The sequence below is a fragment of the Coffea arabica genome, chromosome 2c (genome assembly GCF_036785885.1).
Source record: "Coffea arabica cultivar ET-39 chromosome 2c, Coffea Arabica ET-39 HiFi, whole genome shotgun sequence".
Classification (NCBI taxonomy): Eukaryota; Viridiplantae; Streptophyta; class Magnoliopsida; order Gentianales; family Rubiaceae; genus Coffea; species Coffea arabica.
Genome location: NC_092312.1, coordinates 1,443,384 through 1,514,019, shown reverse-complemented (window position 1 = coordinate 1,514,019; position 70,636 = coordinate 1,443,384). Strand labels below are relative to the sequence as shown.

Here is a 70,636-nt window from a genome sequence, read left to right as displayed (position 1 = left end):
CTCGGACGAGGAGAGGCCTCTTTTTGGTCTGCCCAGAACTCAATACGCCAAATACATCGTACGCGGATAGGTGGATTTCACATGATTATATTCAATGTCATGAGGCAATAATTATTCCACAAGATGAGATTCGAAGTCGGATAATATTTTGAACCGTTAAGCATCCGGTTTGGGTAACTAGCATCCTGCTCGAGTAGGGCACCCGTTACCCGCGGGCGGTTTGATTGACTTGTCTGCAAGTGCAAGAAAAGAGGCACCGTTTGGATTTGAGAGTTTTTCAAAAATTTATTTTTCATCTGCAATATTACAGTAAAAATTTTACAAAAATAACTTCAAAAATATCATATCCAAACAAATATTTTAAAAACAACTCCAAATATACAAAAAAATATATTAATATATATATTAATATATAAATATTATATACAAAAAAATATATTTTGTTTAATAAATATATAAATACATATATAAATATTAATACAAAAATTAATATATAAAAATATTTATATACATAAATATATATAAATATTATATACAAAAAATATATTTTGTTTAATAAATATATATTTATATATAAATATTAATACAAAATATAAATATATATAATTAAATATATTTACCTATATTTAAAAATATATTTATATTTATTTAAATATATAAATATATTTAATTATATATTTATATAAATAATATATTTATTTATATAAATTTATAAATATATTTATTTCAAATTTTTTTATAATATGCAAATTAATATATATATATATATATATTAATATGTATATTTTGATATTTATATTTCAATTATGAATATAAGATATATATAAATTATAGTAATATTAATATATTTCAATTATGTATATTAATATGTATAATATATATAATATATCAATTGAAATAAATATTATATTTTTATATATAAATATTAATATTTTGTTTAAAATATATTTATATATATTTTTATTTAAATATAAATATATATCTATATATATTTATATAAATATATAAATATATTATTTAAATAAATATATATATATTTATATAAATATGTAAATATATTTATTTCAACTTTGATTTATAATATGTATATTAATATATATTGATTTGTATATTTCAATTATGTATATTTTATTATATACAAATTATATTAATATTAATATGTAATTTAGATTATGCATATTAATATGTATATTATATATATTATATCAATTGAAATAAATATATGTATTTATATATAAATATTAATATTTGTTTTAAATATATTTATATATATTTATATAAATATATACATATCAATTTTGTTTTATAATATGTATATTAATATATATTAATATATATATTTGTATATGTACATTAAATATATAATAATATACATATTAAAAAACAAAATTGAAATAAAAATATTATATATATAAATAAATAAACATTAATATATAGAAATAGAGCCAGTATATATTTAAAAAGAATCTCAACAAAATTCGAAATTATAAAAATATTCAAAAAAAAATTTTAAAAATACCTCTAAAAACAATCCAAAAACATCTACAGTAAAAGTTTTTCATATACAAAGTTACAGTAAAGTTTTTTAAAAAAACCTGCAAAAACAGTTAATCCAAGCGGAAATCTTCTACGTACATGGAAAGCTAAATGAGAACGACAGAGTGGTTAATCGAACATAAAGGGTGCCTTTGGGAGTTGAGGATTCGAACGGAAAAGAAAGGGAAAGAAGAGAAAGCGTGATTTTCCTTTATTTGTGAGTTTTAAGTAAGAGAGAAAAGAAAGGAAATGAGAGGATGAATGGTGGGCAAAATTTTTCCTCCCAAATTGAAGAGAAATGAAGAGAAAGTTGGAGAAAACTTGTAAAATTTTTTTAAAATATCTCTTTTATCCTTAAAAATGTCTTGAACAAATATTTAATAACTTTCATATTCAAAATCATTCCACTCATTTTCAAAACCCCCAAACAACAAAACAATCATTTCTCTTTTCTTCTCTTCTCTCGTAACTTAAGTTTTACCTTCTTCTCTTTTTCTATCCTAAACTCTCAAACTTAGCCAAAGTGATGGACTACACTAGATCCGCCAAAGTAGATTGAAGTGATTTCTGGCCTTCCAATTTATGGTCCTAGCATCGCAAACTCTTTTTTTTTTTTTTGCGGCCATTGTTTCAAAAACCGTCTTATACGTGGAATCATGTATGAAAACTTAGCATGACCAAATCAAAAGATAATATGCTTTCCACTTCCTTTTTCCTGAGATGGTTACCAAATCTCAGGAAAAAAATTAAAACTTTTCCGTAAACACATGTACACTTCAGAACCAAGATTGATCAATGTCCTCAGACTGGTTACACTATTTTCTCCAATGTCTCTATATTTCTTTTCCAATCAGAGCTACAAGAAGTTAAGAGAAAAAAAAAGTAAAGAAGCATTGCAGGTCAAAGGGAACTTGTGCAAAGAAATAGGAGTCAGAGCAATAAAGGTGAGTAGTATCAATACCCAAATGCAAGAAAACTTAGAAGGATACAAAACTTTCTGTTGTTCAAATACCTCGTTCCTGCAAAAGAGATACCCAGAATATTAGAAATTTGGCATATAACAGAAATTCCGTCTCCAAATTCGCAACTTAATAGTGAAATATTAAACATAAAGTAGGTAAGTACTCCAACTCATATAATCCCACTACTGATGGTAATAAGCTCAATAAAGTGGTAACAGGGGATGGTTCTCCAAATAACAACTGTAAGCGGGTGAGTTCAGTATGAGGCAACCAACGGATTCCCACCCACACCTCCCCGTCTCAAGAAAATAGAAAAGGGCAAAAAAGGGCGAAAAAAAATAGAAGGAAAAGAAAAAAGAAAGAAAAGGAAATGAATATTGGCAATATGGGAGTCAAATGAAGCAAAGTCTAATCTATTTATACACAAAAAAGGATCACTCTCTTCCAGTTTCAGATCGTTAGTTTTCACTACTACAGGAAGTTCAGCTACCGCCCGCTAGAAGCAAAAAAAAAAAAATTTTAAAGACATCGAGTGAGAGAATTGGGCTCCAAAACACCCTTCCGTACAATGATACAAAGATGGAAAAAGGACAAAAGAAAATGAAGAAAGTTACGGGTAATAACCAGAAATTAGCTAATTCAAAGTCCTCCCAAACTGTTCAATATATTTCTTATCTGCATTGGCTAGGCGATCTTGAAACTGCACCCACTCACTTCTGCACCTCTCTCTTACCTACCAAATTAGATAGAAAAGAATTCAAGCTAGTTACTTGACGTTTGGACAAATCTAATGAAATTCAGTTCAATGCAAAATCATGCAATTCAAACAGAGTGCAGATATAAGACCTATGAATCCTAATTTAAACATGATTGTTAGAATGTAGGTGATATAGAATAACTCAGATTACCATAAAATTGGATGAAGAAGCTTTCAGAGTTGACTTTTGCAAAAAAAACGAAGGACAAAGAAAAGGCCTCAATAAAAAAATATACAGAAAGGTTGAAATGGAAACCGAACAAGTAACAGCTTACATACCCCTTGCCAAGGAGCTTTTCCATTTTCAGATTGACCCTGGAATCAACGAAGCTGAAGCTGTTAGCATCATTATCAACAAAACAAATCTAAATGAGGGGAAACCAGATCAAGGGACAAGTAGGATAATTGACGTGGAAGAAAAAAATGTAAATAAGGGGGTTGCTGCTAAAAAGTTGCTTATTTTATAAATGAAGAACCATTTGCTCAAAAATGGAAATTAAAGTTGAACAGAACAACATTTGCAAACAACTAAACTTCATTATTTTAATCACCTCTAGGAAAAGGAAAAGCAAGTCCCGATGGTTGTAATAAAGTAGTTAACTGACCTGACTTCCCAGAGAAGGAATAACTTGATGAACTATCCACTGAGAGTCAACCACATCAATTTTCTCATGTGCAGGCTACACAGGCAAAATACACTTACAATGAAACTGATAATACGCAGACATCCATTTGAAATACATACATGTTTTCCAATTTTATCTGTTTTACATGCCACTGTCCCGCAGATCTCTCCTTCCAACAGGAATATGAAAAGCAGGTAGACAAGCCTTCTTTTCTAAATCTTTCAAATAATACAGTGATAAGAAACAAATAAAACCACTGACCTCCACACATCTCCTTAGTGCAAAATCCAATCCCCAACCATGCACCAAATCATTCTAGAAATGTTATTGAAAGTAAAAAATCAGCGTGAGCTCTAAGCTGGAAAGAACCAAGGCTAATGAGAGCAGCTAAAAGCAAAAATAGTTGGAGGTACAACAAGGCTTAAAACATACGTATACAAATGACAAAGTTAGAGAAGGGAACCTGAATCATATGCCAAACACATCGCCAAGCATCCCGCGAGAAAACAGGAGCCACAATTTCCACAAAGCTGAATTCAAAAAGGAAAAACACAAGGAAAATTAGTTGAAGGTAAATGTTGAAGCCACCCCAATCCTTTATACTTTTCTTAACTATATATCTCCATTTTAAGGGCCTGAGCATAAATCATGGGTCATAACTCAACCTACAAACACTACCATAAAATCAAATTTTTCAACAATAAGACGTGATATTGCTATGAGATGTCTTGTAGCTAAGCTCTTCTTTTTGGCAATGGTCAACCTGATGAAGAAATATGACCATCAGAGAAAGTGAGCTTCTTGTTTCTGGCAATTTCAACTTTCAAGCCATGTAAATAAACAATAGTTTCCCAAGACAACATTTTTGTTGTTTTTCAGTTTAATATTATTATTTTCTTGGGTTAAAGAGATTGACCTTCGGAAAACCAAACAATCAATCTCTGGAAAATTTAAATCTTTGGAAAACCAAACAATCACTCGGAAGAGAAAAAAACAAATCCTTTTCAGGTTTGGATTATAAGAAAATAAAAACAAGAAAAACAAACTGCATGGCTCCCAAATTGCCATTCAGTCAATCAAAAGAACAATGTATCAGTTCAAAACTACAAAATTCAATCTATTATGATAAGTGAACCCTGCTCAATTACAATACAATCTCATCTCATACTACCTGGGGTCAGTAACTTGCTATCATCTTCTTTCCCGCAGGTGTCTCTAATATCAGAAAATAATGTTTCTTCCATTTATCTCCTTTTTGAATGCGAAGAATTAGCATAAAAGTCCTTAAAAAGTTATTCATAAAGAGGTTAACATATTTAGTTAACTCTACACTCATGACTGTAAGCGTTGGTAGATTTATTAGTTTCAGATACTAAATGATCCTCAGATATCCATTAAATATAGAAGAGATAAAAATTCAGACAAAGCCAGCAATTCTAAAGCCCAAACTGCTAGCCGAAAAATCGTGGAATTTTACACAAATTATACCAAAACCTCCAATTCTCTTAGCTAAATATAATAAATTACCAAAATTTACGAAACCCACAATGGGTATTAGGGCAAAATAATTCCCAAGGTCGGTTTTTTTCTTGAAGTGGTTCGATTATTAAAGAGGGGAAACAACGAAAGAGAACAAGATTTCCTAATGTTGTGCACCAATTAAGGACGATATACTACTACTCCGTTGAAATGTAGATAGAAATTCAGATTAATTGAAACAAAAGAAAAAAGAGCGCGAAAGAGAGAGATTGAGATATTGAGAGAAGGAAGAAAGTTGAAGAAAATATACCTCCGGTTGCAAGGTTATTCTCGGTCTGAAGAACCGCGATACTCTGCATCTTGGACGCCATCGTACCTTCTCTTCTATCTATCTCCCTGAGATTAGCTTTCCTTTTTCAGTTCAGAAACTTCTACTGCGGATTCCGTCTGTAAGTAGTAGAGAGCTACATTAGAAGATGTGGCTGGAATTTGATGATGGGGAGGAGAGGGAAAGACAAGTAAAGAGGGGCAGCCAAACAAACGGCTTCCAGAGTCCAAATCCCAGCTACCAAAGAAATCACAAACCAGTCTCCTAAAAGCAATGAAAAAAATGCTTGCACAACAAAACACAAGAACCATTAGCATCAAACAAGTTTTTACAGAGGAGGAGAAAAACATGAATACAGAGCAACCTGAAGAGAAGACCCGACCTCACTGGAGAGAAAGAAGAAAGCACAAGATCTGCAACCAACAGTGAAGATGGCACGTCCTTGGGCGGTAACAAGCCCGTGGATGAGAAAAAAAAGAGAAAACTGCACGTCAGTGGACAAGGGACAAAAGAAATACGAACTTTAGCCAAAAAAAAAAAAACAAAAAAAACAAAAAGAGGGGCAGACCAGAGGTAACCCGAAGAGAAGATCTGACCTCACCGGAGATGAAGAAGAAAGCCTATTACAACAAAACAAAGGAGGAGGTCAACAAAATTTTGTACCAGGTTCCAGAGGATGCGGATAAGTGATAGAGCAACATTATCCCAAAAAAAACCAAAAAAAGAAAGAAAGAGAATGTAATGGGAGAGAGAATGCAGCGGGAAGAGAGCAAATGCAGCAGAAGATCAGAAAGACGGAAGCACGGGCACATGGGACACTGGCAGGCGAGGCCAGATGGGAAAACTAACGCGCGATGCGCGAACAACATGATGATTCCAATCCACATGCCGGGCACGTGAGAGGACGACGAAAATTCTGGCTGAATGGAGTTGCCATGTTATCTACTTATGTTGATGAGACTGGCACTTGAGTACCGTTCATTTGTTTGATAGTCAACAAGCGGACACGGACTTGCTCCATTGACTAGACTAGATTCTGCGGCAGAACAAACGGATGATAACCCTTTCTAATAGGTAATCCATTCATTGGACATACATGAAATGCGTTTGTTTGGAAGTCTTTTACGATCGTACTTTAGGCTCTGTTCTAGAAGAGAAAATGAGGATTGAATCGATAATCAATCCACAAGTGGACTTGGTAAATCACCAAATTAATCATACTCGCTTTATTTATTTATTATTATTTTTTTTAAAAAAAAAGCAAAGAAAAAATTAGTTAAATTACTTACTTAAAAGAATTAATGGTAATCATACTGGCTGGTAGTTATGTGTCAGCTGCCTTAGCTTGAGTTGTGATTGCTGAAGACACGAGGATCCTGAGTGGGGTGCGCGGGTGGGAAAGGCCAGAGAGTCAAAACGTGTCCAACCCAAGAGAGAGTTCCAAGTTGGGCCAGGGACCAATGGCCTTGCTCAGCCGCCCTTGCTTTTTTTAGCATCCGAGTACAGAAGGGTAGTTCTAATTTTTGATACATCCCAAGTGGTGGGTGGTTGGGAGCATCCACGATGTACAACTACGACTTGTTATTATTAGTTACTAGTATGGTAGGCTACAAAAGAGAACGAAGTGAGCTAAAATTATTATTTGATTGATGTTGTCCCCATGACATGACAATAAAGAAAAAAAAAATTTACTATTTTCTGAGTCCCAAAAAAAAGACTATTGTGTTTGGATTAACTATTTTTTAGTTGAAAAATTTTACTGTAACAGAATTTTTATAGTATATTTTGAAATATTTTTTAAGATATTTTTTAAATGTTAAAAAAAATTTAAACTACTTTTTAGAGTGCTTTTTAAAAATTTTAATAGTATTTGAAAAACTCGGCAATCCAAGCAAATTTACGTAATTGGGTATCATCACTCTTTGTTTTCTGAAACGGACAGGTTTTGAAAGAGCTACCAATTGACAATGACAATCGATCGGTTATCACGCGTGCCGTTGCAAATCATACAAAGAAAAATATTTGGTGGGTGAAGTGATTAATCAAAGGCAAGTGACGACAGGTGAGAGACAGTAGTAGTGAAATCATGCACATAGATTATTCTACATAGAAGATGGAATGGAACTACCACCCTTTTTCTTCTTCTTTTTTATATATATATATATATATATATATAAAAAAAAAAAGCGTGTAGGCTGCAGACTGTAGATGGAGAAGACAAGTGAGAATACGTGACATGGATGCTGGGCTTCATCCAACCCAATCATTGGAGGGTACAATCCTTGCCGTACCACCCGGCATACGTAGGTTTTCTAGCGGGGGTTGAGGGTTGATTATTATTCGCCCACGTTTCCTTCTCTTGCCCAAGCTAATAATAAAACGATTGATGCCTATTTGGGGGGTAGATTTATACCCAGAGCTTCAAGCTTCGTTTGTCCAAATCTAGTGAACAGGACAAGAACATGGGCCGCCAGTGAAAATCTGATCATTGCTGAATTAATACCCGCTTCAAAAATGCTAAAGATGCTCTTATAGCGCAAGGCGATAAACTGGACAAAATCTCCACCGATTCGTCATCCGTAGGCTCCCAAGACTTCCAGAACCAGCCCAGACTTCTTGACCCAAATAGAAAATTGTAGAAGGAAGAAACCTGCACCCATGGGCATCGCAAATCTTTGCTGCCAAGAGTTGTTCTATCTATACTCGAATACAGCCAACTTCAAATACAAGTTTATATATAGATTAGAAAGAGCATGGAAATGGATAGTTTAGCATCAGGAGTTCAGGATGGTTGATGAATTTAATTAAAATGCAGCTCAGACGTAATACTAAGGGCAGGGGGTGTTGTTTCTTCTTTATTCTTCTTGTCATGGGTTCCTCCATCAAAGTCTTGGGTTGAAAAACTTCAGCTGATATCTGCACTAGACCAAAAACCGCAGTGCAGACCTTCCGATTGCTGTACACGAAATAACAACCTAGTGTCTACTGGGACCTGCCTAAAACTTCAAGTCCCATGATATGAAGATGTATCTCTCATCTATGTACACCAGCCACATCCCCGAAAACACTTCTGAAGAGAGAATTAATCAGGAGGACACCCACCTCGCCAGACGTATCAAGAAAGATAACACTTCTGAAGGATCTTGCAAGGAGCATAAAGCCAAAGTGTCTCTTGGGGCCGAAGAGACGATGATAGGATATCCTACTCCCCTGCGTCGAAGTACCTGGACAATCCAGTCAAGAATTAAACTTTCGTGTTTCGTGTGCCTTAACAGCCATCAAACCGTCTAATCTCGAAAATTTACCAGTACATATTAAGCAGTAAAAATCACGGTTCTTCAAAAAATAACTAATGATTACCTTGAAAGCGTCTTCATCAGTTCTGTCATCTCCAATATAAATTGGGAGAACTCTGCTGGAACTTGCAAAGCCAAGGGTATCAAGCAAGTAAGCCAGTGCATTGCCTTTGTTCCACTGTATCGATGGCCTGATTTCTAAAACCTTTTTGCCTCTCGTCAGATGAAAGCGTGGGTACCCTGCAAGTACCGACAGAACCTTCTTTTCTAATGGACCATAATCCTGCGGAAAACCCCAAAAAATACTGATAATTAATGGGTATTTATTACAAAGTCCGAATTTGTCATCATTTTTGGGCTGATTATTCAAGTGACAAGAACGATGCTGTAAAACTTACAACTTGGGCAACATGTCGGTAGTGAACAGAAATGCAGAACCCATTATCCTCGATTAAGACACCTTCGATGTCACTGGTTCCCTTCTGCATCTTATCTAATATCTGGTGAAGCACAAGAAATTTGCTTGATTGAATCCGAACAAGTAACAAAAAATATAGCAGTTGTATCACCATCACAGGAAATTCAAAGCAAAATTCGCCACAAAACATCAAAGGTCGGTCCTTCATACTTCCTACTGTAGTTGTCAACGTCAAGATTTAAGCTTAGAACGAATAACAGGGAAAAAAAAAAAACCTATGTTGTGTTTTTGAGTCAGCTCACCTCCTGAATTGCAGGCAGAAACTCCTTGGCAGGTTGGAAGATGGATAGTTCATCACCCTGCAAATTTTTATCCAGCGGTATTAGCTAGTTTGTCAATATCTATATACATGCATACAAGTATTTTCAATTTACGGTCAACCCCTGCTTTACATACTTTCTTATCAAGGGCGTTTGTGTGATACTTGCCCTCGTAGGAGTAGGACTTCAATTTCGTAGGAGGCCCCATGATGTCCATCCCATGGCTCCCAGCGTAGTATACCTCATCTAGCTTAACAAATTGATATACCTGAAAAGCGAAAAAAACAAATTAAACACAAGAAACAAAATAACATAATTAAATATTTGGATCTAAATCAATGTAGGAAAGAAGAAGCAAATTAATATGTTTTGCTTCCTTTCGGATAAGAAGTAGGTAAATGATAATAAAAAATATATATATATATATATATATATATTTTTAAATATACGTAAATATTACTGCATTACATGCAGTTTATTACCTTGTTGCGGCTCCTACCACTTATTATAGCGGTCGGAAAGTGCTTGGCAACTTCCCCTACAGCCGAACGCATCTGCATATCACAACATTTCAGAACTGTATAAGCAAAAAAAGTCATGGGCGGCTGCGCTGATGATATCTATATCGATATCGATAGGCGGTTAGTGGCGGACTGATGGCTATAACTTCTTATCAAATGCTGTCTGAATAATTCCAAATGTTTACCGCATCAGACATAAATGCACGGTCGGGCTCATCCACAATGGGTGTTAGAGTCCCGTCGTAATCTAAAAAAATGACGATTTGCTTTCCCACTGCTGCTTTCATGATCCCTTGGAATGCTCTCAATGCAGAAGGGTGCTCTTTCTACGTTCAAATTAAAATAGAATAAACAATATACCCAAATTCCAAGAAAAATAAACAAATAAATAAAGGAAGTTAAGGAATTGAATTCCAGAGGAAAACATCATCTTGGATTCTTCTTTGCTATCTGATGAGATGAGCACAACCCTTTATTTACTCACCAACCAATAACTGTACTTGGAATCAGCTGCATTGAGCTCGTCGGGGCTATCATCCTCAATGTATTCGTGGGGTTCAATCTTATCGGTTCTTGCTCTTGAGAAGTAATCCACGCCATACCTCGCCGTCGTGCCAAACAATCTGCTGAATCCCATATTGAGCCTGTCAAAATTCTACTACCTGTAGCAACAGTTGTCAGGCATAGTACTATTCAATCGTTGGGCCTTGCAATGGTAAACGTCCATACGGGTCTTCGACATGGGGTTGGAATTTTTACGACCGACCCAGGTATTGTATTGTATTTCTACTTAGGGGGAAAAGAATATACTACAGCCATCTCAACAACAACAATTCCATCAGGGCTAGGAAACAAACAGGAAAGAAACCGACCAAACCTTTAACAGATAACATCAATTGCTTTGAGTCGAAAAAAAAAACCTTTAACAGATAACAGTTTTTTTTTCCCTCGTTCGGAGAAACCCATCTTTTTTTCCCACCTAAAGAAACCATCAATGGACTAGACCCAAAAGAAAAATTACTAACATGGATTGTATTGGGCTTCAGCCTTAAATGGATATCTAACCAATGGAAAACACATAGGATATCCAGTAAATTAGACGAAGAACTTCTTCATGAAAAATTCCGAATGTACTCCTGTATATATATATAGATATGCATGTATGTATGTACTGGTAAGAATTCAACTTAAGATAGCAAAAGTAAAGATTGGAGGAGTATAAGAGGAAAAGAAAGTTGTGGCGAGCATACCCGTTAATGGAGAGACTTTTTAAGTTCGGGCAAACGTAACCGACAATAAAACTGGAGGATGAAAGAGACGGAATAAGAAGAAGCCTGAGGCGCTAAATACGCTCGTGCGCCTCGGATATCTTATATAGATAATACTTCGGGGCTACCAATCCTAACCAAGTTCGAACACCTACACTAAATTGGTTTCTTCAAAATTAGATTTAAAAAAAAAAAAGAAAGGAAAAGAAGAGGAAAAAGCCCCAACTAATATATTGAAACCGACCCCACTATTTAAAAAAGAATTCAAAAAGGAGTTCCACTTTAATCATACCTCCTAAATAAGGAACGAACGATTTTTCCAACCAGCTGCTAAATTGGACACGGTAGTCCACTTCAATATCTAATTCACTGGAGCGATTTAGATGCAATGCACCCCACTTCTACTGTGAATAAAGCAAGCAATATGGTTGGGGGGTGCACTAATTTCGGGAGGATCATCATTAAACCGACCACAATTCTCACCTCAACATATGATGTCATCAGTTGGGATCCTCTATGCTATTATTGGGTATCAAATTCAGTGTCAATCCCACCTATCACGTGATGATGATAGGAGAAATTCAAATAAACAGCACATGACAAATTAAATAAATAGGACACTTGGCATAAATATAGAAGTGGCACCGAAAAAGTGGTTCTGAGGATCCCGTGTGTGATGTCATGTGGAGTAACTCAAAATCGAACAAATAAATAAAAGATTTCATCTAACAATGAGAAATTCGTTAGAAGACGCACCTGGATTCTCCGGAGCAAGCACTTGCCAAATGAACCTAAATACTGACGTTTGAGTATCAAATAGCACTGGTGAGGAGTTAAAACCCAAAAAGTAGTCGTTAACTTTTTGCCAAACGAGTTGAGTGGACGATGAACTTCCGAGTACTCACACCTCAAAAACAATAACGAGTCCCTGCATCTATGAGACTATATATATATATATATATGAAGATTTCAAAAATTCTAACAAAAAATAGTAGTAGTATATATATAAGCTTAATAAAAAGAACTTTTTTGACGTGTGAGTCGGACGAAAATCCGAATAGAGTAGGGGAAAGACGCAGCAAGGTTACAAGTGGCTCCGGGTGATTAGGTATATGACCATTGTACGGGACCCCTATTATTATTATTATAGTTCCAAAAGTCATTTTGGAGCAAAAGTAGGATGATGCGGAAATTAGATTTGATGACTCATCCTGATCGATATGGGAAAAATGGAATGCTTTTCTTTAGTCAAGTAAGGTCTTAATCAAATGGTAGAAGTCACACCGACATGAGCTACAGGTTTAATCGCCAAAAAAAAAAAAAAAAAAAAAAAGGACTCATACGATACGATAAATGCCGTTGGCTCCACTTAACTACCCGTCTTGACCCTGATTCCGTTTAACTGAATGCCAAACCGTTGGGAGATCTAAACATACTGACCAGAATGAAAATGACAGGCGCAATTTCTTGCGCGTTCTCACCATCCTTCCCAAGATTACTACGTGTTTCTAAGTTGCTTCTTCTACCGGTACCAAGATTTTAAACGTTAAATTTTTAAAACTGATCAAGTGAACACAACACTGTTTAACAAGTGCATGAATCTCTAGTAAAACCAGGAGTCTTTTTTCTTTTTCTTTTTCGTCAGAGCCGAAATGATAAGATCATCATATACGTCAATGCTTACGGCACACCATTCTACCGCCACCTGTCATTTAGTGACATAAAACCAGCATGCAACATCCATGATGATCTTCTTTTTTTTTTTTTTTTATTCGGAACATGCTCTAGACTCGAGCTCATTTTTTTTTTTTAATAATTCGAAACATGCTCCGACTCGAGTACACCAAATCAAAAGGAGTACGTCGTGACCTTACACAGCAACCCCAGACGAGTCACGGGAGTTTAAATTCAGAGTAATATTCGAATTCAAGACCATAAGAGTCTTTAAGAACCCGCTTATTACTCCGTAAGGGCAACATGCATGATGATCATATAAAGTCCTACGCCCCTCAAACTCCCCCCCCCCCCCCTCTCCGCCCCCCCGACAAATTCTTGCTTCCCACGCTTTCATTAATGGCTCCGGTTAGCACCGAGACGGCTAGACGAAAACAAAATGGAACCAATTATAAAGCCTCGCTCGCGTCTGCATTTTATCCTCTCTATATATATATATATATATGCATATAAGATAAACATACAAGTGACAAAAGTAAAGGGTAGTTCCGGACCCGCAACTTACCCAACAGTCGCTTGCTCTCACAAGGCCAGAGCCCTGTCATCGTGGACGCCTCTAAGAAGGAAAAATGACGGATAGACAGCATCAATTCTTTTATGATGAAAACAATTAGGGAAAAACTTCGCGTTGATCTTAATTTCAATAGGGAAATCTATCTAAAGAAAATTGTTGTAAGAGGGAAAAAATAAAAAGAAATAATTTAGCATAACTCTCAGCATAACTCTCATGCTTCGCCACTACGCCAAGAGGGAAAAAATAAAAAAGAAATAATTTAGCACTACGCTGTGGTCGGCAGACTCGTTACCACCACTACCAACAAGTCACAATCTGAAGCCCCAGGGTCAAACCAGTACAGCGTAGTTTTAACTTTAACCCTTTCTATCACATCGAAGCAAACTACTGCAGCCATCAGCATGCAGCAGATTCACGTATAGTGTAGACACGTGCTTCTATAACGCCCACAGATTCTTTCTTTTGGTTTTCGCGGGCCGGTTGGGGAAGGGGGGGTGTGGGTATGGGTATGGGATCTAACTGAGGAGGCAGAGATTGTAGCTACTGGAGTATTATATAGCCCACAGACTGTAGTTACTACATAGTTTTCGATAAAAGTAAGGGAAAATTTCAGATACCTCCCTGAAGTTTCTAGTTTCTGACAGTCTCACTCTCCTTTCCTGTAATTTCAAAAATACCACAAACTTCCCCTAAAACTAAATAGATAGTCTCAAAGTAGATCCAATTCAAAAATATAAATAATAAAAAATGGGGAGTTGGAGAGAGAAATAACTATATACCACAAATGCTCTGATTATCTTGCATTAGTGATTTTATCTATATGATTAATACTAATTTACCTATAAACATCTTACACGGGGTGATTTATAAGGTATAATCAGTTTACAAACATGTACATTATATTAGATGTTAGTTACTTGTCTGTTTCTATATTGGTTAAAACTTTTTATATATCGTTAATTACATTAATTGTGTTTATAACTAATTACACCAAATTTGTCCTAATAATCATGAAATATTAGCTAATTTGTGAGAATATTTAAGTCTTTTTGGCCATGATGATGTAAGAAATGGGATCTAAAATTTTGACAAGGAAGATTTGTGATATTTTTAAAATCATAGGAGAGGAGAGTGAAACTGTCAAAAACCTCGGGAGAGTTATTTGAAACTATCCCTAAAAGTAATGAGGAAGCGAAGACTTAAAAATTATAATATAGCGCATTGGCTTGACGTGGCAAATTTCCAAGCAGCAAGTGTGTCTGTAAAGTAAGTGTGAACGGAGAGAAAAAAATGGTCATGGGGTCTTTGGATGGGAAGTGGGTTTAAACCTCCGACAAAAAAGTACAAAATGACAAGGATTACGTGTCAGCAGGTGGACCGTTTCATCATTCTATTAGTTATTCCATGCACGACAAATTGGGGTGTGCTTTGTACAGGTTAGAATTAGATTAAGAAAACGACTTTTTAACTCCCTGTCCTGCAGAAAGAAGGTCACAACAGAACGGGACGATACAACCTCGGACGAGGAGAGGCCTCTTTTTGGTCTGCCCAGAACTCAATACGCCAAATACATCGTACGCGGATAGGTGGATTTCACATGATTATATTCAATGTCATGAGGCAATAATTATTCCACAAGATGAGATTCGAAGTCGGATAATATTTTGAACCGTTAAGCATCCGGTTTGGGTAACTAGCATCCTGCTCGAGTAGGGCACCCGTTACCCGCGGGCGGTTTGATTGACTTGTCTGCAAGTGCAAGAAAAGAGGCACCGTTTGGATTTGAGAGTTTTTCAAAAATTTATTTTTCATCTGCAATATTACAGTAAAAATTTTACAAAAATAACTTCAAAAATATCATATCCAAACAAATATTTTAAAAACAACTCCAAATATACAAAAAAATATATTAATATATATATTAATATATAAATATTATATACAAAAAAATATATTTTGTTTAATAAATATATAAATACATATATAAATATTAATACAAAAATTAATATATAAAAATATTTATATACATAAATATATATAAATATTATATACAAAAAATATATTTTGTTTAATAAATATATATTTATATATAAATATTAATACAAAATATAAATATATATAATTAAATATATTTACCTATATTTAAAAATATATTTATATTTATTTAAATATATAAATATATTTAATTATATATTTATATAAATAATATATTTATTTATATAAATTTATAAATATATTTATTTCAAATTTTTTTATAATATGCAAATTAATATATATATATATATATATTAATATGTATATTTTGATATTTATATTTCAATTATGAATATAAGATATATATAAATTATAGTAATATTAATATATTTCAATTATGTATATTAATATGTATAATATATATAATATATCAATTGAAATAAATATTATATTTTTATATATAAATATTAATATTTTGTTTAAAATATATTTATATATATTTTTATTTAAATATAAATATATATCTATATATATTTATATAAATATATAAATATATTATTTAAATAAATATATATATATTTATATAAATATGTAAATATATTTATTTCAACTTTGATTTATAATATGTATATTAATATATATTGATTTGTATATTTCAATTATGTATATTTTATTATATACAAATTATATTAATATTAATATGTAATTTAGATTATGCATATTAATATGTATATTATATATATTATATCAATTGAAATAAATATATGTATTTATATATAAATATTAATATTTGTTTTAAATATATTTATATATATTTATATAAATATATACATATCAATTTTGTTTTATAATATGTATATTAATATATATTAATATATATATTTGTATATGTACATTAAATATATAATAATATACATATTAAAAAACAAAATTGAAATAAAAATATTATATATATAAATAAATAAACATTAATATATAGAAATAGAGCCAGTATATATTTAAAAAGAATCTCAACAAAATTCGAAATTATAAAAATATTCAAAAAAAAATTTTAAAAATACCTCTAAAAACAATCCAAAAACATCTACAGTAAAAGTTTTTCATATACAAAGTTACAGTAAAGTTTTTTAAAAAAACCTGCAAAAACAGTTAATCCAAGCGGAAATCTTCTACGTACATGGAAAGCTAAATGAGAACGACAGAGTGGTTAATCGAACATAAAGGGTGCCTTTGGGAGTTGAGGATTCGAACGGAAAAGAAAGGGAAAGAAGAGAAAGCGTGATTTTCCTTTATTTGTGAGTTTTAAGTAAGAGAGAAAAGAAAGGAAATGAGAGGATGAATGGTGGGCAAAATTTTTCCTCCCAAATTGAAGAGAAATGAAGAGAAAGTTGGAGAAAACTTGTAAAATTTTTTTAAAATATCTCTTTTATCCTTAAAAATGTCTTGAACAAATATTTAATAACTTTCATATTCAAAATCATTCCACTCATTTTCAAAACCCCCAAACAACAAAACAATCATTTCTCTTTTCTTCTCTTCTCTCGTAACTTAAGTTTTACCTTCTTCTCTTTTTCTATCCTAAACTCTCAAACTTAGCCAAAGTGATGGACTACACTAGATCCGCCAAAGTAGATTGAAGTGATTTCTGGCCTTCCAATTTATGGTCCTAGCATCGCAAACTCTTTTTTTTTTTTTTGCGGCCATTGTTTCAAAAACCGTCTTATACGTGGAATCATGTATGAAAACTTAGCATGACCAAATCAAAAGATAATATGCTTTCCACTTCCTTTTTCCTGAGATGGTTACCAAATCTCAGGAAAAAAATTAAAACTTTTCCGTAAACAGGAGATGAACGAAAACACGAGTGACAAGAAAAGATTCCAGTTTCATGTGGAAACTCGTAGGAAGTTACAAGGAAAGCGTACTTACTTTGAATGGACCAAACTGCCAAACAAAAATTTAAAGAAAGGAAAGCAGAATCATGGAGAGGAAATCAACAAGAACATTTGCAAAGAAAGAAAATGGTCGTGATCCTGGTAAATTAGGACAGGGACATATTTTAAAAAGTTGAAAATGGTGATTGAAATGATAGACAAATTAAAAACAACCAATCAATTCAAACAATTATCACACTACTAGGGAGCAGTAGGCAAATTTGCGAACAATGGAACATGGTGATTGGAATGATGGACAAAATGGGCTACCAAACCAAGTTTTGTGTGCATCACGGGCACGCAAGCATCATGTAGAAGGTCTGCATGAGCATTTCATGAGGAAAGGGACGCCTAAAGGCTAAACACGGGCAAGAATGACCACCATGTAAACTACCATGATGAGCTAGGAGCCTAGGACAATAAAGACATTCAATTCAATCGTGGACTATTGGGAAGATGACAAATCTGTGTTTTAGAACAGGTTCACTAGAGCGTTCTATGATGGAAGGGAAGGAGGAGAGCACGTAAGGTCGGGTGAGACATCTGTTTAAGCTACCATAAGCTAGTAGGGGAGTGGAAAGACGAAAAAGTTACTAATGTTTGGAGAAGTTCTTTTCATGTCCTAAAAGCCTAAAACAGGTAAATTGGGAGTCTATTAATCCTATAAATTTGGTTGTTGTTCTTGATAAATAATAATAATAATAACAATAACAATGATAATAATAATAATAAAATTAATTTTATATACACTAATAATGATCGAATGCATTATATATGTTAAAAATTTAAATTATGTATCATATATTTAATATTAAATATATGTATAGTGTCAGTATATATTAGATTTATTCATAATAATAATAATAATAATAATAATACGGCAACGAGTTGAGAACATGGTGTAAGGAAGTCAGGAACGCAATCAATTGGACGTCCTTAAACAGAAGAACCCAGTCTTGAAGACAGTGTGTGTGTATGTGCTTGTTGGTTGTAACGGTATGACAGGTTAAATGTCGATTCAGACACTTCAGAGTCGGCGTCGGGGACTAAATCTTTCAAATCCCAATACCCGAAGCGCGCCAGCAGCCGCCGACTGCGAGAAAGAGCGGATCCTACAGGCTCTAATCCTCCTAGGACCACTACACAGGTACCATCTCAACCGGTGGTTGGCACAGCTGCCACCCGGTCTCAGATACGCTTGTGAGCCTGGAAGAACTTAGAGGAGAGGGTTTTCAGGCCCAGTCAACAACACGGGGCCTATGCAAACCCACGTGTGCTGGAACCTCTCGCAATCGAATACGTGTTCAGTCGAGTTTGGTGAATATTGAATTTGAATCGAGTTCGATTTAATTGAATTCGAATTTAAAATATCAAATTCATTAGTTCGCGGGCAACTCTCGAGCTCGATTATATATATATATATATATATATTTTTTAATAGTAAAATATATATATTCCTAATATTTATTATTTATTTAAAAATTATTATTTTTATTTATTTAAAAAAACTAATTATTTTTTTATTTTTTTATACTCGATCTCAAACTTGGCATTTTAAGTTCGTTGGGTTCAAACTCAAGTTCGAGTTTCGTAAAATTAACTTAAGGTTCTACTCAATTAGATTAAAGTTCGACTCGACTCGACTCGTTTGCACCCCTATTCGAACCAAAAGAAAGAGTAGTACAAATACAGGGCTGCTGCTGGTCGGACTGAAAGAGCCGTGATGTCCATGCGGTACTGATGTCCAACACAGCTCATTTACGATGATTCACCTAAATCCGTTCACTAATTAGTGAATTTGAGTATGTAATAAATTTTGAATGGATTTATTTAATTAAATTCATTTAATAAATATTTAGTGGATTGACTTGAGTCATCCATTTATATTTATTTAAATGCGATTGTACATTTTCTTCTAAAAAAAAAGTGATTATACACTTAAACTTAATTTTTAATGAATATTAAACAGATAATTTGAATTCCCTACTAATCTAATAATAATAAAATATCATTATTTCTTATCCAAAAATAAATAAAATTTCAAGTGAGTCATAAATGAATAATTGAGTGCATTCATACTCATTTATTAAGTGTCTATAAATGAGTTGAATCATTTTAACCCATTCATTAAATAAATATAAATAAATTGATCCAATTATATTCCTTACGTGATTGCACCCAATTATGACCGTCCAAACCTTTTTTTTTTTTTATAGGGACCGTCCAAACTCGGCCACTCGGCCCCTCTACCACGCGTCTCTCTTGTCAATACTTAAACTAGATTCCATGCGGCCCTTTATTGCTGCTCCGAGGGAGATGAAAACGAACGGCAACCCTCCTTTTTTTATTGGTTTGTTCCTGCTACCGTTAGTATTAGTTCCTAACCTCGCCAAAATAATAATAATAATAAAGTTTGGGATTCTCTGCCTGTGGTTGCACATAACCGTTCATGATTGGAATGGAGATGAATAAATTTAAATTTAGATGGTTAAGATTAGATGCTAGATATAATTTTCAAAAAGTGACAAAATTTGCTAAATTTTTGCATTTTTCTGTGATTATGTTATACTATCCATCTTTAGAGCGCTAATCTATTCTACACTAAGGGGGAGGGGGCAGATCTAAGGAGACCCAGGGACAATCCGAAGGAGACTGAATGATGACCGGATCAAACGGGTGCACAACACACTCGCCTGAATTTTTTAAAACAAACCACTTAAATATGGCATTTTGATGGGAGGCCTCCCATCCCACCAAGCTAGATGGTGGCCATCAGACCCAAAGGCCGGTGATTCTACATTGCTGTACTTGTATCCACGTTGTTGTATCGTGCAATTAAAATTCACCAGATTGTAGAAGCCCTCGATCCGCCAAAAAGACCAACCTGCCGCCAGGTTGCTAAATTGCGCCGGGCACACCAAACCCAAACAACTCTTAAAAACATAAAAGAATAAAATCCAGTTGAGCTTAACAAGACGACGGTATCGGAAACTAAAAGAAGATTACTAATTGGACGGAAGAAGATTTAAGAGCCAAACCTGTTGATAGTTTGATTTTTGTTTTTGTGCAGGATGGCTTTATTAGAAAAACAATATTGAACGATATTGGGAAAAAGAAAGTGGAATATCATATTCCAGCATTGCTAAAAACCGGTGAAAGAGGAAAAGAAGAAGGGAGAAGAGAAGGAAACAAGCAGATGAGCGGGGAAGGGCATTTACAGATAGTGGAAAGGGTTTAAGGGTTGGAACTTGGGAAGATTTATTGTCTTAACTGTCAATTTTTCGAATTTATTTGGTCAAGATACTCGTCATCCTTTATTAACACCCAAAATCAATGTGATAAAAGACAAGTTGGCCATCAAAAGGGATTTAAAATCCTTTTTAAACTGTAGGTCAAGATTTAAACCTTACACCATACAGTTAATAAAATTCAAAAAAGTGTTTGTCTTCCCTCTAATCCCTTGTACAATCCAATTAGGTTTCCCCTATGCTGTTGATTTACATTAAAACAAAAAAAAAAAAAAAGTGATTTAGATCGATGATACATCAATCGATGAAGATCTTAAAGAGGCATGGTATATACCATTATGACAGTGACTGCGATTGACACCAATAATTGTGTATTGTATTTCCTTAAGAATGCGTTTGGATTGCGATTTTTCAAAGCTACATTTTCAGTTAACACATTTTTCAATCACTTTTTTTAATTCATATATATCAAATAGTTATAGTAATTTTTTACAAAAAAAAATCCACAAAAATGCAATCAAAATAAAACAAACTGCTATAAGACCAAGATCAACTAAGAGTTCCATTTTGACCATAGTGCCTGGTCCGACATTTTATAAGCCTATTAACTACTATAAATATTGGTCATTGTATCAGTTGTATATATGACACCTATATACAAATCCCCACTTCAACGTTCTCAGAGAAATCAGGCAATGTTTGGGGAAGGAATGGGAGTGCAGATTTCAACAGACATGGCGAGAGGGCAAACATAAGTGTAGATGGTCAAGCAAAGCTGAGCTTAAAGCTTGAACTGGGTCCCAAAGTCTTCGGAACCCTCTAATTGTTTTAGAAAACTTTTGACACGTGATGTAATAGGAGCGGCATCCCCCTCCCCCCGCTTAATTTGTGCATAACGGGCTGATGGCTCTCCGTGGACCCCGAAAAAAAAAAGGAAGCTTCTTTTGGATTTAAAAAAAAAAAAAGCCTCAAATGATTTGAAATTCACTTAAATGGATCTAATTGTTTTAATTGCTTAAAAGTGATCTGGATTTGTAATTCAGTAATTATCTAAATATATTTTAAATATTAGAATAATCGGTGAATTATAAATTTAAATACCTCGTAAGTAATCTAAATAACTAGAAAGATTTGAAAGAATTTCAAACGTTTCGTCAAATTCTTTAATTTAACCCCTTATTTGGTACACAGAAATGGCTAGAAAGAAAAGGTCTTTTCTGGATTCCCATTCCTAAAAAACTTAGGGAAAGCCTTTCCATCTTTATCCTAAAATGGCTAAATAGTAGAATGTCATATTTATCCTTATAAATTGTTATACTACATCATGATATCCTAGACTATTTGTGAGCTAAATTAATATTTGAATATAAGTTTTCATAATAATTAATTTTCCTTGTATTTAAAAATTTTTTTGTACTAGAAAACAAATGTTTTAAGATGCTTTATTTTTTGACTTTTGAACAATTGTGCAAGAATTTTTTTGAATCTTATCAAAACTGAAAATAAATTAAATATAAATTATAATCATTTGACTTCATGTAATTCATATTTTACATTATTAATTATGTTGCTAGTAACTATAAAATTTTAACTTTAAAATCTATATATTAGAATGAATCAAGTATTACAATTGAAGAATTTTAATATTAATTTTCATTTATTTTTGAAGTAAAAGTATCTACATTTCACATAAGTATACAAATACTATAGATCAAATAAAATGAAAAGCAATAAGATGTATTACGTCCTATAAACTAATTTAGGGAAATTAAGTCAAATTTGTATTTACTAGTATTTTCCATTTGATATCTAAACGTCGATTACACCAAATATTGAAAACCGAGTAAACATTCAATTTTGACTTTTTCACCAAACTCTGGAACAATAAATTCTTTTTCCGCCATTCTAGGAAGAAATGTATTTTGGATGGAAAAGCCTTTCCATTTTGAGCATTCTTGCGTACCAAATGAGAGTAAACGCGGTCTAAAAGAGTAATGAGTTTTACCTAAAAGGTATCCAATAGGCTTTTCCTAATATAAGAAGAGTCTCCCATGTTAGTTCTTTGGAAAATATAGACTCTGTATGGATTATGTGTTTTTGAACCTATGTTTCGTAAATTTTACTGTAACAATGTATATGAAAAATTGTTACTATAGTTATTTATGGGAGTGTTTTTAAAATTTCAAATATTGTTGTAATACTTTTAAAAACTTGAAAAAAAAAAATTCCAAACCCACCACCACCCTTCCCCTCCCTCCTCCACCGTTGAAACCTTGTAGCCCCTTCCCCTCTCTTTCTCTCTCTCTTCCTTAGTTTTACCTCTCCATCTTTCTCCTTCCTCCTTCTTCTCTTGCCTTGTTCCTTTCTCTTCCTTCCCTCCCTTTCCCTGCCAAAGGTCGCTATCTGCTAATCGCAGCCAAAGGGAGAGGATAGGGGTTTGTGAAGGGGAAGGGAAGGAAATAAATAAGGTGGCACGGGAAGGAAGGGGAGGAGGGAGTGAGAGAATAGAGAGAAGAGAGGAAAAAGGAGAGAAAGAATGAAAGAGGAGAGAGGATTGGGAGAGGCGACAAGGGTGGTGATGATGGAGAAGAGGAAAGGGAAAGGGATCGTAGGTGGTGATGGGTGAAAAAAAAATAGAGGTGATAGATTTTAGTTATTTATCTATTTATTTTGTTAGTTGTATTTAAGGTTTGTAACAATTATGTCCTTTTAAAAGTGTTCTTAAGAGTGCATTACTGTGGCATTGTATTTGGTATACAAACCCATAGTTAAGTTAAGAAGGTGGCTAAATGCTTGTCATTGTGTGTAATCATATAATAAATTAGATGAGCTAACAAATGCCTGTGGAGCCCGTCATTGTTATTGTAGAAGAAAATCCGTACTTAATTTTCTCAAACTCTGATTGTAGGATCCTGGTTTTAGTGTTCATTTAATAGTCAAATCTTTTAAATCCAAGTGCAACGTTTCTTGTAGGATCCTGATTTCACTAAATCCAAGTGCACGTTTCTTGAATGTTTGATTAATTTGCAAATGCAAAACCTGAAGCCATGTTATGAAACCCGAACTACTATTTCAGCCATAACATCACGTGGCTATGGCCTATGTGTGTTGAGAAGATTTTAAGTTCGTTCTAAATCCACCTTCACAGTCTCGCTTGCGAAAGGGTCCAACCCAGAAGGAATCTTTATGGTTTTAATTAATTCTTGGGCAAAAGAAAAGAAGGCGGATTCCTAAAGGACTAAGGTTCTGTTTAACAAGGTAAGTATGTGACTTATATGGCACCTGGAATTTCAATGAAGAAAGAGCAAAAGAGCATTCTCAAGTATGAAATATGTGCTGGGAATGGATGAATTCTGACAACGCATGCGTCTTTGCTGAGCAAGGTAGAAAAGTGCACAGGTGGTGAACGAACAAAGCAGACGGAACCTGCACCCTAGTAGGAAAAAAGGGTTTAAACAGCAGAAGAACCTGCACCAGAGTAGGAAAAACTGTCTACTTTAGCTCTAGAGTAAAAGACAATAATAAAATGTGATCTACAGAGCGGCAATATACAAACAAGATCCACATCATGTCAGAATGAAATGGAAGGAAGCTCACGAATCTTGGTCCCAGTTCTTGTAGTAGTCGGGAACTAAAATCTTTTGAATTTTCTAAGGATGGCTCCAGTAACGAATTACAAAAGGGAAAAAACAAAAACAAAAACAAAAAGTATAGACACATCTGCAAAAGGCATATGCTACAGTAAGTGATTACCCTATGAACCTGATGGGAACTCAACATCACTGGTTGAGTGAATTCACTTTTCTGTCAAAAAAATGGTGTTAGACTCAACTTGACGATGGGAAGGATAATTCCCGTGAGTCCCCCCGGCTCTCAGAAATTCTAACGCAGGTAGAATAAATTTGTATTTCGCTCTCCTCGCATCGTGAGCATCAAAATTTAGTAGTATGCTGCTTCAGCGACCTACACAAGACGTCAATCCCATTGCTATGGTCTAAGTATCATTTATAACTAGACTGGACATAATTGCAGCAATCCCCACATGCTGCATAGCCCTTAAACAAAATCTGGGACAATCTTTGTTGCTCTGGTGGGCTACTTTCTTCTTACTCTTCTTTCTTCACAGCTTCCCCAATCTCTACCTTCTCTTCTTTTTCAGCTTCAGAAGCCCTGTCAGCAATTTCATCTGCCCTAGTGCCTGGAACATTCTGCATGACCTGTTTCTGAACCTCAGAGTCATCAGTTATAACCTGAAGAAGATCCAATGGGGTAGCCGCAGGGTCCAGCTCCAGGCAACCCTCAGGGGCGTTTTGAGCTTCTTTACCTGTAAGCTGGTAATTTGGGACCTGATGTGAGAACCGAAACATCTCCTCTTTAGGTATTTTCATTACCTTTTCTGGCTCCAAATTTGGAAGAAATACCGTCTTGAAACCAGCAACCTTGACTAGAGGCGCAACAGACACACCTCGTTCCTCATCGTAGTCAACAAGCACTACCATCATGTCATACTTGTGTATCAACTCCTCAGCTGTATCCTCGTTCCAATCAGGGGACCAATTTTTATAGAGTGCCCAAACTTCTCCCTTTTTGGGAAATATGTGAACAACGCCGCGTACTTTTGACCACTTAACCTTGTGGGAAAATGAATTGATGGACTTGTTGATTTCATATCTACCAAGTCTGAACTCCCCACATGTTTTATAGAAACCAGAACCAATCCAGTCCATTTTACCAAATTCATTACTGGTTTTAGAGTTAAGCCAGCTAATTCTCAGCTTAAATGGATTCCTTGATATCACCTTATTAACCATAGCATAGAAACGAGGCATGCCATCATCGTCATCATATGCAGCCCAAACCTCATTTTCTCCAAAGGAACTCTCTGCCCTGTCCTGATCAAAATCATGAAAATCAGGATCTGGGACATTCATTGCTTCTGCCACAACATGTTCTTCATCAACGTCACCAGCAGTGGGGGTACCAGCACTCTTCTCTGCATGGTCAGCCAGTCGGGTAGCAGAAGACTCACCAGACCCACTTAGATCACGACCATGATCATTCCTGGAGTTTCTTTCTTTTTCTTTCTTTGTATCTGTCACCTTCATTTTCTCTGTCTGGACAGCTTTGCTTGCATTCTGTGATCTCCATTCAGTTAGTTTCTTTAATATCTCCTTGCGTGCCTTTGCCATTAGCATGTTCCTGTTTTCAACTGGAGTCAGTTCTCTCATGCAGTTGGGCTTACTGTAAGCAAAAGAAAAACCATGAACCTTATCATGTTCAAATCCAGCTTTTCTTGGTGCTGATGTACCAGCAAAACTGGAACCACCATTTACTGTGGTTCGGTGATATGCCGTGTTTGCTCCATAACAATAACCATCATCATCTAGTCGTGTCTTTTTGTAAACCCTCTCTCCATCAAAAGCAGAATTGTAGCTGGAATTTCCGTCCCACCCTGCAGCAGCAGCCTGTGATGCATCACGCTCTCTCTTCATTCTCTCCTGTGCCTGCTGAATGACATTGGCTGCTTTTGCTGCAATTGAAGGATCTGTGCTGCCAACACTACCAGTCCTAGAAAATCTATCCTGGGGGGAGTTTGCTGTATAAGTCGGCGACTGAAGCCCTGCTGGTCCAGGTCCTGAATCCTTAGCAGAAGCAGTAGCATTTCTTCTTGGATCAGATAAATTACTAGGAGCTGCATGATTACTTGAATTTTGATGCCGATGCCTTGAAGCCAAGTTCGATGACTTGGAATAATTGAAGGGTGGAGCAGTCTCTGATGCATAAAAAGCCTCATGACAGTTTGGACAAAGAAGAGTGTGGTTGAGATATTGTTTAAGATATTCATAATGCATCTTGCACCGATGACAAATAGTCCAAAAAGTATCAGTTCTCCTAGTGTTCTGTGTCTTGGGAGCTGAAGTTGTCCTGCCTGAGTGATTGTGGTAGCCATTTGATCGTGGAGGTTCAGATGGACCACTAGCCTGAGTTGGAACTTTTTGCTGAAATCCTTTTGGAGACCTCCTCATGTTGTATGCTAACCTCTTAGACTTGTCAGATAACAAGCTCCAGGCCTCGCAAAGAAGTTTAAAGGCACCATCAGCACCAACAGATCTATTTTTATCAGGGTGAAGCAGGAGAGCCAATTTCCTATACTGCTTCCTTACTGTTTCATCATCAGCAGAGGGATTTACTCCAAGTACACCATACCAATCAACTTCTCCGCTAATCTTGTTTTCAGCAGAGATATAAACATCAATGGTTGTCAACATTTGGGAAAGACCATCAAGTCCAGGGTATAGACTTTGAGCTTTCAAAGCAAATTTCTTAGCACCAGTGAAGTCCTTGTTCTCTAGCTTCCCCTCAGCAATGGTTTTCGCTCGAAGGGCCTCGTCTTTATTGCACTCCATGATTCAACAATATGTTTCCAAATGGCTGCTTCTATACTCGGTGTGCCATGAATGGCAGTCAAAAAACACAAAACCAACAAGCTTCTCAAGAAAAAAGGATCATTTGTTTGAAATAATTGATATCCGATCCCACACTGAAAGAGGAGGTTTTGACAATCAACACCTGAAGTACATAATAAGACAAATGAAGGACAATAGAGAAAATAACCTTTGGACCGATAAAGTACCAAAAACAGAGTACTAGAAAAAGAGGGAATGCATATCCAGCCACAAAATACAAAAACTAAACAAAGACCCGATGGTATAATCTGAAGATTAATCAGAAAATATCCGAGTTAAGTAAATGCATTTCCTATAGAACTCTAACCCCACACCACCCCTTCCCCACAGGAAAAAAAAAAAAAGAAAAAGGAAACAGAAACCCAGAAAGTATCTCCTGAGGGGTTTTCCAGAGAATCATCGAACTAATCAGAGTGAAGGATGAACTCTGATTCACTTGCATTATGTCTAACATGGTTACCTAACATGATTTCCAATGCAAAAGATTACGAAAACAGAATTTAATTGTGATAACAAAATGCGGTCATCAAAGCACTCAAGCTATATGAAAGCCACAATCTTTAACCAAACATTGCAGAATGCAGCAGATAACTATCCAAATGCAAGGACTTTTGTTTCACTAAAACAACTCAGCTCATAAAATCACAAGAAAAGGACTCTAAGTATCCCTGCAACTCTCTTCCCTATACCAAAAGCACTTAGGGGAGGGGAGCCAAAAAAGTACTAGCAATCGGGGAAAAACGAGAGAAGCATATCTAAGTACCAAATACAGTACTAGTGAAGTATCCTTCAAACTCGAAGTATCAATTCCAGAGAAATACAAGTAGCAAAAATGACAATAATCAGCGAGTTGATTTGCATAAGCACCAATTACTAACCACAAACAACAAAAATTAAATGGATCACCCATCATAATAGAAGACGAATCATATTCAAATTACGCAATTGGAAGTGGATCTGAAGAATTAGCGATGTCTAACCGTCGAATTGTACTGTTCATATTGAGAAAGATAATCACCAGTGAAAGAAATAGAAAACCCTAGAAATCAGCAGGAAGGTTATAATTCGCGTAACAATTGGGGAAATGAAAAAAAGACGAAATTTTTGAATAATTACCCAGGGTATATGAGCACGTGAATCGGCAAATTGTAGGTTTTTTTGCAGGTTGTTGAACTTGGAGGGATTTCCCACCAAATTGAAATGGAAAAAGACCCCCAAGAACTGAAACTTTCGGTCAAAACCCCTCAAAGGCCAGGAAGAACTCTCAAATACCCCCACAAACCCCCAAAAAAAGAAAATTCTCCAATATTTGTTGGAATAACAGGTAGGCAATAGGCATGGGCTTGGTTTTTATACCTTGACCCACTTTTGATTTAACCCTAACCATGATTCTTTAACCGTGGTTGAAATATGACCATGGTTACTTTTTTAACTCTTTGAATTTGGAACCTTTTCAGGCTTTTCTTGATCATTTTCCTTTTTCTTTTTTCTTTCTTGAATTTTGTTTTTTGAAAATATTATTTGCATCCTATTTTTTATTATTTGCACTCCTATCATTTGTTTTGTCATATGATCTAATAAATGAAAACTATATGATTAACAAAAATGGACACTTGGCATCATTTCTTTTTTACCATGCCCTCATCTTGTTACTTCATTCGTTATATTGAAAGTATTATATTTTTCATTTTGAAATGTTCCAAAATGTTTGTCATTTTACCAAAATCAAAATTACTTTTGATCTCTTTTTTCAATGTTGTCTCATCCTTTATCTATATTTCATACTAAGTTCAAATTTGAAATTTGAAATTTCAATGGTAATTTTGGAGAAAAATCTATTAACATCACTATGAAGCTAATATTTTTAAAAAAATTAAAATCCTAAAATGCAACAAACAATTTGAGACGGAGAGAGTACGTTTTAGGAAGGAAGAACTAAACTAGGTTATATAATAGACTATTCTACTTTAGGAGTGTGATTGATAAAACTGAAGTTTAAAAACTGAAACTTGAAATTTGAAATGTAAAGTGTGAATTCATTAAGTTATTGAATTGTTAAATATCAAATCCGATACATGTGAGTGTATATCACATTAAGTGATAAGTGAATTGCTTATCACTTATTGTTAAGAACAAGTTTTATCGAAGAAATTCAATATCATTTAATTAATTTAGATGTTCAATTTTTTTACTATCAAACACGTTTGAGAATGTTAAGTTTTGAATCAATAAAGTTAAAATCTTGATTTGGATTATCAAACAAATTTTAAAAATAAGGGAAATTCAACTTAGTTATATAAAGGGATGCAGGAAAAAACCCATTAGATTAAGGCATTGCATTGACACACCATTTAGGTAACCCGTGGGGTGTGAGTTTAAACTGACAATCTAGAGATCATAGAGGGATACTAAAACCCTTTGGAGTGAGTGGATAGCACAATCAAAGGTTTGTTTGAGTTCGATTAAATTTGAACATAAGTTGTGGTCGAGTAATTCGAATATATCGAGTTTGATTTCCATATTATACTACTCGGGAAGCTTGTTAGCTTATCAAGTATTTACGAACATATCAATTTTTACCACTCTAACTCGATTCAAATAAAGTTTGGGATCAAGCACTTGTTCCTCGTATTCTTCTTGGACAGCCAACTTATCCTTGATAAGTTAGTTGGATTAAGTGGGACTAGTTGTACTAGTATTAAACTAGTTTAATAATCCATGTAAAGTAATATAAACATAATTCTAAAAAGCAAGAAAGTATAATTCTAAAACCACTAATTTTTTTAAAACAGGTTGTGCATTATTTGTAGAAACATTATAGGTCAGAGATTTGGAATTAAAATTGTAGAATGTGGAGATTTTCCGGAAGTTTTGAAGTTCAGACCGTGGAGACTTCCAAGTCGAAGTTTGGATATTTGAAATTCTAGAGCAAATGACAGAAAAGGTCACTCAACTGTTTAAATTACACCGTTTAGTGATGAAACTTTTTGTTTGGTCAAAAAGGTCACCAAACTCGTAAAAGGGTATTTTTTTTATTATTTCATTGAAATTCGGTGTTAAGATAGTCAGAAATATATCTACACGAGCAATACACAGAGAATTTCAAGGGCAAAAATGTCTCACATCTATTAAAAAAAAGATTAAGATACTTTTGAGTTTCCAAAATTTACTAATTCTCTGCAAACATCAACTAAAATTTCTAAGAATTGTTAAACATTATTATCATAATCTGGAGAAAAATACTCCCTCCGTCCCACTTTAATAGTCATGTATTCTTTTTTCATCTGTCCCAAATTGTAGTCCACTTTCCAATTGAAGAATGTAGTTGTATTTTAATTTTTCTAAAATATCCTTATTCAATGTAAGTAGTTGTTACTATAAACCTACCCCATTCAATGAGAGTTGATTCTTTTTTTTACCATCAATTCAAGTTCCCATAAAGTTGTACCATATTTAATGTAAGGGTATTTTAGAAAAATAGCAATCTATATTTACTTTTTCCAACAAGGTTAACTACTTTTTCTTAAACTGTGTGAAAAAAAAAATAGGACTATCAAAGTGGGACAGAGGGAGTAGTAAAGTTTGAAAATTAAAAAGGCCCTTAATCTTTTTTTTAGTATGTGCCTAAGTTTGTAAGATATTTTTGTCCTTGAAAATCTAAACAAACTGCTCACGTGGATCCATTTTTTTTAGTATGTGCCTAAGGCCATTGTCGAGTCCGTTGCTGTGAGATTTCTTTCTACGATGTAACTTAAGTTCTAATTTCAGGATTAACCATCCCACCGTCCCAAGAAATTTGGGTCAAAATGTTGAGGTTATAAGTTGGGGGCGTAGAACGAGTGTGTTTCTAGTTACATGCCTGTACATGCTTTTCATAACCTTTACTTTTTCTTTATTTCTTTTTTTTTTGGGTCTGGGAACTCATATTTGATTTAGAATCTGATTCGGATCCTCAATTCTGAATAAGTTAATTTAATTTTGAAAATTTTGCAAATGAACAACTCTTGTATAGATTCCTACCAAATGATTGAAATGTAAGTTCCATGGAATTAAAAAAAAAAAATCGACTAGGATTTCTATTATCTGTTGCAAACTAAAGAATTCAAATAATTTAGATATGAGTATCATATTAACAAGACATTAAATTAAAATATTTTGGCATTCTTAAACCATAAGTCTCACCAATAACGAGTGATATGCCTAAGAATAAAGGATACCAAATTTGAATACTACAATAGGTGCACAAGTTGTTAGTATCATAATATATATATATATATATATATATATATATATATATATATATATATATATATATATAATCCTTATTCTTTTTTTTCGACAGCGATAATATTTGTATAATCTAATCTATCTTATTCTAGAGAGAGGGGAGAATAGGAGTCTAAAGAGATTGTGTAACGAGGGGAGTCTAAAGAGATTATGTAACGGGCTAACAGGTATTCAAATTTGACTTAGACCAAAGGAGTGTTCTAACACCATTTTTAAATTTTTTTCACTGCAGGTGGGGTTCGAACACCCGACCTACTGTCTAAAAAAGGACTTAGTCTATTTTTGGTGGGCATTGAGCCAAAGTTGTGGTTAAATCGCAATCCTTGTTTTTTTTTTTTTTTGGCAATCGTCATCCCTACTTCTATTCCTACTCTTACTCTATCTTAATCTAATTATGAGGAGACTCAACTAGACTTATGGGGGACCAATGGGGACAGAATCACCATCGGACCAGACGAGTGTGTGGATTTTTTTGAAGAACCACAATTCTGGCAAATTAGTGGGAGACAAGGTTCGAACCTTGCCTCCCACCCCACAATCGCAATCCTTGTTGGAGAGGCGATTTTGGTGTCATGAGGAAAGACACGGCAATTGATCCCCGGCATGTGCGGAAGCAAAATGCTTGTTCTCACTCTCAACTGATCGCACATGCTAAACATATGACATATATTAACTACCAACAATCATGCAGAGCTAACCGAATAAAATTCCCAGGCTAATTCAGACTGAATGGCATATCAGCAAGATTGACTTGCTTAGGAATTTTCTACATGGACTTAGGAGCCGTTTGGTTCGAATTCCAAAATCACTATCACTATCAGTATCATGAGGTGATCAATGATAATTGAGTGTGTTTGGACAACCAAATAATGGCAAAAAATTATTTGCTTACAATACAAATACAATTTTCAACACACATTTTTATCTTATCAATTACCTTTTTATCTCACATATCCTGTAATATGAATTTTTATCATATCACAGTGTGGTCAATCAGTGATAATGGATTTTCATCATATCATAGAGTGGTCAATCATAATAGGCTTTGATGAAAACCCATAATGTGTTTGTTAATGTGCAATGAATCTTACGGTCAGATGATTTTGCTTAGGAATTTTCTACATTGACCTAGTGTTTCTCGAAACAGAAAACTGAAACTCTCTTATTACAAAGTGTCAAACAAATAGAAACTTGGAGGATGATCATATTTACAGGCGCTTGGAAGTTTCTGTCGCACCCCTATTAAATTGAGTGCCATCCGTATTTTTGTCATTTAGTTTTTTTTTTCATACTTTTGCCATTTAGTTTAAAAGAGGTGTATGAATTGCCACCATTCATTCAGGTCTAGGGCCATGATTTATTATGTCATAGGCTAAGCACCAAAGCAGGAGGCATTCACCCCCTGCATTCAAACGTCCGGCTCCGATCTGTTATCAGCTCCTATGGGCCTATAATCGGTTTATAACAGGACAGCCCAGACGTGTTCTCCAGCTGTCAGACGAAACCCATTTCCACATGAGCCACCAAATTTTGGCCCCAACAAATTGTGGGCTTGGACTTGATTAGCCCAGCTTCCTTTACAACGCCAACACACGGGATCTCCATGGGCCCAAAACTGTAAGAAACTTCGTGATCGACCGGTTCCAGGTTCTTTAGTTTTCGTTTCCCATCCTTGCACTTGTTTTGATGATGGGGCTAGAAGGGGCCTATGTTCTAGATGCATTTCCGCTATAAAACACGAATAACAATCAATGGGAAGCAAAAGATAAATACACAACCGAACACAGAAAAATTTCTACTGAATTTGAATTACATTACACATCCTATAACCAACCAGACAAGACATACATCGCTACAAAGCCAGCATGCCTTCAAAAACCAATGAATGAACAAATCACTGCCTTGCCGATCTGCACATTCAGCAGTTATAAACCGGCAGATTCCCATACTGGAATTCTAAACTGCAAGGTACTGCCCATGTCATGTCAACAAATTCTTCAGTCACGCTGGGATTCCTCTGATTCTGCCTTCTTATGGTGAAACTTCACAACAATGCATGTGATGTTATCAGCACTTCCCCGCGTAAATGCAGTCTCTGTCAACTTTCTAGCAGCTGCTTCTGGTTCCTCTTCTGCTCGTGCAAGTGAAACAGCGTCCTGGCACATCCAAAAGACAACAATATTGAAAAAGGGGGTGGGGAGGGGCAGGTTAGGTTTCCCATCTTTCAGATTTCACTTTTATATATAAAACATGAAGAAGAGCCGCAAACACCGTAATCACAACCAACCTCATTAGGAACAACATCCCATATTCCATCACTTGCAAGTACAAGCAATTCTAATTCTTCATCAACCTCCAAGTCCTGAGAAGTAATCAAACAAAAAATTCAACCAAACTAATGTTACAAGTCATTTCAACAAAAGAAAGCAAATAATTATACAGCTTTTATCTTCTGCTTTTAGCACTTTTCTAAAACCTTCCCCCCCCCCCCAACCACCACAAAAACTGTAAATAGAAGTAGATTTGGTCTCCTCAATCCAATGCCTGCTTCTTCCCACCACAAAAAGAACTGAACCAGTGTTACTATTCGTGATTTAGCACAAGTATAATGGTCAAGCTTACTGAAGGAAGGGTGTCTGTTGTCTAAGTTAGAAAAGTTCTGCTTCTTTGTGTCGACATGCTGCTTCAAATTATTCCCTGTACTAGTAATCTAAGTATGCCCAATGCTAGAAAGAAGTTCCAATTAAAAAATAAACAGAGGGTGAGAACATGGCCATGAAGATATATCAAGTGGGACGAAGTCCGGCAACTGCATGCAGAAAGCCAAAACAGTTTTGCAGATCACGTCTAATGCTTTGTTTCAGTAAGAAATATGCCAAGGTAAGCAAAATAAAGGAAATAGCCAAAAAGGGACAAGCCAATTCCAAATTCATAGTGTAACAGTATAAATCAACAATTCTACATGCATGGAAACCTAATGCAAAACATTTAGTGCCATAAAAAGGTAAGAACAAAGAAAGAAAACAAATTCAGTCAGATGTAACACTACCATACTAGTGTGACAGGAATCTAAGTAAACTCGCTTTGACATGAACTAACTTCAAACCAAACAAAAAAGCATAAAAATTTCATGTGAAAACTTATTTCCTAGTTGACACAGGATGCATATACAACACATGCAGTCAGACTCAGGCATTTCATTATCATACGTACCTTACACTACAAAAGAGAACATAATGATACATGCAACCAAGCAGTTGAGTGCGTCACAAATTTTCTTTGACAGGGACGCGCTGCTCGAAAAAGTACCATCAATACTGCCAGGGGAAATATTATTTGGGTCACGGTTGGAAAGACCCTATGACTCAGTCATATCTAGTCAGCCGCTGTTGTCAAGATTTCATACTACTACTACATGGATTGGGTTCTCACAAATTAGAAAATACTGATAGAATATACTCTCTTAACCTTCAGACTTATGTTGCATATGCAAGGTGATCATTAGCTAATGGAGTGAAACTTCTGAAGCACGAAACAATGAAAATTCTTTGGCACCCTATGATTTAGCATCATTTAATCTATAAGTTGCTTTCAGCATAACTTTAATGATTCGTCCTAGTCCAACCCAAAATGGACTATAGGCCTGGAGTAAGTATTATGCTCAGATCAATCTCAAAATGAAATATTTGAAGAGTTGCTCTAATATAATTCCCACAGAATGGCTACAAAAGATTGCCGTTGATTACATCTTCCAGATCATGCCATTTACAACCAAGAAGTCCACCTCCACTATTGAAACGGCACAAAGTACCTGTATCTCGGGTTCAGCCACCACAAATTGTTTCAGCATCCGGTTGCCAAAAGCACGAGACATTGCCAATACACCTCCAACCCTCCAAGTACCTATCGATCATTCGAGATAAACTGTAAACTGGCAACAACTCAGAAGCTGATGACATGCATTCAAGATTTTCCCAAGCATGTGTAGCTAGGGCTTAAAGGTTCTCTCCAAGTATGCACTTATCAATGCTCCAAGAAACTACTTCACCTTTAATCTCAGATTACATATCAAAAACAAAAAATTGGATGCTAAATTGAATTTGTAAAGCCAGGGTAGCTATCATAGATTTCCATGCAAAATGTAGATTTAAAACCTTATTTTGGTGCAGATGATTACCCATCAGTAGCAGGATACCAATCATAGAGCTTCATGAAGAATCTAGGATTAGACCTTATTACTGGTAAAGGTAAACTCATCCATCACAAGTTTCAAAAGCCTATTTGTGGAGTTATCTTTTCAAGTATCCCAAAACTTCTTGATGAAAGCAAGAAACAATTCAAAGGTCTGATAATCACAAAGGGTTCAATCGCTTAAGATCCATCTTGGTTGACTTCAAACACCACCATCATTTGACATCTGAGTTTGCTAACTACAAAAGATTCAATAGCAATGTTACATCAATTCACAAGTACTTATAAACTAAGATTAGGAATAGTCTAATTTATTCCCACATATTCTACTATATACCTTCTCAAATTAATGTCCACGGTCTTGTATTTTGCAAAATTAACAGCTAAACATAGGATAAATGCAAAAATTGGGCCTCACCTGCCCACATGACTACACCTCCAGCACTTTCAATTCTCTTCCTCTCGTCACTCCGGTTGGGTTTATGATCCTCAGAGAGAGGAATTGCTGTGAGGCAGTAAAATAAAGATAATATGAGAAACTAGCAGGGGGAGGCTAAATTTCCAAGAGTAATAAAGTGACACAATCACTGTTATTGTAGTCCATGAATATGAAGAAAGACAGCAAATTAGTAAGTGCCCAAATAGCTTAAACTCATTTACTACAATATAATGATTCACTCCATTAAAATGAAGTCAAGAGCTAAGGATAAAGTTAATTTCATTACTATTCTTCCTCAACAAACCATTTCTTGTAGAAGGGAGACAAGAACAACGAACATAACAATAGTCGCTCCTGTATGACATTAAAAATTTCCCATAGAAAATTTAAACTTTATGCATTTTTCAAAAACTCTCCACAAGAACAAAAAGAGGCCACTTTATAGACACTCATTTTCCCCCTCATACCCTACAGAAAATCAAGGAACCTGATTTGAAGTAACCAAACTGCATATCTGTATACCAAATTTCTGGCATGATAACTAAGGCAGATACGTATTCTTTCAGCATCAGCATTTAAAGGAAGAGACACTCTACTTCATAAATCTCTGACATAATTGAACTATCTAGTTACCATAATTAACGAGTCAACCATCTATTTACCATACTATCTCACACCGTACTTCAGCAAGAAACTACTTTAATGCTGCTAATGACTTCCTTGCAAACCTTTATGGTACATTCTATCTTTCCCTAAATCAGTAAAATATTAGCCTCATCAATGCACCAAAAACATCAAATAGGCAAACAGCACTCGTAACCAGTAGTTGAAAATCTTAAAGGCTATATTTCCTAATCAAGCATGAAGTGCATAACTAGGAAATACCTCTCCCAGCTTTGGATATTATAGTTCGAGAATCTCCAACATTGGCCACATATAAATGATTGCCAACTAGAACTGCAGTTGAGGCAGTAGAACCATCATCTCTGAAAGTATCTTTTTCGGATTCCAAAAAGTCCACGTCAGTCCGTTGATAAGTCTCACCTGCAATTTTATGGTGTATTTAAACATTTCTCATGGAATGGCATCCAAAATCATAGACAACAAGGTACATGCCCTAACTATCAACAAGATTAAAAGAACATTGTGAAAAACAGAAACTACAAATAAATTACACCAACTCACTTATAGCCAGTTTTGTGTTCGCTATGAATTCTGGATGTTTCATAAGATTTTCAAAAAGATGTTCCCTCAGAAACTCAGCTGCACGAGAGCCCCCATGACCTGCAATAACCAACCACAATTACAGCGGAAAAGTAAGGATGTTATAGGTCATGTCCTTGTAAAGGTACAGGCAAGGACAAGCATAGGATTTGGTCTTCAACAAAGAAGCAGGTAGCATTAAATCAGAGACCTGTCTGGCTGTACCAATGTTCATGAACGGACAATATTCTATTTGCAGAAGGAAAAAAAAATATTGAAGTTGAAAAAAGAGTTAGGTTTTGCGAACCCTGCAGTCCAGCACTACTAGGTGTCAGTCATCAAGTGATTCAACTAGATTTTAAAGTGAGTCCATTTAATGCTTTAAACTTCCACAGAGAGGATTATCATATATCTGCTTCCAATTAACCCAACAGAAAATTCAACCCACTTGACAAGAGAAGTATAGTTGGCTTTAAAGACCTTCATGTGTATAAACTACCTCAGATCCATATACGGCAACAGTTAGTCTGACAAGCTAAGATTGCACTTCTTTTCTAATTATGTGATTCACTCTAGTCGCCACAAAATCATGAAGACCTTTCCACAAACATTATCATATTACTCTGTAGGTGCCTGTAAGTAGATCAAGCAGTTCATGCCAGAAACTGAAATTTCAACATGTATTTTGATAAAACTGTCAATAATCTCAAACTTGTGATGAGAAAAAAATCTAACCATCAAATATTCCAAACAAACACACTGTTTGCCCATCAATTTTTGAAGTCTTGATGTCATAGAAATCCTCCATGCTAGCTCTTTTGCCTCGGAAACTTGAATATCCACAACTGAGTCTTCCATCCTCGCTGCCACTCAGAATGACTGGAAGTAAGTCTCCGCATAGACATATACGTGTAAATGAATACATAACATGCATATTTATCTACATAACCAGAGAGTGAAGATTTCATCAACGCCATATATGTGACATCATGCCCAAGTCTAGCAGACCTATAAGCAAATATTATTGAAGAAACCAGCAGATAATCAGAAGAAGAGAAATTTTTGACACTGAGGAGACATAAGCAATTACATTCAAATATTGAGTGCTCTAAGTCAGATGCAGCAGGAGCATTTCCAAGTTAACTATCCAATTCCAATGGCTAAAACTAGATACATCTCAGTACATACTTAGGAAGCCAAAAAGGCTGGCCCCCATCATCAATACAAGCAAACAATGCACCTTACTGCATTTAAATTATAATGAGAATGAATATCTTTAGCCATGCCTCAACTAGTAGTCCATATACGGAAATTAAATGTAAGATAACATCTTTATAATCCTACTCTTACTTGAGAACTTGCTCATCTATTAACTAGCACCTTCCCAAAGCTTATGACTACCTTTTTATTTACTGAGACATAATACACATTAGCAACAAAAACCAAAAACCTTCCCAACTGATGAATCATGGGCCAGTTACACAGACCTGCCATGACACATCCGAATATACTGCAAAAAGTTCTGTACGCATGCAAGAATAAATCTGTAATGCATGTTTGTATAACACGATGACCCGAATCAAGGACCAAGAAGTTCAAGGGCCTCAAGAACGTCTAAAGTAACAATCAATGACAATTTGCAAATACAGCAGGAACATCAGCTAACAATGTTGCCCAGCCTTACAGGAAAAGTTTTCTTATTGACATGCCAGCATTATAATGTCATTTGAATCTTCTAAAAAAAGAAAGATAAAATAGGACAACATTTTAAGCATGCTAGAAAGCTGAATCTCACCTCTTCCATCCTCCACTAGCATATCCACCATCATCGTCCTTCTCGGGGAAGACGTCACCAACGGGTCCTCCTTTTGCAGTTGCACCAGTGTCCACCATCATCTTTCTTCTTGTTGAAAATTTTAACTCCTCCAGATAACTAAAGCGCCCGGCAGCATTCAACCTTCTCCCACCCCAATTGCTTAAAAGCTTTCCTTCACTATAACTCCTTATTTTCCCACCTTGAATAACCACAGACCTCAACCAGTTATTGCATAACATCTAAAAGATTTACTCCCTTCGGCTCTGTCACCAATTCTGAACCTAATTCACAAAAGAATAAAATTCCTTTTTAGAACCCCAAAAAAAAAAAAAGAGGAGGAGAAGAGCATTACAAAAATTAATCATTGATATCTTTTTTTTTTTTTGATCAACTGATTAGCTGCAAAACGTGAACTTTGATATCTTGTTTCCGATAAAAATCAATAAAAGTTTCTTTTCCCCCTTTATGGGCTATTATCAGCCATGCAGAACAATAGTAATGCTGATTCAATCAATTTATTTCAAGAAATCCATTTGATCATTTTCCTAGCAATAAAAGCTAATCAACTATAATTAAATAATACGGAGATAGCTGAAACGGATACGGATCGGATCTTACCGTCAAGGAAGTTGAATCGGCGAGCCCAGGGAGAACATCTTGGTATACGGATCCTATACATAACATAAATACCTCAAAAAAAATCACCACGGAAATTTAATTAATAGAAAAGATAATAAACTCAGAATTTTCTTCTTTTTTTTTTAATGCGTAGAAGTTGCAGCCGGAAAGTTTCGGTGCAAGAGTAATCAAATGAATCAAAGAGTGAATATGTGGGAGATCCGAATCAGAGATTCGAATTTGAAAGGAAAAGAAAAAGAGAAAAAAAAAAACCATACCTTGAATTAAATTATTAAAGAAAAAGAGATAATAAGTGCTTATTATAACACAACAGCGCTTATAAGTTATGGCTTTTGATTCCCATTTCGTAATTCGTATGGAATCGGATTAAATGAATGAAATGTTTCCTCTTTCCTATTTCTACCTTTTGTTTTTTTTCGTCTTTTTCGTTCTGGGTGAGGAAGTGGCGAGATAGAGAGTGAGGAAAAAAAGGAGGGGACTGGCAGAGAGACGCCTTTTTTGGGGGCCCCGGGTGTCTGGGGTCTGTAGCTCCTAAAGCTCGCCACCGAAGACGATTTGGTTACGCCCCCGTGCACCCGACCGTTGTTTGGGGTGGGATCTCATGCGATGCACCTGATTTCCTTTTGAAAACCCAAATTCTTAATTATGAGTTAATTGCAGTCAGTCCCCGCAAGGGTTTACTTTGCCCTCTAACATATCGGGTTTGTTTGGATTGAGCATTATTTTCCTAATTTTATTTACTTACACCATTGTTACAATTTTTAATATATTTTTTTATCTCACATATATCACGTTATAAAAAGTGTTACAGTAAAAATATCCCAAATAATTTACTATCCAAACAAACCCGATCATTTAATCACTTCACCCCATAGATTAACAGTGATGAAGGTAACTAACTGCTCTATCGATGGACTTTGAAGTTAGCGACTGCTATTCATCCCTGTAAACTATTATGACTTTTGTTACATTTTGCCTTCTTAAAGAATTTTATACTCAATTTACCTCTTCGTTCATGTTTAAGGAAGAAAGTATTATTTTGCTTACTTTTATTTTTATTTTCCCTTTTATTTATTTTATCTCTATTTTTTTTACTATTTTAGTATATTTCTGTTTTTAACCATTTTGTCTTGCCACTAGTAAGCAATGTATTATTGTTAACAATTGATTAACCGCATTTAATTTTAAAATTAGATACTCTTTATAACACAAGTAATATGCCTTTTATGTTAGTCTAAAATTTAATTTCCTTAATTTTATCTATCTTGTTCTTTTTTCTTGCCAAAAGTTGTTTATTATTAATTTTCACAATTAATAAATAATCATAAACGCCAATTATTGTTGGTTTTAGTTGGTTTGTTGCTTTTGGTTTAAAAATCAAGGATATTTAGATACATATAAAAAACTTAAAGCTTGTGATTAATCAATTTCTTTAAAAAAAAATTCCAACAAGGGAAGGTTGGGACTTAAAAAGCGGGGAAGAGGCAATGAAAACCTTAGGTTGTATTTTGATTGCATTTTTCATGATTTTTCATGAAAAAAATACTGTAGCGATTTGATGTATGTGAGGAAAAAATGTAATAGGGAAATGTGATTACGGAAAACAACGTAATTTCCAACGGAAAGTTGCAATCCAAACAAGACCTTAACCTTACTCACTAGATTAAGACCTCATCGGCACTTGTGATTAATCAATTGCTACTAGTAATTTAATAGATTTGAAGTGACAAGAATGAACGGGAAAAATAAAATAAAATAAAATCAAAGAAAAAAAGAGAGGGTGAGAAAAGAAATAAAAAGTGAAAATGAAGGAAAAAGAGAAACAAAAAATAATTAGGAATAAGTGATATTAGCACTTCTATAAAATGTCCTATACACTCTATTCTTTCTTTTTATAATGCGAAGAGATAACATTACCTGTCAGCCAATTTCATCTATTCTTTTACTATTGCAATTTCCTTTAGGCTCTCTAGAACCATTAATTGTTAGTTGCTCTGACGGAAAAAAATTTCTTCCCTAACTTTAGACCAAATTCCTTTTTTTGTCTTTCTCTTCAGTGTAAAAACCCATGATCTTTCTCTCTAAATGTATGTTTTATAGAAATAGCAAAAAATAAAAATCATGAGGGCCTAATTAATCACATAGAACTGGAGAAAACCTAAAATTAATATTGTGAACACCACTAATTTAAAAGAATTCTCTAAATATTATCTTCAATCTTTCATAGGTAATGTGTTTCAAGATTGATATTTTTTTTGTGTCTTTCACTTATATCTTTCATAGGTAATGTGTTTTTTTAATTAAAAGCAAATATGTTCAAAGCAATTCATGAATATACACTTCAACACAAAAAATTAACCGTTTTGACTGGGGATCCTCGTTTAAAATAGTTGAAGATTGACAAAAATAGAATATAACATATTACAGAACACAAAGTTAATTTGCTATATTATGGAGTGTCTGAATTTTTTTTTTTTTTTATCATTTGCTTAAGTACAATTATTGGGTAAATGGCTTGTAATTTATTTTAGACAGCAAAGTGCAAATAGGGTCATAATTCATCGGATAAACTGCAAATTAAAGTCTTTTTTCTTTTATGGTAAAAAGCAAGGGTAATCTTGGAAACTAGACATCTAGTGACAATCAAACGTGATTTTGACTGATACCGGACAAAGTGTCTAAAAGATAACATTTATTTGAGAGTCAAAATGGTCCAGGCACCAAATGTTTGGGGCTTCGTTGCAATTAACTCTTAAGTATAAATTACTGAAGCAACCACGTGGAAGGCCATGATTGAGCGCTGCCATGAGCAGGCTAGTGCTCGCACTTTTTTAGTCTTGATTGTTGGTGGCAATTGATGGAGGAGGAATTTTGTGCTCCGAATGTTAAAACAAATGATAGAACACAAAGGGAACCCAAAAGAGAAAAAAAAAAATCCCGATCTCAGGAAACAAAATGGAGAGGAGATTTTGTTCATAAATGTTCAAGAACTTGCTCATATTCACTAGCCTTCTGCTTAATGCAACTTAAGGTGTAGAGAATATCCGCTAATTAATTGTTGGTATGAGACCTATATGACCGTCTGGAGTCTCGTTGAATTAATAATAGCAAATATAAAGAAAATGTTTAGTAAGTTTTCCTAAAACATAATTTATCATTTAATAAGTACTTCCTCCGTCCCACTTTGATAATTCTGTTTCTTTTTTCACACACAATTTAAGAAAAAGTAATTAACTTTGTTAGAAAAGTAAATTTAGATTGCTATTTTTCTAAAATACCCTCACATTAAATATGGTACAACTTTATGGGAACTTGAATTGATGGTAAAAAAAGAATCAACTCTTATTAAATGTGGTAGATTTATAGTAACAACTACTTACTATAAGGGTATTGAATAAGGGTATTTTAGAAAAATTAAAATATAACTACATTCTTCAATTGAAAAGTGGACTACAATTTGGGACAGATGAAAAAGGAATATATGACTATCAAAGTGGGACGGAGGGAGTATGGATTTGTATTTATTATTGTCTCCTTGCATTTAGTTGCACTTTTCAAAAAAAAAAAACTAAAATCCCTCTAATCTTAGAAGGGATTTGTACTGAAAACAACCCATTAGTATATTACTTGATGCTTAAATAGCATAACCATGCAATTGGATCATTACGTTTTACACCATGGGATGGAACCTTAGCTGGCTAGCTGTGTTAGTATATATAATAGGTAAAGAACCCATGCATTTCCATTAGAATTCTGAAGCCATGGTTAAAGAAGTGGCAATTAATGCGACATCTGAAACTCGATCAAGCAGGAATTAAACCAGCAGATAGATGCCGGCGGTCGTCTTCCTCCATGCAATCCCCAGCAGCAGAGCCGTTTCGGTTACTCGTCGACTCTGGTCGTCTCGTGGCTTAATTGTGCTGTGCATGGCAGAAGCGTCGCAGTTGTTCCCATTCGCTTCTTGCTGCAGTCGATCAGCTCCCAAGTATCTAGTTGAAGAAATGCCATAGCAGTATCAAATCAAGCGCTGAATAATACTCTCTATTTTTAGAGCGACACACTAGCATCCTTGTTGGCATTTTATTATGCCTTGCGTAATGAAGCAAGTGTCCAGCTCACTTTATTGCATTCCGATCGATTGAAACATAAGCACGATGTAACAGTTAAATTTTTTAATAAAAATATTCCACATGCACACCAACACGACACCATAACCTTTTTATATTTGAGGTTTCAACGATTGCAGACAATACCTTGTAATTTTGATAATTACACCTACCTCCCTTACTTGCCTGAAATTTCTATCTAAGCCTTTCGAAAAAAAAAAAACCAGATATATACTGGGTGTGTTAGGATACAAAAATTATTTTATTTGTATCATAAACACATTTTTAACTGTCTTCAGATCATAAAAAATGTTATAGTAATTATTTCAAATAATATTTCAAAGAAAATTATGCCTAGCAAAAAGATGTGATGCAAACGACATTCCAGTAGTACTTGAAGATGGTTTTTCCTTGACTAATTAATGCTTACCCAAAAAAAAAAAAACCTCCTCGAATTGTAGGATATTCTTTTTTATTTTGAAAATGGCAACGATTTCATATCACTTGAAATAATAATTACATATAGCCTTTTGGTTGACTTATGAGTTAGGAGTCCGATATGTGGAAAGAAGTTGGTCTTAATTTTCTGCTAAATGTGGGGATATGAACGAGTCTAATTAAGTCAGTGTTCAAATTTATTGGATTATTTGATAGAGTTTGAAATTTTGTTCAAACTTGATTTGTTTAACTATCGAGCTATATTCAAATGAACTTTGAGTTTTTTGCTTATAAATTTCAAATTTGTGCTAATCAAGCCAATTTTGAATTTAGCGCGAACAGTTATTGAATGCAAACTATTATTCAAGTTTTGTTTGATTAGTTGGTAAATAAAATTTGAATAAGTTCTTATCGCGGCAAACCTGATTCAAGTATTAGTTTGGTTCGTCTTTCAGCGCTAGCCAACATAAATTAGTTATTTCTGAAAATCTATGGCTCGATCATTTCTTAAATTATGGTCTTATCCCAAATTTCGTTTATCTACTACTAGTACTAACGATGTCGTTAATAAAGCAATATGTATAGGGAAATCAAATTCCATTACTAAGACAATTAGCTTTGTTAACGACTTAAAAATAAAAAATAAATTATGGTCTTATCCCAAATTTCGTCTATGCTTTCGAAAAATGACACCATTATCTTTTTCCGTAAGTTTAGAAAATGACATCCGAAGTAAAATATTGAAGCGCAGGAGTATAATCGACATCAGCTGCCAACCAGGTTTTGATAGAGAAACTACTTTGACAATTACTACGACAATTAACTTTGTTAAGGGCTTAAAAAGGGGAAATTTTTTTTGTTGATGGGCCACCATGAACATAAATAACAAGGACTGACTTGGGTTTGTTGAACAGGAAAAAGTTTTAATGTTGCATGAGTTTTGTGGAAGTCAATCATGAAATTAATACTATCTAAAAACCGCAGATTGTAAATTTATTTCGACAAAAAATCAAAAAAGAAAGATTGAAAGAAAAGAAAAGGTGTTGAGTGAATTAATTTCCTACATTGGATACACGAGAAACACGCACGAGTTTAGCCAATCGGAGAGGGTTTCATCGGGAGGATTGAAAGCAAATCATGGCCACGTCTGTGAAGTGAATTTTTTGGATGTTTGTTTAAAACTTTATTATATCTTACTGTATAAGTTGCAGAAAATTGTTTTGAAACTTATAAATTTTTGAATATTTTAAAGTGTATAATTTAAAAATCATGAAAATTTTTTGATGTTACCGTAAATAAAATTGTTAAAAAACTTGTGACAGACAAACTTTCTTGCCAAACAAGGTCAATGGTTTGCATCGAAAAAAAAAAAGAAAAAAATCGAAAAAAAAGACAAAGCAAACTATGGGTCGGTTGAAATAAGTTAACATTAAACAATTAGTAGTATACTACTTTAGAAAATGAAAACGCCAAACAAAAAAAAAAAAAGTGGGGACAAAAACATTTACTAATAAAAAATAGGGCTAAATGCAGAAAACTCCCATGAACTTTCATACCAGTTGCACAATACACCCCGAAATATGTTTATACATACTTTGTACCATAAAAAAACGGCCGTTCACACATTTCACGGTAAAACAAAGCGTGTGGCTTGCACTTTCTATTCGTTGAATTTGCTGACAGAATTGCCCTCTTTCCAACTAATATAAACGTTTCCCCCACACAAACTCACAAATTTGTATTGTATCGTTGCCTCTCTTATCCCATAACTACTTTTCATCATATGCCCCGATAAATGTACTGCGTAAATACGTCACGTGTCACCAAAATTTCTTTCAAATCTTAAGTTAAAACTCAAATTCAAGTTCGAATTTGATAAAATTAAGTTGAACTCCACTCAATGAGGTTAAAATTTTATTAAACTCGTTTGCAACTTTATTTACAACAAAAAAGGAAGACATATTTCAGTTTTTTTCTTAATGGAGAAATTTTTTTTTTTAAAAAAAAACATAGTGACCTTTTTTAATATAAAACTCATGAAATTTTGGCTTAACAAAGAAGCTTCTTTAAATTCAAAATATAAAACCATGCTGTTGAACGAACAAGATAAAGAAAAAAGGGTAATCCGTACCTATAATGTTGAAAAAACAAAAAATGTCTGTTATATTCTTGTGAGAAACACCCAAACTTATGTTTGTTCTTTCATTTCCTTTTTCCTAAGAGTAGCAACATACCTCAATTTAGTCTTATTAACGTTTTATTGGCCTGGTTATAATTTTTTTTCTTGCAGAATATGAAACCAATTTTGCTAAGCTGGTTTGGAATTTGGAGTTTTAGTTTATACTTCATGCTACATTGTAAAAATGAAAAATGAAATTATTTACATATTTTCCTTTTTACCATGGTAAAGTTCATTTTTACAGTTTCATAAAATCCAGCAACAGACAAAATCACACCTCACACATAGTCACACACTCCACACTGCCATTCTTAATGCATTTTTTACTTTCCAGTCCTTCTATCTCCTCCTCTTCCTCCACACTCCGTCCCTTCCTCATTACACCTTAACAAACCCCATAAAACGTAAATAACCACCATCAACATCACTGGTCGCCCGCCCTAATACAGCCATTCCTACTCCTCAAACATGACAAGACTAAAACCCCATGTAGCATTTTCCCTTCCTTTTCTCTTTAGCTTCTGCTTCTTTAAGCTCGACGCCTTCGAAAACCCAGATTTAGCTCCGCTCTTAGCCTTCAAGTCCTCCTTAGACTACTCCAACACCTTCTCTCAATGGATCTCCAAAATTGACCCATGCATGTGGCCAGGCGTTTCTTGCCTTCGTAACCGGTTTAGCCGCCTTGTTCTCGAAGTCCTCAATCTCAAGAACTCCTTTGAACCCCTCACTCGCTTAACTCAGCTCCGAGTTCTCAACCTCAAATATAACCATTTCTCCGGCCCCATTCCTAACCTTTATCGCCTTCACAGCTTCTTCATATGATAGTCACTGTTCCACCTCCGAATCGTCCGCCCCACCACCCAACCCCGACCCGTTTGAAATACCTCTCAAACTCCGGCACCTCAGTCGCCTTTCTTAGCCCCGTTCGGCTGGCGGACTCAGACTCAGCGAAACCCTCCTGAGCAAAATACTCCTCCAACTCCTCGTACATCCCCGAGTCAAGCATTTCGTCAACTCGCTTGTCTAGGTACTCGTTGAGAATGGGTAGTGAAACGTCTACCCATAGGAAGCAGCAGCTGTAGCGAAGCTTGGAGGACACTGAGTTAATCGCATTGGACTTGTCAAAGACGTCGGTCTCCGAGTTATAGTGCTTCACCAGCAGGGAGTAGATGAAGGAGTTGGACCCGCTGACGATGAGCGGGAGGTTTCGCCTAGAAGTTATATGCGCAATGGTTTTTGGAGCAAGTTCGCGGAAATCGGACAGGGTGAACTCAGTTTGCCTTGTACTTTTTGCCCGACACAATAGGTTTGATTGGGATGAAGGGTGCTCTTGTCAATTCAATTATTATCCGAGGATAAAGTTGACATTTGTGTGATAAAGTAAACGGTGCGTAAAGATTCGGTACTTTTTAGTGGAGCCTGGGTGTAAAGTGTGTATAAATATATTTCGGGATGTATTGTGCAACGGCTATGAAAGTTCACGGGATTTTCTGCATTTAACCCTAAAAAATAATAATAACTTTGAAAAGTCACGAGTAAGAGACCCACAGCAACCCCCCAGCCAACGGGCACCACCGTTTGCGTCTCGTAAGTCGTAACTTTACTTGCGTGGACTCATAACGCTAACACGACTGGGTAATCGTAACATGGGCTGTCCGCTCCAAGGTGGAAATTTTTACCAGAGAAGAAGATAATATGAAAATGAAGGAGCATCCCATCCATAAATCATAATCCTCCAATCAAATATCTTTTGCACATTCTACTGTTACTACTCTACTGCTGTTTCCATTCTCGTACGTATGCTGCCTGCTAGTACTACTTTTAGAAATAGTGGTGGCACTTATTTATATATATATATATATATATATATGTATATATATAGAAGAGGAGGGGCGAGTTAAAGAAGCAAAAAGATACTAGTATACTAAAAGAACTCCAGAGAGGAAAGAAATATCCAAAACCAAAAAATTCGGCCTTTAAGCAAGTTGTTGATATTCCAACATCCCAAAGCCCTATGCCCTGGTCAACATTTGATTTGATCTTCATTTCTCTCTGCTCACTATTGCCGTCACCATCATCATCTGCAAGCAACTGTCTTCCATTCACATAACATTTCTGGGAAAGAAAGATATTACCAATATATAGGCCAAGTTGGAAGGAAGTCTCCGCGAAGCTTCTTCTGAAATTGGACCGTCTTCTTCTTGTCCGTGGTCGTGGATTGCAGCATATTCTCTGTCTGCAATACAAGTTTTTACTAGTACTATTAGGTAGGTAGTGTTTAGATTTTTTTCCTTCTTTGATTTTGAGTGGTATCTGTTGCACACTTGATTCTGCTGCCCAGGGAAAAGCAAAGCGACAACAAGCTTCAACCGCTCTGCTTCTTTGTTCAGAGTCGGTATTTGTTTTCTCTGTGTTTTTCTTGGTTTTTTACTCAGAACTCTTGCACCTTTCTCTACTTGTGTATTATATCTCTTTCACTTTTGTTTTGAGTATATTTTTATTTTGAGTTTTGCGGATTCCATGAATATATGCTTGCTTTTCATTGATGATTTCTATTTACGATTCCATTTGTTTTAACTCAATTTGTTAACTTATTGTATTTTAGAGTGAAAGATTGATTCTTGTTGTCTGGCAATCTAATATGCACAATATTGTGAGTAAAGACTGCATTTTTTTCCCCTTTGCTTTTTTAGCTTTCTGGGTTGTTTTTGATGTTCTGGCTAATGGCTGCGCGTAAAATATTTGGTGAAAGCTTTTAGAAATCCGGACTTGACCTGATTGGTTTTAATTCTTGTACTTCATTAAACTCCGATAGTTTCCTATTTGTGTTTGAATTTAAGAGAACTTTAGGGTTACAAGACGGAAAAAGACTAAAAAGGAAATGTTAGTTTTAAAGTCTTTCTTGAAATGAACTTTAGGTTAGCTATTGCAAAACGAAGTTCTTTGATAATTGATATAGTGCTGTATGTCTAAGGTTCCACCCATTTGGGATAATTTGCATGCCATTCTACAAATTTTTAACTACTATATTTTTCATTTTTCATCTGCTTTTTCACGCTTCCACTTCATTTTCACGTGCACTTATTTCATCAAATCAAGTTAACAATTATATTTTTCATTTTTTCTTCAGACCACGTGATGTGATTTTTTTTACCACGTCATGTAATTATTCACTGACATATTGAGTTTTCTCAATTATGTTGATAGCTTGCTATTTTTGGGGTAAAAATGTGATATTAGACGTTGCAATTTTCAAGTTGTTTTGCATATGATATATAAAGCTACAAATGTTCCTAACTTGCTGTTTGACAAAATGGTTATAATCTTATAAAGGTTTTGACATCGTCTCAGGGTTCTGGATTTTGCATGCTTTCTTTCTATCAATCACAACTTTTACATCGAGGACTTCTTAGTACCTATGAGAGTTCTGAGGTTGATTATGCATTGATTCCATTTTCACACGTGAGCTGGAGCTATGAATCACCAGCAGGAGAAGTTTGTTAGGTTGGTTGAGCCTTATCTCATTTACTTCTAGTTCTATGATTTTTCTTATTTCTCCAGGTAGCAGTTTTCGTACTGGTTGGTTTCTTCTTGGTTATAACTTCTCAAAGAGGCAAAGAATCAATAGGAGGCAGGAGAGCGTTAGAAGAAGTCGTAGGATATTTATGTTAAGAAGAGAAATGGTTCAGAGATCCCCTTTCCCTATGTAATTTGCTTTCATGGTATCATGATTTGCAACTAGTTAAAGGGTGCGATCATCACCAGTTTAAGTAGGAATACTATGTTATCCTAGAGGTTTATAGCAATATTGAGATAAGTTCTTTATTTGCAGATAATTTGTTAACCCGATTTTGAGTTCCTAGAGGCTTTGAAAGTGGTTTTGAAATGATCAAAAGCTTAGAGCCAAACTATTTTTCAAAGTCTCGGACTTATCAACAAATTTTATATTTAGATCTGCGGTATCTTTCTAAATTAGTCCTTTATACAGGTTCCAGGGTTGGGAATCAATTGCAGGCTCAGAAGGCCAATATGCCAGTAAAGATGTTCTTCATGTTGGAAACTTTAGAACAAAAATAAACTCAGTCTCTGACAAATCTTGTGGAGGCTTTGAGAGTGGCTCTGAAAGGATCAAAAGTTTTAAAGACTCATTGCGATCCTGTTCATTAACTAGCCTTGTGCCTAAAGGCTTCCGATCTAGCAACAGAACTCTTGATCCACAAGGCCTGTTCCTTCAGAAGTGGAACAAGATATTTGTACTCTCGTGTGTGATTGCTGTCTCTTTGGATCCCTTGTTCTTTTACATTCCAGTGATTAATGGCCATAAAAAATGCCTTAGTTTCGATAAAAAGTTGGAGGTCACAGCAAGTGTTTTGCGTTCTTTCACGGACATATTTTACCTCATTCATATTATCTTTCAATTTCGAACTGGTTTTATTGCCCCTTCTTCCCGTGTTTTCGGGAGAGGTGTCTTAGTTGAAGATTCATGGGCAATAGCAAAGAGATATCTATCATCCTACTTTTTGATTGACATTCTTGCCGTTCTTCCACTGCCTCAGGTAAGAGGGATTCTTTTAATGTTGACTATGAGCAGGTTAGGCAGTAGCTCATTGTGGAACTTATATACATGGGTTGAATGAGTAAAAAGTTCTTGTTATGTCTTTGGTATGATGACATTGGAGGTGGTAATGGAGTTTATTATTGGCCGTCTTGTGATCTCATTTTTGTTGTTAGTAGTCTGAATGCTTTTGTGTGCTCAGGAAGATAGACTTCGAGTCATGAATTTCAGTTAGATGGACTTTATGCTAGGAAGCCTTTTTAGAATGCTTAGTTGACCTTCTGTCGTGTGTCATAAAGTATACAGTTTATACTGCTCTGTGTGTGTGTGTGTGTGTTTTTTTGGGGTGGGTGCAAATGGGATGTCTTTTTTGTAGTGAATTTTAAAATGGTGCTAATTCATGGGACTTGCAAGTTAATTTTTTAAATTAAAAACCTTGTCTTGAATAGCTTGAGATGTATGAGTGGATCCTAATCCTGTTGTCACCTTCACAGGCTGCAATGTTGATTGTTATTCCTCGGATGAGGGGTGCAAGATCTTTGAACACAAAGAATATGTTAAAGTTTGTTGTGTTCTTTCAATACATACCAAGGGTTCTTCGTATTTATCCACTCTATAAAGAAGTCACAAGAACTTCTGGTATACTCACGGAAACAGCATGGGCTGGAGCTGCATTTAATCTTTTCTTATACATGCTTGCCAGTCATGTAAGTTCTGTAAGAAAAATTCTTTTTGTTGCTCAAGTTATTCTTTTTCTTTACATGCATTGAACAAATGCAAGTTTTTACTCAAACCTGTTTTTCTTTTACTATTGGTGCCATTAAAATAGTTTTTTCCCCCCGAAATGTTGTGTTTGGCTTTATTTTAATAATCTAATCCAAAGTGAAGCTTATGGCTGTACATTTTCCTTTCCTGTGTGTTTTTAAGTTTAAGTAATGACGAAAAAGTTACAGCATGAAAATTTAGACGCAATCACTATCGGTTGTCCTATTCTGTTTTTTAGTTTTGTAGTTTACTTGTACAATCACCTTCATTTAATGATTCACTTGTCTGCTTTTCAGGTTCTTGGAGCCTTTTGGTACTTGTTTTCAATAGAACGTGAAACCACTTGTTGGCAGAGTGCTTGTGGAAATCAGACTGATTGCATTCATGCATCACTCGACTGTCTTGATGATCACTTACGATTTAAACAGTTTCTAAATGATTCCTGCCCCATACAAACACCAGATACCACACGTTTTGATTTTGGTATATTTCTCAATGCCCTTCAGTCTGGTATAGTGGAATCAATGGATTTTCCTCGAAAGTTCTTCTATTGTTTCTGGTGGGGCCTCCAAAACCTGAGGTACTGCCACTGTAGTTTCTACTTTTCTACTTAAAAGTTCAGTGTGAATGTCAGATCTTCGGATAATAATATGAGAGCTAAGGCAGCATCCCTGGAAAATGTTGGCATTGGCTGTGTTTCACAATAGTATGGTGCCACTTTGGCTGGAGCATTTCTAGTTTGATTGCTTTCATCTCCATCGTTGTCTAATCTATTAATGGTGCCTTAAAAGGAAATCAAATTCGCCATTGGTCACTTTGGTCTCTGACATTCGTTTTTATGTTTTGAGGAACAGAATTTTTGAAAGAATAGTATTTGTTTCTTTTTATTTGTAATCTTCTGGTTTATTTGTTTCCATATCTGTCTTGGTCTTGGAAGAAAGAAAGATGTCCAAACTCCCCTCCCCCTCCTCTCTTTCCTCCAAAGCTTTCCGTTCCTTCAAGTGTTTGCTTTCTTTTCTGCTATGGTATGTCCTAACGGAAGTTCCTTTGTCTAATGAGGCCCATGCAGCTCAGGAGTTATTTGTGTTACTTAAATATAGCCCTTGAAATTCTTGTTTGGAAAGAAACTTTGGGAAACATTTTACTATTTATTTTGGTTTCTGTTTTTTTCTCTCTGTCCATTTTGTGAAGATTTCAATTAGATTGTTTCTTATTATAGCTTAATATCTGGTGTTCAGCTTGGTCTTCCATATTCTTCTTTTTATTGGGTAATTCATCTTGAAATTTACCTTGTGCTGGGTTTAAAATATTTGATTTAAATGGGTGTTGTATTATAATGTTGCTCTAATTGCTGCATGTCCTGAAACTTATCTTAGTTTAGTGTTTGTATTCTATTTATAACTTCTAATTTAGCATTACATATGTTGTTTTGATATCTGCAGTTCTCTTGGTCAGAATCTCAAAACAAGTACCTTTGTCTGGGAAATTTGCTTTGCAGTCTTCATTTCCATCTCTGGTTTGGTGTTATTTTCATTTCTCATTGGAAATATGCAGGTGAAGGGATTACCCATGTTTTTGAGTTTTAGTTGTTAAAATTATTTTTTGTTGCATAACAAGCTCTTGCTTAAAACTGGTAGCAGCTGATATTCTTTGATCATTCAAAATCCCAAGAGCCGTGCCTTTTTTTTCCCCTGAAATTGGTTTACCAGTTCAAGGCTTGGTTTGTTGAATGTGATCTGGGACAGTTTCCACTGAAAAGCGACTTTAGGCTGCATGTCTAGTTTTAGTTTTTAATATATTTTGTAGTACATCGTTTTAGCTGAAGGATTTCTAATTTATAAAAAAAGGAAGTCGGTTTCTGGAAACATTGATCTTATGACTTTTGGGTACTTGTTCTGGGTCCTACTGACTAGAAACACTTATATGCAACAGGCATATTTGCAGTCTACAACATTAAGATTAGAGGAGATGAGGGTAAAACGACGAGATGCGGAACAGTGGATGTCTCATCGTTTGCTCCCTGACAGTTTAAAGGAGCGGATCAGGCGATATGAACAATATAAATGGCAGGAAAATAGGGGTGTTGATGAGGAAAATTTGATTCAAAACCTCCCCAAAGACCTCAGAAGAGATATCAAACGCCACCTTTGTTTGGCTCTGCTAATGAGGGTTAGTTCTTGTCTTTTGCTTTTTTATTCCTTTAATTTCATTTTCTTTCCCTTTCAGAATTAGCATCCTGTCTATCATGAATTTGTTGTGGCATCAAGAAGAAAGTATCGTTCAACTATAAGCTTCCTTTTTTCCGACTTCACCATTTTTAGTAGTTTTTTTCCCTTCCAAATTCTCAGCTAAGTTATCTTAGCTAAAATTTTCCACGGACATGTTTAAATGTATTCAAACAACTAGGAAATTCATTTTTTGTTTCAACTACTAATTTTTTTCCAGTTTTGGACACCGTTGAGTAAAAGAAACTATACCTGATTTTAACTAATACCTGGCAGTCTGTTATATTTCCAATTCCCCCCCCCTTTTTTTTAATTAATCTCAAGATGCTCTTATATCGATTAGCTGCACTAGTTAACTGCCACCTTTTGTTTTGCCCTCTTTATTGTTTACTATTAAGGTTCCAATGTTCGAAAAATTGGATGAACAACTCTTGGATGCATTGTGTGATCGTCTTAAGCCAGTATTATACACCGAACACAGCTTCATTGTGAGGGAGGGTGACCCAGTTGATGAGATGTTGTTCATAATGCGGGGCAAACTGCTAACTGTGACCACCAATGGAGGAAGGACTGGCTTTTTCAACTCTGATTATCTAAAAGCTGGTGACTTTTGTGGAGAGGAGCTGCTTACTTGGGCACTGGACCCCCATTCATCATCTAATCTCCCAATATCAACTAGAACTGTTCAAGCTCTCTCAGAGGTCGAAGCATTTGCTCTAATAGCAGATGATTTGAAATTTGTGGCCTCACAGTTTCGTCGACTACACAGTAAGCAACTTCGCCACACTTTTAGGTTTTACTCTCAGCAATGGAGGACATGGGCAGCCTGTTTTATACAGGCAGCATGGCGCCGCTGTTGTAGAAAGAAGCTAGAAGAATCTCTTCGTGAAGAAGAAAATTGGTTGCAAAATGCATTGGCAAAGAATGAAGGGAGTTCACCCAGTTTGGGTGCCACTATCTATGCCTCAAGGTTTGCTGCTAATGCGCTTCGTGCTTTACGACGCAATGGTGCTAGGAATTCAAGGTTGACAGAGAGAGTGCCACCAATAATGCTTCAAAAACCAGCAGAGCCTGATTTTACTGCTGATAATTAGGTAGAAGGTAATATTGTTTGGTTAAAATGTATATTTGGGGCTTTGCCACAAATGATATTATGTTGTATATGCTTCATATTTGTTTGGTTAATTGTGTATGTTATGTTGTATATGCTTCATATCCATGCAAGGGTAATTTTTCAAGTGAGTGAGTAAGAAATGAATGATTTCCAATTTTCCTCTTTGTTTTTTAAATATTTTCAAGTTATCAATATCGAGACAAGAATGATGTAATGGAACCATTGATGACATCAATGTATTGATAGAAATGTGCATTTATTTGCCAGGAATATCATAAAGATTCAGAATAATATCATGCATGAAGATGAGACAGCTGTTTGAGAAATTTCTCAGCGGGATCACAGAATAAAGTTCTCCTTTTACCTCTGCAGAGGGACACCTCTAAGATTCTGTGCAGTGTTGAAATGGCTTGGAGTATATTTCTCCATTTGTTCAACATGATACAAATTGCAATGCCAAAGCAGAAAAATATTCAGCCATTAGTGCATTTGAAGCGACTAACAGAATAAAATTCAAAAGAAAGAATGACGAGAGTCAGAGAAGCAATTCAATGGGGGCATGAATGGAGCTTGTTTTAGTATAGGAGGCTTCACTGGATAGTGTTTCACATGGGAAAGTTCTTGTAGGCACTCCTGACTTGATGAGCGACTCCAGAACCGGGCAAATAACTGGCACAAGAGCATCACTGCAGATGGACAGGATACCTTCTTGGACATCTGCCAGGTCATCCCGGCTCCACTCCGATGCAAGATCTCCTCTTCCAATCATAATGCCCAAGGATTTGGCATTTTCATTGCCTCCATAAGCAAAGAGGGCAAATTCTCAAATCTACCTCTTGTTTCATTCTTCAGACACAGCACCATCTTCCAAATTTTATGCCTTGCAAGCTCGTGGCACAACATGAGAGCATCACCAGCATCTCGGACAAATGAGGACCCCGTGATGTCAGCATCACAAGCAACGGAGTCCAGACCCATGAGATCCTTTGAAGTTAGACATTCACATTGCAAATTACTCCTCGGGACATTTACAGCTTTCTCTAAGCCAAGGTCTAGTTCGCTTTGTACCAGGATGAATGATCGAAATAACTGTCTCCTGAGTGCCGGTTCTTTTGACATCTATCTTGCCTGCTGTGCGACCAACAAGATGCTGACGAAGCTGAGCTAGTGGCTTGCAAACACACAACAAGAGAGACCCAGGATCGGGGCTTGTCCTCCGGAATGACTCTTCACTCTTTTTTTTGTTTTTTTTGTCATTGTCACTTTAGCTATATTATCCTAATTTAGGGAGATCTAACTGAGCTTACGGGTGATCGATGAAAACTGAACCACCGTCGAAAATGGAAAAGAGAGATTGGTTATCCTTGAAAACGGAAATGGGCCAGTATTTATAACCCAATGGACCAGTACGGATCGCGAGGAAACGAACTACTTCAATGTCATAGGGTGAGCCGTAGGTTAGGTCTTATGCCAGTTGCTTCATTGAGAGGGCTCTATTTCTTGGCCTTCTATTTCCAGATAGTGGACAAGATTTGCGGCAGGCATCAAATTCGTTAGGGTAAAAACATCATTAGTGGTTGCACATGTTAGTTAACCGAGGCAAATGCAAGGTTGCTGAGTTTCTGTTACATAAATTGTGTTTGCAACAAAATGCCCGAGCTTGGTTAAAGGTTACGGCCCCAATCTTGAGCATTTTTGACAGTGCAGCTACAAAACTCAATTAATTTCTGTCGGGAAAAGCTTTAAATATAGAAGCATATATCGGATGACACAAATTTAATTTTGAAGCATCCTCATTCCTCTATGGATCATGGTTCAAAGTCGCGGTCGCAGTTGCGATCGCAGCCCGGATCGTTTCACATCAGTCACGACATATCGGTCACGGTGTCGACGAAACGCGAATTTTTAAAATATTTAATATTCTAAAAATTATAAAAAATATGATAAACAAAAATAATTAAAAATTAATAAAAATAATAAAAATTCAAATTGAGTCGGGGGGATTCGGAGTGATTCGGTGTGACTCGACCGTTTCAACTATTCACAGTGGCATCTCGGTGAATCAAATATCTCGGAATCGTATTGTCCCGGTATCGTATCGAGAGTTAAAAACGGTGAGGACTCGGCCGAGTCTTTGAACCATGATAGAGCATGTAATCGAAATGCCTTTAGTTTGTCTAGAAGGCTCTTTTGGTTTTCTTGATTCTCATCCTTTTGAGTAGCAGGTGCGGTTGTTTGCAATGGGGAAGTTCCTCGATCACCTGGAGGTGGCTTGTTCCATGTGAACCGTTTAACTTTTCTGAATTGATTGTTGAGACACTGTGATCCTTCTTCTTCAATTCATCTGCAGGGAGGGCATTCGGTTCCTATTCCTTATTAGAACTCGCTCTCAGCACTGACACAAATTCTAAAACTATAAAATAAAGGAGAGTTGCACACAAGAGCTCATAAAACAGTGCGCAAAGTGGGGTGATGAAGTGCGGAAGTAGAGATACATGCGCAGAGAAAGAGACTATGAGAGTTTTTGAGGAACCTGGGTTCCTTCCTCCTAATTAAGTCGTGACTTGAGAATATTGACGAAGTTGGAATACTTTTCTACAGGGTGACAATAACGAAGAAAAAGCGGACTTCTGAGAGTCGAACTCAGATTACAGATAAAAGTAGCTCTTCAAACTTGAAATACCCAAGTAAACAAGAAATGAAGATGGTATAAATTAGAGCATACGAGTAGTGGAAAAAAAAAGTGGATGGATAAATATGAAAAAGATCTTATCTTTCTTCATCACAAGACCCGCCTATGGTAGCAGACAAGCAGTACATGTACATAAATAATTCACCAGTAATCGTTGCAGGAGCATATGCCATTGTTGATATGGTGGAACCGGTTTGAATCCCTAACCAGTATTTCTCTTCCAGTGGCCAGTGATATATATTTCAATGCAGAATGACAATCTCCACATACTCGGAGATTTTTAAATATCCTAATTGGCTTTGGGTGGAACGTGCTTATAAGGCCAAATGCCACGGCTAATTTCTCACTGTGTTGGAATAGATACTGTTCCTTCTGTTCTTCCTCAGCTTCATGAAGAACAAAGTTGGTATTTGGTACATAACCCATCTCCTTTATTTTGACAGCCAATCGATCTAGTTCTTTATAGATTTCCTTGGCTTGTGGATGTTCGGTATCACCTACATAAAACTTGTGCACCTTATTCTCTGCCTCTATCCAGCTACAACCTGCTTCCTTTACCAAATTTCTTGCTCTCATTCCTTTCCTGATATTTGCTACCTTTTCCCATTGACCGCTGGAAGCATACAAGTTTGATAGTAAGACACGTGCTGCCGGATCGTCTGGATCCTGCTCATGGATAATTTCTGCTGCATGTTTTCCTAATTCTACATTTCCATGAACTTGGCAAGCCCCGAGCAATGTCCGCCAGACTAAAGCATCAGCAACAAAAGGCATTGACTTTATGAGCTCAACAGCTCTGTCAAGAAAACCAGATCGACCTAATAGATCAACCATGCATGCATAATGTTCCATCCTTGGACTTATACCATGCTCTTCTGACATAGAATGGAAGTATTTCCATCCCTCGTCTGTCATGCCAGCATGGCTGCAAGCTGATAAAACAGCAACATATGTGACCTCATTGGGTTTGATGCCAGCAGAAAGCATTGCAGTGAACAATTCTAAGGCTCTTTCTGCGAAACCATGTTTTGCGAACCCTGTGATCATAGCAGTCCATGAGATGATACTCTGATCTGACATGTCCCTGAAAACCTGGGAAGCAGCTTCAATGTTACCACACCTGGAATACATGGAGATCAGTGAATTACAAATGTACTCGTTAGACTCAAAACCTGCCTTGAGCAATCGAGCATGAATTTGCTCACCCTTGCCAACTGCACCTACGATTGCTGCTCCACTCAAGAGACTGGCATACGTAAAAGCATCAACCACAACTCCAGAATCTTCAATTCCACTAAAAAGCTCGAAAGCCTCATCAGATTTGAAATTCTTAGCATAAGCATCAACAATTGTATTAAAAGAAACCAAATTCTTTTGAAATAGAACTTCAAATGCTCTTCGAGCATCTTCCAGCTTATCACATCTGGCATACAAGCTAATTAAAGCATTTCCCACACAGTCAAAATACGCTAGACCTAACTTCACTGCATGGCCGTAAACTATCTTACCCATACCCAAACTAGTAAGATTTCCACATGCCTTCAATAGAGCAGAAAAAGTAAAATGATTGGGTTTTACTGAACCCTCCTCCATCATCATGCGATACAAACTTATGGCTTCCCAGTCATCGCCTCCACCCTGGACATAACCTGTGATAATTGCTGTCCAAGACATAACATTGTGAACCGGCATCCGGTCAAAGACCTTCCTCGAGTCACTCATAGATCCATCTGCAGTGCTTTTGGCATACATGTCCACTAGACTACAACCAACACAGACATCTGATGAAAGGCCAGACTTGAGCGCAGAAGAGTGCAATTGTTGCCCAAACGATAACCACTCCAGCTCAGCACAAGCTGATAAAACACTACTAAAAGTGAACTTGTCGGGCACAAATCCAGTCAACACCATCTCCAAGAATAGCTGAACCGCACTTGCAGGATCGCTGATTTGAGAAATCCTAGTAATCATAAGTGTCCACGAAACAGAATTCTTCAGGGGCATTTGGTCAAACACTTTCTTAGCAAGGTTCAAATCATGAAACCCTTTAGAAAACAAATCAATCAATGCACACCCCACACACACATCTGAACCGAAATACCCTGATTTTATCACAATCCCGAAGATCACTAGCCCAATTGAAGCATATTTAACATTTGAACATGCCTGGATTGCAGCCGAGAAGCAGAATTGGTTCGGATGCTCTCCATGTTCGACCATATCAAAGAAGGTAAAAATGGCTTCTAGTTCCATATTACTATGCGCAAAGCAGGAAATAATAGCGCTCCAAGAAACCAAGTCTCTCTTCTCACCCATAGTTTCAAATATGTTTCGAGCAGTTAACCAGTCGCCGTTCTTGGAGTAGAGGCTAATGAGGGAATTGAGCACAATGGAGTCGAGTTGGAGCTTTGAGCCGAGGATCTTAGAGTGAATAAGCTTCCCGAGATGGAAGTTTCGGGTCCGGATGCAGAATTTGAGGAGTACGGAGTAGGATGTGAGGTCAGGGGTGAGGCCATTTCGGGCCATAAAATCCAGGGTGGAGATTGCTCTTTTGATGTCGCCGGCATCTGCATGGCGGATGAGATTGTCCTTGAGAGCTTCAAATTTGGGTTTTGTCTTGCGGTGATGTGTTGGGGAGAGGCTCTGGTGAGAAGGGGGGGTCCTGGGTCTGCGTATGGGCGATTGAAGAGGGAAGAGCTTGGCGGGAGAGGGAGAAGATAGACTTGTCATGATCTTTTAACGCCCGCATCTTTTCTTTTGTTAAAATTTAATAAGAACGTTGTGGTGCGCTCGGTGACTCTTTTCCCTCCTTTTTTTTCTTTCTTTCCTTCTGTATTTTGTAAAGATTACTTTCTGTACACTAACACATCATCATTAAAATTTCTCTCTACACTCATACATCATCATCATTAAAATCTCATGCGTGACAAGAAAGTATGTATAAGATTAATTTATTTTTTAAATCTAATAAATTTTTCAGAGAAGAGTTTTACTTATGTATTATAACAACAAAACTAAACTTAAAAGTACCAACAACTTTATAGCTAAATTGATTAGAACGGATCACTTTTACTAAAATGAAAAATTACGTATTCAAATTCTATTGCTATGTCAGTGGATGATTGATGATTTATGGTTCAGAAAACATTTTTCGTACAAACGACTAATCTATAATGATGGTTTGAACCAAAATCATCCAAACTTTTTCTCACCAAACAAAAGAAACAAACCCTTAAGGACGTGTTAAGAATTTGTTTGGATATCTTTTTATTTTAAATAATATTTCGCTTGCATCATAAATATATTTTTTAATTTATTTTTTTATATTTTTAACTATATTTTTATCTTACATATATCGCATTACAAAAAAATACTACAATAATTATTCCAAATAATACTATCCAAACAAACCCGATTTCCTGCCCAGATCAAAATATCAAAACATCGTACTGTACTTACGCTTTGAATTCAAGAGCAACACCAAAAATTTTCTCAGAAATATAGAGAGATCCATCTAATTAATTTTCAAGAGACCAACTCGACACGACTTCACGGCGTGCAATCCTCCAGTTGTTACTCACCCCAAATGTATGATAATAACAACAAAAATAATAAAAAGAAAAATCGTTAAGTTATCCAGATTACGTAGCGGAGGAAGCTGCCAGGCGACCCCGACCTGCACCCACGTTATTATTCCTCGTCTCATCAAAACTTCTAAACGGATAATGCAGCTGTTAAAGGTCCATCATGCATTGCATCTTTTATCTAGACAGGAATGCTTAAAATGAGGTTAATGCTCCAGTTCACAACCATCCTTGGTAAATAATAGAAAGTTCTGTCGATTAATCGAGATCTCTTAGGAATTAACATCAACAATCATGAAGATCAAACCCTTCATTATATTATGGTGATTTTAATGGCCATACTAGTGGAACTTTCTCAACAACTCGATGAACTAATTGCAGCATCATGAATAATCGTATCTGAAGCCACCACAGAAGCAATAACTAATGATAAAAGATCAACCAAGTCGCTGGCGCTCCTGCAGTTTGATATCACGGAGACAGCTAAGTTCCCTCTTGACAAAAGATGGCAAGGCAAAGGCTGCTTTATGGATCTGTCAAAAACGAGCAGCTCATGAGAGAGAGACGGTACTAGTCACCCAAGCTTAAGGTTTGGTGAACTCTTACTTTATTGGAAAAAATAAAACAGAAGATTTGGCAACGATGCAAAACCACACTACCAGGCCGCAGTTGGCAAAAAGGGAAGTTGATCAAAGCCAAGAACCTCAAGAAAGCCTAAGTTCAAGACCACAGGCAAAGACGGTTCTTAAACCTGTCTATGGCCAGTGTGGATGGGGGCTGGTTCAAAGACCTTCAGTCCCATCTCAACCAAACTACTCCCCCAATTGGTGAAGATAACCTAATGCCTTTTTAGGTTTAAGAAACTCTACAAATTAGACTTTAACATCTGAAAATACATTTACTTAATCAATTTATGCAAACTCATTAGAATGCAGCAAGATCCAGTTAAGTAGGCAACAAACGAGAAGTATAGTGAGGGATGGCAAATAAAAATGAACTACCTCTGAATTGTAAAATTTAAGTTCTCTTTGATGCTGTACTGCCCCCTCTAACTTCTCAATGGGATTGATAGGATGTAGAAAATCTACTGGGGGCCCCTCAGTTGAGCATATCAGAAATCCAATGACACCACTGCACAACAAGTACAGTTCCTTAAATATTTTCTTGGAATGTCAGCAGGTCAAGAAACTCCCAGATTTCCTCCCCTCAAATGGAGACACAAGGGCAAAGTAGGGAAATCCAGGGGTATCAATAAATAAGCAAAAAAGAAAAACGATATGATTACACCGGTGGCAACATTAAGGGATGCTTAATTAGCAAATAAAGGAAGAGCTAACTCAATAAATGTCTAGAGAATTTGCAGCAACAGAAAATTCTGTACAATTTTTCACAAGTATTACCTTGGATAAGTAGGAACACTCGTCCATGCATAATGAACAGAACCCTTGAATGTTTCTCGACATATAGATATCATATCCTGTATAAGATGCGTATGAAGCCACATACTTTCTGCCATATTACAAAGAACCCCACCAGGCCTTAGTGCTTTTGCAATTGTCTGAAAGAATGGTCTCTCTACAAGTTCTTGAGCAGGTCCTGCAACCAGAGAGTTAGATTTTGTTTTCTATTTCTCCCAAACTTTACCAAGAAAAAAAAAAAGAAAAGTGGATGAGTTCCGACATAAACAGAAACAAAGCTTTTATGCGCAGGGCAAGGCGTTGTGCTTGCATAACCATCCAAATACTCGGATATAAGAAATGAAAAGGGGTACCCAGCACAGAGAGAGGTTGTCAGTGCCACATCTGAAGGGCATATATGAGCAGCAAAGCCACTTTCATGTCTACACAAAGATAAACGATAATATACCCAACAACTTGATACCTCAAAATTGTTCCCTAATCTTTTGCAGACAACAAAGGAAACAGATAACCAAAACTCAACGGAGAATAAAGCAGTTTCCTGAAAAATATAATAATATATACTCAAAGAGACATTAATACTGATGTTGCATAAAACCGAATAAAAGGGGGTCATACCTACAGGGTCCGATGAGTCAACAATAATAGCATCGTACTTCCCTTCAGATGCACTCCGTAGAAACTCAGCAGCTGTAAATATCAGAAAAAAATAACCTTAACAAGACAGTAAAAATACAAAGCTGGACGAAAAGCATGTTTTATCCTACATGAACAAATCAATGCAACCACGATGAAATAAGGGGATCTCCTTGCTTAGATCAGTAGGCATATCAAGTAAAGTCTATAAACCTAACTCATCATGGGTAGAGCTTTTGACGTTCAAGTAGATACCACGTACCCAGATGCTGAAGAAACATGTGTAATACACCACTAAAAGTGCATATGCAAAAGGGGCACCAGAAATCCGAGCAACAGGAAGACATGTTGCAAGGTTCAGACTTACTGTATGTCTTTTGTTTATTCAATTGATACCATTTATCCAGTTTTTACAATGAAAAAAAAAAAAAACAAAAAAGCTACATCAGTGATCCGGGGGATATTTTTTGAAAAATGAGCCCACAAAAAACACTTTTAAACTTGGAAATTTTTGTTTATCACCAATAGGAAAAGAATAGAGAGGGAGAAATTGGAACATTTGACATACCATCACCAACATGAAGATGCACACGAGGATCATCAAAACCAACAGCTAGCTGCGGAAAAAACTTCTTACTAACCTACAAGCAAGAATTGATAGGAATAGAATAATATCACTAATGATACATTCCGAAATCAACGGAATTCACTTTTAAACTTACATCAATAACCATCTTATCTATCTCACAGATGTCGATCAACTTCACAGAACTGTGACGAGAAATTTCCCTGAGAACACCACCATCACCACCACCTACCACAAGAACCTGTGCTTTATAAACTTAATTAGACAAGAATGAACAATGTAGGAACAATACGAAATTGAAGAAAAAACATACTATGCAGGCAAAAAGATAGCGACTATATCTGATCACATCCTGAAGGACTAAATCATACAAGTTTAAGATTTCTTTATTTTATTATCTAAGAACGGAGAGATTTCACATTTAGGAATCAACCAAAAGAAAACCATATGACATCACCCAAGAATAAACCATATGACATAACAAGCTACTATCTATCACCATACTCCTTGAAGCTATCATCTATAAAAAGAAAATTATCCGGCCATGCTTGCCAATGTATTAGACTCCACATTTGCATGGAAGAAAATGGACAATTTACAGGACTATTCAAATTACAAACATGTGAAAAATTATGGGCCTAAAGTCACAAACAGCAGTACAAGGCACACTATCCTATGGTTATAGTAGATTAATACACGGTTTGACTAAAGCGTAGTAAAAACCATGATATATAAATTTGAATAGCTAATCAAAAAGTAAATTTCAGACAAGCAACCACAATTCTCAACCTTTACAAACATGTAGGACCAATAAGGAAGATAAGATACGGAAGTTTGGAAGGAAGATAACTACTTCATTGAAGGATTTCAAAGAACATTGCCATTTCCTTTGCCAAAGATAATACATAGTTTAGGATAAGAATAACAGATAACTAAGCATGTGGTGATTCTACTTCATTGAAGGATTTCAAAGAACACTGCCATTTCCTTTGCCTAAGATAATACATAGTTTAGGATAAGAATAACAGATAGCTAAGTATGTGGTGATTCTCCAATAGTGTACAGTCATAGTGGGGAAAGGGAAAAAAAGAAAACCCATAGACGACAACGACAGACATTTTTGGGGGATTTAATTGAACAGAGAGGAAGATGAGCTATCATCTCCTGATAAGCACACTCGTCTTTCTCAGTCAACTGAACAATGCCATCTAGCACAAGAACTTTCCCGTATGATGAGGACTGCAAGATTTAAAAAAGAAATATGGAATTAGGCAATAAAGAGTACAACAAAAAGATGACAGTGTCCGACATAAATACTTTTCTCTCTAAAGTTTAAGATCCTGAACCTGGAAAACCAAAACCTCCTGAAACTCTGATCTTTCCTTGAATAAAATCTTTTCCACTCTGAGGGAATGTGCTTCTCCTATGGGCAAACAAAAACAAATTCAAATTGCACGCATAAAACGAGCAACAATACTAGTAACATGCTATTTACATTGTGACATGGGATAGCCAACTTCAAACTCCACATTACATTTTCGTTTTACAAGCAGTCAAGCACTCTTCCAACTAGGTAGTATTGCACACTGATCATAAATTCTTTGTTAATACCCTCAATCCTTTTTCTGTAGTTAGGCAACAACTAAATCTGAAAGAAAATGTATAGGTTAATTCCCTTGTTTCTTTCTTTTTCCTTGACACCTGATCAGCAAATTTCTTCAGCAGAAAAAAAAAATCTTTGCTTCTAATACTTTTGATGAGCTAAAATGCATTCAAACTGCATAAATATATTTAGCACTTGAAATACAGCAAAAACTTTGGGGAGAAAAAGCCATTTCAAATGTATGTAAATATGAAACTTCAATCGAGTATGTATATCCGGAAAGCATTATCTAACGTTAAGACATTGGATCATGTACTGAATAAGTTCATGAAATTAAAAGAAAAAAAAAAAGAAGGAATTAGCATGCAAGACTATACTCTAAAGAGGAAGGCAGAAGCATATTGCTAGATCATATGAAAGTAGGGAAAAAGCAACGCACACCTGGCCACATTGGATTGTTAAAGTACATCTGAATAGGAGTTTTCTCTGTAAAACAACATTAAAAGAAAAAAAAGTCAAGAAAACACATCAACTTTGACCAAAAATCATTCAAAAAAAGTAGGATAACAAGCTATTTTGTAATAACCAGATGATGTCTGATGTCCAGAGAACCATCCAGAAACAACTGTTGCGTGACATTTGGCATCACATTCAGGGTCAGATGCCCTGGCTTTCAAGCAACAAGAAGGGATGACAGCCTTGTCTGAACCATTGGTTGCATCAATCTTCTCATCCATAGTCTTCTGGCAACCCAAACCTCTTCCTTCGTGGCCCTCCATATACTATCTTTTTCTTCTTCGCCTCCAGTCTCTAATATCCACCATGATATCCAATCAAATACCATGATATCAAAAAAGATTTAAAAAGAAACAGAAAAATAAAGCATGCATAGCCACCATATCTAGATCGTTTTTGAGACCTATGTCTTAGTGGAGCATTTACATTTCAGAATGTTCATTATGCAAATAAACTGTGCAATGTCTAACAAACTAAGCATAAGAAAGCTTACCAAACAAACAAAGTGCATTGAAAAAAAACATAAAAAGGTACTTCCCAAGTTGAATAATTTTGCAGCAGCTACCAGCCAATTACTTGCAATGGGAATGAATGTACAGTATTCGTATATACGGAATTGGCAAGAGTCTTCGAAACACGCCTAGATGCACGTGACTAGTTCAAGTCAAAGGCAAATAAAGTATAATATAAAATTTTGTTCTGGAGCGCAGACGCAATAAACCAAATGTTACCAATCAACCGTTCAAATGGAATGTAAATCGAACAAAATATCTACTGAACCTTAATCTCTCTCATTTCTTTAAGTCTTTTACCTATTTTTTATGCAAACTTTGGAAACATCACCGCATTAACATCATCCATCAAGGAAAACCCACATGCAACAGAAAAAATATTCCACTTCATGTATTTCTAGGAATCAGCGTAAAATTCACGCAGAAGTAAATCAGGAAAGTTGCGCTCTACAGATCAATAACGAGAGGAGGAAAAAATAGAGAATAGAGCAAGGAATAGTAAAACCGTCATCATTAAATTCGCTTATTCCTCCGAGAAAATAAAGCGTGAAGCAGTTAAATGCTACTCCATTAACTATGCTTGATTCTAAAGTTAAATCGATTTAAAATTGGTCGCAAATGACTGAAGCTTCATTTTCTCTGTTTTGATTATTAATTACAGCTTGGAACACTTGCTTAGAAGTGACAGAAAGACGAAAAACGGGGAGGGCTTAACAAAGAACAGCCATTCATCCGAATATAAACGAAGAAAACATCTAAATAAAAATAACTCATGACATTCGAATTTCATTTAAAGAAAAAAGGAAAAGGATAGGCAAATTTAAATACCACCAGTCCAAACAGAGAGAGAGAGAGAGAGAGCAAGCTATGAAAGACTGAAAAAAATTACGAAAGTACCTGATTGTAATGGCTGGATGGCAGCGACGAAATGTGAATATCAAAGGCAAAGCAGACGCAATTATTGAAATATTATTCAACTAAAAATCTGTATAAATATCTTTTGGTGCCCCTGAGGACAGAAGGAATCTATTCTCTCTATATATTGCACAGAGAGAGAGAGAGAGAGAGAGCTTGCGGCGAGTTTCAGTGCCGTTGCGTCGTCGCCACCGAGCGGGATTTGGACTTTTTTCCTCTTAATAAGGATTTTGGACGATGAAAATGGCGTAGGCTGACGGATACTTACTCGATAATCGATTCTGGAAGTAAGTTGGATGGATGGATGATGGTGATGCTACTGCGTACAGTAGTACTATTATTTATTTATACTGCGCCACAATACCCTCTTGTATTCCACGTTTCAACAATTCAGGCCAGGGCCGCTACTTTTACTTTATTTATTGCTTTGTCCCTGGCGTGGTGCTTACCGTGAGCATTCGTGCTGCATCATCAGGTTCAAATTCAAATTCTCTAATTCACAGATGAATGAAACTCATTAATTCTATGTTTGGTTAGTATAAGATTTACCAAAAAAAAAATTAATTTTGTATGCTTACATTATACATATAAATTTTAATTATTTTTTAATTTTATATACATCATATTATAAAAAGTATCACAGTAATTATTTCAAATAATCTTCTATCTAAACACGCTCATTGAGGTCAAGATATCCTATTTAAAAAAAGAATAAAAATATAAGGTACGATCGAATGCAGTCTTACTTTAAAAGTAGAGGTACGAAAATAGGTGATTCGGATGGATTTTAGTTGGTTAAAATGGATAATGGATATAAGTAAATCAATTTATTTATACCCATTTAATTAGATAAGTATAAATAGATAAGTCAAAATAATTATTTCAAATAATCTTCTATCTAAACACGCTCATTGAGGTCGAGATATCCTATTTAAAAAAAGAATAAAAATATAAGGTACGATCGAATGCAGTCTTACTTTAAAAGTAGAGGTACGAAAATAGGTGATTCGGATGGATTTTAGTTGGTTAAAATAGATAATGAGTATAAGTAAATCAATTTATTTATACCCATTTAATTAGATAAGTATAAATAGATAAGTCAAAAATTAAATTGGATGACCCACTTACCCATTTATAATTCATTTATTTAAATTTTTTGTAAACTCATTTAAATTCATTTTTACAAATTAAGTTATCAATTCATACCACCCTTTATATCCATCATTAGTTTTAAATATTTACTTATAATGTTCAATAAGCCTTATTATAATTTTTTTTCCATCTGTACTCTATATCGCAGAATTACATACTATTTAATAATTGAACACTTAAGAATATAAAAATTTGAACTAAATACCATAAAAGTTAACATAAAACATCAAAAATTTTGAACTACTAGCATTTTTTTCGTGTGTAAATTTAAAATTTCCTTTTGAAAAAGTAAGAAAATAGGCTAAAATTAGTCTTAAATTGGTAATGCCGAAAAATTAGCAAGTTAACAAATAAAAATAGTTAACATCATAGCAAAATGAAGAATCTAAAAAAAAATAAAAAATAAAAAAGAGGTGAGGGAAAAGAACAGGTTTGCGGAAAGACAATTCTAAGTGGGTTTGATGAATTAATTGAATTTGATGGGTCTGATGGGTATTATTGGGTAACCCATTTATACCCATATGTAAAAATTTTAAATATTTATATTTATCTATTTATAAACGAGTATGGATAAATTTAGTGAAATAGATTTATTTATCACCTATAGATTTATTTATAAATTCTTTTTTTCTTTTAAGTTTCCGGGATTTAGGGTTTTAAAGATTCTCAAAAAGTTTCTGGGGTTGGTTCTCGTCCCGACTCCTCCTCTGATAGATGACGAGCCCGGCGGCTGAACTTGTTCTGCGTTAACGGTACAATCAAATGTAGATTAATTTTATGGTGTTTTTTTTTTTTTTTGATAAGGGTATTTTTTTATTGTTAGATGTGAGCTTTTTCAGAGTTTGATTGTCTGGTACATACACTCCTAAAAATATCATTAAAAAGGCGAGGCATTGGGTTCGTGATTGGACGCAAAGCGAATGAGCTAAAGCGATGCTACTAGTACCGACTTTCTACTTTATTCCTCGAAAACAAAAATTATATATGATTGTTGAATTCCCTCCATTCTTGTTGCTATTCCGATGCACCGTTCCATTCCATTTTACTGTCCTCTACTCCTCTCCTCCGCTCATTCACCTTGTCTAGCAGAGTTTGATTTGTTATTTTTCAAAAATTTTTTTATATATTTTTAATTATTTTTTTATTTTTTATATATAAAATCATTATAGTACTTTTCTTTTTTTTTTTTTATAAAAATAGCAATTCAAATGACATTCTACATATATAAACATAAACTCGAATGACATCCTTGGCAAGGGTAATACAAGAATTATTTCAAAGGGTGGTTGTTATAACAGTTAGCTGTGGCTAGAACTGTTAATCGAACTGGATAGCCCGCGAGCCAAGCTCGCTCCGGTTCGATAATGGCTCGACTCAGCTCGTTTATTGAAAGAAACGAGTCGAGCTCGAGTTCAACTTGATGCTCGTTTAATAGACGAGTCAAGCATAGCTCGACAGGCTCGAATAGTAGGGATATTAGTGTCATTTCATTATGTATTTGATACTCTACAGGTTCGATAAGCTCGAGTTCGAATTGGAAACAGTTCGAATAGTAAAGGTATTAGCATCATTTTTATTATGTATTTGATACTCTACAAGCTTGAGCTCGAACTCGATAAGCTCGACTCAATTTTGAACTTGAGTTCGAGCTTTTCTATCGAACATATCGAGTCGATCTCGAAT

At 35.4% G+C, this 70,636-nt stretch overlaps 6 protein-coding genes and 1 long non-coding RNA gene across 27 annotated transcripts; 1 reads left to right on the top strand and 6 right to left on the bottom strand.

The window, feature by feature from the left end:
- Positions 1-2,354: 2,354 nt before the first annotated feature.
- Positions 2,355-6,637, bottom strand: LOC140028176 (uncharacterized). Of its 9 annotated transcripts, none has more exons than XR_011832145.1 (10): positions 6,257-6,630; positions 6,053-6,129; positions 5,671-5,807; positions 4,345-4,411; positions 4,143-4,196; positions 3,861-3,935; positions 3,535-3,570; positions 3,123-3,231; positions 2,526-2,555; positions 2,355-2,392 (listed from the first exon to the last, which is right to left on the bottom strand). It is a non-coding gene; the product is annotated as an uncharacterized lncRNA (long non-coding RNA). The 9 variants fall into 9 exon arrangements; XR_011832167.1 differs by having other exon boundaries at positions 6,071-6,129; XR_011832156.1 differs by having other exon boundaries at positions 6,053-6,101.
- Positions 6,638-8,406: 1,769 nt separating this feature from the next.
- Positions 8,407-11,863, bottom strand: LOC140028160 (probable trehalose-phosphate phosphatase 2). Its single transcript, XM_072073330.1, has 9 exons — positions 11,494-11,863; positions 10,728-10,905; positions 10,429-10,569; positions 10,205-10,276; positions 9,859-9,990; positions 9,705-9,761; positions 9,383-9,484; positions 9,049-9,267; positions 8,407-8,912 (listed from the first exon to the last, which is right to left on the bottom strand). Exons 2-9 carry the CDS (start codon positions 10,878-10,880, stop codon positions 8,775-8,777), a joined length of 1,014 nt encoding a protein of 337 aa, XP_071929431.1. The 5' UTR covers positions 10,881-10,905; positions 11,494-11,863; the 3' UTR covers positions 8,407-8,774.
- A 12,654-nt stretch (positions 11,864-24,517) lies between these two features.
- On the bottom strand, positions 24,518-28,704 carry LOC113724905 (uncharacterized). 3 transcript variants are annotated; one of them, XM_027247794.2, is made up of 3 exons: positions 28,499-28,695; positions 28,363-28,421; positions 24,518-27,485 (listed from the first exon to the last, which is right to left on the bottom strand). In XM_027247794.2, exon 3 carries the CDS (start codon positions 27,320-27,322, stop codon positions 25,022-25,024), a length of 2,301 nt encoding a protein of 766 aa, XP_027103595.1. In that variant the 5' UTR covers positions 27,323-27,485; positions 28,363-28,421; positions 28,499-28,695; the 3' UTR covers positions 24,518-25,021. The 3 variants fall into 3 exon arrangements, with proteins under 3 accessions (XP_027103595.1, XP_027103594.1, XP_027103596.1); XM_027247793.2 differs by lacking the exon at positions 28,363-28,421 and having other exon boundaries at positions 28,499-28,704; XM_027247795.2 differs by lacking the exon at positions 28,363-28,421 and having other exon boundaries at positions 24,518-27,456.
- A 4,707-nt stretch (positions 28,705-33,411) lies between these two features.
- LOC113724904 (probable protein phosphatase 2C 76) lies at positions 33,412-40,498 on the bottom strand. 5 transcript variants are annotated; one of them, XM_072073326.1, is made up of 10 exons: positions 40,361-40,498; positions 39,937-39,989; positions 39,298-39,599; positions 38,238-38,365; positions 37,485-37,583; positions 37,185-37,343; positions 36,279-36,365; positions 35,481-35,572; positions 33,957-34,031; positions 33,412-33,825 (listed from the first exon to the last, which is right to left on the bottom strand). In XM_072073326.1, the coding sequence occupies exons 3-10, from the start codon at positions 39,555-39,557 to the stop codon at positions 33,667-33,669; spliced, it is 1,059 nt and encodes a 352-aa protein (XP_071929427.1). In that variant the 5' UTR covers positions 39,558-39,599; positions 39,937-39,989; positions 40,361-40,498; the 3' UTR covers positions 33,412-33,666. The 5 variants fall into 5 exon arrangements, with proteins under 5 accessions (XP_071929427.1, XP_071929428.1, XP_027103590.1 ...); XM_072073327.1 differs by having other exon boundaries at positions 39,298-39,593; XM_027247789.2 differs by having other exon boundaries at positions 40,215-40,483.
- An 8,075-nt stretch (positions 40,499-48,573) lies between these two features.
- On the top strand, positions 48,574-56,710 carry LOC113724903 (cyclic nucleotide-gated ion channel 1). Of its 5 annotated transcripts, XM_027247788.2 has the most exons (9): positions 48,574-48,947; positions 50,032-50,184; positions 50,669-51,236; positions 51,730-51,942; positions 52,297-52,580; positions 53,443-53,554; positions 53,933-54,169; positions 54,624-55,326; positions 55,607-56,710. In XM_027247788.2, exons 2-8 carry the CDS (start codon positions 50,156-50,158, stop codon positions 55,317-55,319), a joined length of 2,139 nt encoding a protein of 712 aa, XP_027103589.1. In that variant the 5' UTR covers positions 48,574-48,947; positions 50,032-50,155; the 3' UTR covers positions 55,320-55,326; positions 55,607-56,710. The 5 variants fall into 5 exon arrangements, with proteins under 5 accessions (XP_027103589.1, XP_027103587.1, XP_071929424.1 ...); XM_027247786.2 differs by lacking the exon at positions 55,607-56,710 and having other exon boundaries at positions 54,624-55,495; XM_072073323.1 differs by lacking the exon at positions 55,607-56,710 and having other exon boundaries at positions 48,935-49,071; positions 54,624-55,495.
- Positions 56,711-57,888: 1,178 nt separating this feature from the next.
- On the bottom strand, positions 57,889-60,845 carry LOC113724902 (pentatricopeptide repeat-containing protein At3g49170, chloroplastic-like). Its single transcript, XM_027247785.2, has one exon. The coding sequence runs from the start codon at positions 60,759-60,761 to the stop codon at positions 58,173-58,175; it is 2,589 nt and encodes an 862-aa protein (XP_027103586.1). The 5' UTR covers positions 60,762-60,845; the 3' UTR covers positions 57,889-58,172.
- Positions 60,846-61,846: 1,001 nt separating this feature from the next.
- On the bottom strand, positions 61,847-68,136 carry LOC113724901 (spermine synthase-like). Of its 3 annotated transcripts, none has more exons than XM_072073321.1 (11): positions 67,784-68,135; positions 66,445-66,668; positions 66,300-66,344; positions 65,602-65,678; positions 65,372-65,494; positions 64,392-64,496; positions 64,238-64,286; positions 63,652-63,723; positions 63,016-63,211; positions 62,617-62,746; positions 61,847-62,148 (listed from the first exon to the last, which is right to left on the bottom strand). In XM_072073321.1, the coding sequence occupies exons 2-11, from the start codon at positions 66,635-66,637 to the stop codon at positions 62,053-62,055; spliced, it is 1,086 nt and encodes a 361-aa protein (XP_071929422.1). In that variant the 5' UTR covers positions 66,638-66,668; positions 67,784-68,135; the 3' UTR covers positions 61,847-62,052. The 3 variants fall into 3 exon arrangements, with proteins under 3 accessions (XP_071929422.1, XP_027103585.1, XP_071929423.1); XM_027247784.2 differs by having other exon boundaries at positions 64,238-64,310; positions 67,784-68,134; XM_072073322.1 differs by lacking the exon at positions 62,617-62,746 and having other exon boundaries at positions 64,238-64,310; positions 67,784-68,136.
- Between the last annotated feature and the right edge of the window lie 2,500 nt (positions 68,137-70,636).

Bases quoted from the DNA above. Each gene is read 5' to 3' on its own strand.
- LOC140028160 (XM_072073330.1), bottom strand. From the start codon at position 10,880: ATGGGATTCAGCAGATTGTTTGGCACGACGGCGAGGTATGGCGTGGAT. The intron at 10,570-10,727 runs GTGAGTAAATAA...ATTTGAACGTAG, and splicing joins CCAAGTACAGTTATTGGTTG to AAAGAGCACCCTTCTGCATT. The intron at 9,762-9,858 runs GTATGTAAAGCA...AAAAATTTGCAG, and splicing joins CAAACGCCCTTGATAAGAAA to GGTGATGAACTATCCATCTT.
- LOC113724905 (XM_027247793.2), bottom strand. From the start codon at position 27,322: ATGGAGTGCAATAAAGACGAGGCCCTTCGAGCGAAAACCATTGCTGAG.
- LOC113724904 (XM_072073326.1), bottom strand. From the start codon at position 39,557: ATGTTATGCAATAACTGGTTGAGGTCTGTGGTTATTCAAGGTGGGAAA. The intron at 38,366-39,297 runs GTGAGATTCAGC...TCTGAGTGGCAG, and splicing joins GCTAGTGGAGGATGGAAGAG to CGAGGATGGAAGACTCAGTT. The intron at 34,032-35,480 runs GTACTTTGTGCC...ATTACTTCTCAG, and splicing joins TGGCTGAACCCGAGATACAG to GACTTGGAGGTTGATGAAGA.
- LOC113724903 (XM_027247788.2), top strand. From the start codon at position 50,156: ATGAATCACCAGCAGGAGAAGTTTGTTAG. The intron at 51,237-51,729 runs GTAAGAGGGATT...TCACCTTCACAG, and splicing joins CCGTTCTTCCACTGCCTCAG to GCTGCAATGTTGATTGTTAT. The intron at 52,581-53,442 runs GTACTGCCACTG...TGATATCTGCAG, and splicing joins TGGGGCCTCCAAAACCTGAG to TTCTCTTGGTCAGAATCTCA.
- LOC113724902 (XM_027247785.2), bottom strand. From the start codon at position 60,761: ATGACAAGTCTATCTTCTCCCTCTCCCGCCAAGCTCTTCCCTCTTCAA.
- LOC113724901 (XM_027247784.2), bottom strand. From the start codon at position 66,637: ATGGAGGGCCACGAAGGAAGAGGTTTGGGTTGCCAGAAGACTATGGAT. The intron at 64,497-65,371 runs GTCTGTCGTTGT...TATAAAGCACAG, and splicing joins CAATTAAATCCCCCAAAAAT to GTTCTTGTGGTAGGTGGTGG. The intron at 64,311-64,391 runs GTAAGTTTAAAA...TCTTGCTTGTAG, and splicing joins TAGATAAGATGGTTATTGAT to GTTAGTAAGAAGTTTTTTCC.